Source organism: Ictalurus furcatus, chromosome 12 (assembly GCF_023375685.1).
Source record: "Ictalurus furcatus strain D&B chromosome 12, Billie_1.0, whole genome shotgun sequence".
In the NCBI taxonomy this organism is placed as follows: domain Eukaryota; kingdom Metazoa; phylum Chordata; class Actinopteri; order Siluriformes; family Ictaluridae; genus Ictalurus; species Ictalurus furcatus.
The window spans coordinates 7,378,358-7,439,305 of NC_071266.1; the positions used below are offsets into that span (position 1 = coordinate 7,378,358).

Consider the following 60,948-nt stretch of genomic DNA (forward strand, 5'->3'; position numbering starts at 1 on the left):
ATATTTGGTCCCAAACGCAGCCAGCTGACATTAATTCTTGCATTACTATTAGTTAAACGTGGACAGCACAAGTGGTTTAGGTGTTTTTAAATGACATCTAAATGCAAGCAAGAAAAAAAATAGCAGGCCTATTGGATCATATTGGATCATGAATTATATTAAAACATATATTAATACAAGTAAAAATGTTTTGCCTTAAAAACAGGACAACTGTGTGTTTGAAAATACTAATTTAAATAAATACAATTAAATATATTTTCTTCTCTTTGTTGGACGTTGGAAGCATCTACCGTCTGTCCATATCTGATAGAAAAAGCATCCAAGTGTCCCGAGTTTAAAGTTATTTATGCCATGGAATTTATTTAATCCTAAACAACTACATTACAAAATACAATTTCTTATGTTCACATGCAAAGGCGCCAGCATTGCGAACAAGAAAATCCTAGTAGACAGTGAAAACAGAAGTTTACCACGAAAACCCTAGTAAAAGATTTTAAAGATCAGAGAGGAAGATGTCCAGCGTCGTCTCATCTTCATCTCATGTCAATCACAGCGACATTAGCCAATCGTGGGTGTCTGTGAGCTCACGTATGTGGAAGAGGGTAGATAGCGCTTTCCTGTAATGCAGCATGAGCAGAAGTTGGGAAAGATGCAGCTGGCTGGCTTTCATGTGTTTCAGAAGATAGTGGGTGGGACCAAATTGGGGAGACAATATGAGGAAGAACGTCTGGTGTGACTACTAATTAATCAGCAGCTTATCTATTTGCTTAGCAACCTAGAAGACGAAAGACCCGCTCACTTGATTTCTATTGTGGTCACAAGAACAAGGTTCATGACTCACAGGTCAATGTTCACTAAGATGAAGCTGGCACATAGTGAAGTAACTACTACTGGAAACAAATGTACTTCTATTCACTTCCTGCAACCTGAATGGACTTTTTCTACCGGCTGAATTTTACTTATGTCTCGTCTGAGTGCTGCTTTTGCTGAAAAAGCAGAAATGCATAGCTTTCAGGTGGCACCTGTATATCCGTAGCTCCAGCTTCAGCTCCTGTTGATGTTGGCTCATAACTCAATAGAATTCCTCCCTGTACTAGAACCCATGTGACCGACACAAAGCAGAAGTCAACCCTGAATATCATGATGGCTTAGTGATTAACATGTTTGCCTTACACCTCTAGGACTGGGGGTTCGATTCCTGCCTCCACCCTGTGTGCGTGGAGTTTGCATGTTCTCCCTGTGCTTTGGGGGTTTCCTCCAGGTACTCCAGTTTCCTCCCCCAGACCAAAGGCATGCGTTGTAGGTTAACTGGAATTTCTGAATGGGTGTGTGAGTGTGTGTGCGTGCATGATTATACCCTGTGATAGACTAGCACCCAGTCCAGGGTGTCCCCTGCCTCGTACCCAGAGTCCCCTAGGATAGGCTCCAGGCTCCCTGCCACCCTGTGTAGGATAAGCGGTACAAAAAATGGATGGATCACAACAATTTGCTGATGATGACAGTGATTTATTTATTAAACAATGACACATAATACTTTCTAACCACTTAGAAACAACTACTACTGCCAAACAAACAAATAGTACTTCCTGCTATCACTTATGTTAAAGCAGCTAGAAACTGCCATCCCCTCACCAAACTGAATTCTTTCTCTCTTGAAGTTCATTAAAACAAACAAACAAAAAAACAGTTTGCCATGAAAACAAGAAAGCTCAAAGCCCTCCAGCCTGAAGACTTTCCTGTGTTGAAAAACTGACACTGGAGACTCCAGAGTTCCAAAATGTTAAATAAACATCTCCTCATAGAAAGCTTCAGCAGATCAACAATTACAACAATTTCATTAATATGGAGTACCTCCCATACAAGCCGCTGTGTACTCTGTTAAACATTAAACATATTAGAACAAGCACATTAATACATACTTGTGATTTGCCACTTTCTGACCAATCAGATTCCAGCATTCAAATACAACATGGTACAACTGAAATGAATGCACAGCATGGATTCAGGGAAGAGAGGGATATTCACTTTAATATAGTGAAGTGGTAAATGTAGGTCAATATTACATTTGAATTGCATTGACATTATTCAGTCCCTCAAGATTTTGTGATTATATAATCGCAGAAATGAACACAAAATCAAGCAAATTCTACAATATTTGGAAGCGCTTGCAATTTTTCAAAATGACTTCAGATGAACGCGTCATGTGACGTCATTACAACGCGCATTCAGTCAAAGCCGTCTTCGATTCACGTGCGTCAAACATACAGCTAAAAGGTCTCATTTACCAACAAACATCACTGTGAAAGAACGTGCAACTGCAATTACGCCAATTCAATTAGTTTTCTGCCAAAAAAAAAAGGCACTAAAACACTGCAAGTTGCCTCACAAATTTGGAGAAAAGAAAATCAGCAAAATCAAGCATTTTTGGCCACAAACATAATAAAAAAAACTCATGTATGGACTGAACTTAAGTCACTATTACATTTGAATTGCATTAACATTAATTAGTTGAGCAATTAAATATACAATTTTAAATCAGTGCAAAGTTTAAATATTTTGGTATTCAAACATGGATAATTACTGATCTAAAAGTCTGAGGTTATGAAATTGAGTCCAGTCAAAGCAATGACCTGAGCTTTTGCATGATCTTGGCCTTGTTTGAAAGCCCAGGAATCAGAAATAACTAATTACACAAATAGGAAACTTATCTAGATCTGGAAAACAGGTTTTAAAAAAAAAAAAAGACATGAAATTAAACATCAGTCCTATGACGTTTTAGTGATTTTGTCATGGATCTGTCTTAAATGTTCAGAACTGGCTGGCGGTCCATTAGCTGAGCTCACGAACCCGGGATACACATCATAAAACTCTGGTACTGCACACACAGCACTCGGCGTCACGTTGCCTGGAGATTGAACCAGAGGAACCAGTTTAGCGTGAGCGTAGTCAATCTCAAATCCCTCAAATATGACCCCCACTCCCCATGCTCCCAGCGCGTCTTCCAAGAGCCTTGCCACCTTCCGGGTTGCCAGCAACAGGTCTGTATAATCCCCGTCCTCTAGGCGGAGGATGTCACTGGTGAGCGGTTTGCGTGGAATCACCACCGTGAGCCCTGGAGTGTTGGGGAATGGTGTGAGAAAGGCAACGTGGCCTTCGTCCTCCCAGACCCTCCACTGCTTCTCCTCTCCTCGAACGATACGAGAAAATAACCCTGGGTGTGACGGTTCTCCGAGAAACGTGTAATTAAAAGGGGAATCCGGAGAAGTTAGCTTTGCCCGAATCCTCTCCTGAACGGCTTCCAGGTTAACATCAGTCCAGCGTGGGCCGCTTTTGGAAGTTATGTAGCCGGGATCGTAAGGCTGAAAGTCTTCCTCAGGAGCGAGATGCGGCCTCCACGTGTCCTCCAAGCCATGAAGAGGAAGAAGCAGCAGGTTTGCAGGTGTACCGTCATCACAATCGGGTCTGTGGACAACAGCGCAGCGCTGGACGCCGAGGCGCTTGCAGAGGAGATCTCCGACTGCCCGTGCTCCCAGGAGAAGGCTCAGGAACGAGGACTGCGGTAAGCGGAAAAGACTGCTTGAGGTTTTAGGTGCATTGTGGGTCACAATAGTAGCCCCTGGTGTCCATGGAGAAGGATGCAGATACGCTTCTACTGGTCCAGTTTTCCAAATCACATGATTCTCTGTGCAGGACATGCTGGATAATGTTCTGCTTTCGGAAAATAAATAACAAACTAAATAAACAAACAAACAAATAAATAAATAAATCATAGAATTATTATGTATTTATATAAATGTATTCATTTATTTACTTAATTTAGAAAGGAGCAGGCTTTAAGCAAAAGTAAATTATTGTAATTGTGGAAGTAAGGAGGTATTTATTTATTTGTTTGTTTGTTTGTTTACAATGGTGTCACTCTTGGACCACATTTGTAACATATAAATGCACACTTTTTTTTTTTTTAAACACTTAATTAATGGAAAACTACTACAAAAAATACTGAGCTAATACTAAACATATCTGTTTATAAATATGGATTCTTTGAAGTAGCATGAAATACTGAAATAACAATGAAAATAACAACCTGTCAAATCCATAAATAGTATAACAGAAAGAAAGAAACAGAAATATATCCAGTTATCTCTTATTTGAGTCATTTTTGACGATGTGTTTTTTTTGTTGTTTTTTTTAATAACATAGCCTACCTCCGTAAAACACTGCTAAGTATGATACACCAAATCGCTGAACTTTTAATCGGACTTTTTAAGACGAAAGTCTTCATTGAAAAGTAAATCCGGTTCCAATGATGCAACTTTACTCCGCTGCAGCTTGTGTTCAATCCCATACAACTCCCTCTTCATTATCTAGAGCACTAGGTTAGAGTGCATAATGACATTCCAATCAATAACATATATAGTATGTATGTGTAGCAACTAAGCAGGCGATGGAAACACAGCCTTTTCTCTTCTTTGATTAGTCTTTTTACCCAGATGTTTGCCAAAGAGAAACCAACAGCGCCCCCAGTTGTTTTGGAGGATAAAAAAAATCTGCACGTGGCAGAAAAAGTAGAGAAATTACACTTTAAATATTATTCAGTTAAAGTGGGCGTGGTTTGGCAAAAGTATACTTGAGTGAAGATTAAGTAGTGTCCGTACTAATATGTACTCGAATATTTTAAAAGAAAAGTTAAATTATTTAACCTGTCATGGTCAGGACGTGTTTATTTATTTGTTTGTTTCTGTGTTTCTATGGTTTTGTTTATTTGCGCGTTTGCTTATTTTTTTAATGTGTATTTACTTTATTTATGTATTTATTTATTTATTCATTCATTTTTTGTTTGTTTGTATGTTTCTTTGGTTTTATTTATCTATTTATTTATTTGCTTGCTTATTTGTTTATGTATCTTTGCTTTATTTACTTACATACTCATTTGTTTGCTTTATTGATATGTGTGTTTCCTTGGTTCCATTTATTTGTTTACTTATATGTTTACGTGTCCTTGCTTTAATTACTTATTTGTTCAGTTGCTTGTTTGCGTTTCCATTGTTTTATTTGTTTGTTTGTTTATGTCTTTGTTTTATTTATTCATTTATTATTTAAATTATCTCACACTTGCAGATGGTAACTATCAGCAAGACTTAAAATGTATTACAATTTTAAAAGATGTTAGGATTAATATTTAAGCTTAGCGTTTACGACATCACACCATATCTAACCCTTGTTTAAATTTGTGTCCCTTTTTTATCAGGTTCTTTATTTTATTAATTTTTTAAAAAAAAAGTTATTGTAATTTATGAAGAGCAAGTGCGACTGATATGCAGTCCTTATATGAACATGATTAGGAATGGATTTGTTTATTTGAACCTATGACTGTAGTTAATAACTAACGTTTAGAGAAATGAAATAAAATAAAGTTGGAAATATGCTTTTCCAATGTAAATGTAACTGAGTAAGAATACAAATTTCTTATCATCAGATGAAGTACTAGTCCTCTAAAATGACGCTGTTTATGTGTTATGCGCTAGAGGGCGCCAGACGTCTCTAATAAACGCACCAAATTCGTCTGAATTACTCAGGAAGATAGCTTGTGTTCTATGGTTGCTACGGTGAGATGAATGACATCTGAACTGTCCAATCAGTGAGCAGCTAGTACGCGAGAGAAAATAGGACGGACTGACTGGAACCTGAAACGTCATGGAAGAAGGAAATGAAACCCGGCGAGTTTAACAAGTTTAACGCTGGGGATATAACATGATGTTGTATCTGTTAACGTTAAATCGGAGTTTTCCATTAAGTAAATCGACCTAGCTGTTTACACAGGTCGAAAATATCGATCATTCTCGCAATGTTAGCTCATTTGTGAAGTTCCTGGTAACTTGTGGGTGTGACTAACGTCAGTTGTATTAGTTTGTAGTTTCCTGGTTGATAAAACCGGTGTAATCCGGTTTGAGCCGGTCCGCGCCTGCAGTATCTGTGTCTCACACCCAGTATAATAATCCCTCAGGAGCAACGGATCTGCTGAACATTAAACCTCTCTACAGAGTTAGAAGAGAAATAGATAGTCTTGTTGTGCCTTCTAATTATGTTGGTCTTTTCCCTCCTACAGTTGTGTCCACAAAACTCAGAATAACATTAAGTTATACACATAATTACACAGTCATTGGCGGTTTATTGGGTACACCCATGCACTTTGTAGGTGTAGGCTGCTATTCACTGGGAGCGGCGCTGGTATGTGGTGCTGGTATGTGGTGTGGGGGAAGAAAAACTAAATGTGGTTTTCTTGGTGATGTATGAGACACATCTTCTTGGTGGACAATGGGACACGTCTCTTTTTCGGTGAACAATTTGTACTATCAGTTCTCTCGCTCTTCATCAGACTTCAGATTCTGACTATAGTGTTGATGTTGGTTGGATAATTTTTGATTGGCTTTCTGAGTTTCTCAACCCTGCTTTGCAAGATACACCAAATGGCCAAATGTTTGCGGACACATGACCGTCATACCCATATGTGGTTCTTCCCCAAACTGTTGCCACGAAGTTGGAAGCACACAATTGTATAGGATGTCTCTGCATGCTGTAGCATTGCAATTTCCCTTCACTGGAACCTGTTCCAGCATGACAATACCCCTGTGCACAAAGCAAGCTCCATGAAGACATGGTGTGGTATTGTTGGAGTGGAAGAACTTATTTGGCCTGCACAGAGCTCTGATCTTATCCCCATTGAACACCTTTGGGATGAACTGGACTGTACCCCAGGCCTGACCTCACTAATGCTCTTGTGGCTGAAGGGGCATGCTCCACAGAAGAGTGGAGGTTATTGTAAGAGCAAATAGAAACTAAATCTGGAACAGGATGTTCAAAAAGGACATATGGGTGTTATGATAATGTGTCCCAAAACTTTTGGGCATAAAATGAGACATGAGCAAGCCAGTAGATGCAATTAGAGTAAACAGTAAAACAATAAATAAATAAATGACCAAGTATAATATTTTTGTTTCATTTGTTTAACTGGGTTTTCTTTGTCTATTTTTAGGATTTGTGTGAAAACCTGATGATGTTTAGATCATATTATACAGATATATAGAAAATTCTAAAGGGTTCACAAACTTTCAAGCACCACTGTAGATATAAATACCAGGAAATAAAAGCTGAAATTCATATTCATCTTTTGATCTCAAATCCAAATGTCTTCAGTCTACAGCAAAAACAAATGAATTGACCTTGCTGTTCCAATATTTTCAGAGGCTGTATCAATAAATAATAAAGAAATACTTATATATACAGTATCTCACAAAAGTGAGTACACCTTTCCCATTTTTGAAAATATTTGATTATACCCTTTCATGTGACAACACTGAAGAAATGACACTTTGCTACAGTGTAAAGTAATGAGTGTACAGCTTGTGTAACAGTGTATATTTGCTGTCCCCTCAAAATAACTCAACACACAGCCATTAATGTCTAAACCAAACAAAAGTGAGTACACCCCTAAGTGAAAATGTCCAAATTGGGCCCAATTAGCCATTTTCCCTCCCCAGTGTCATGTGACTTGTTAGTGTTACAAGGTCTCAGGTGTGAATGGGGAGCAGGTGTGTTAAATTTGGTGTCATCGCTCTCATACTGGTCACTGGAAGTTCAACATGGCACCTCATGGCAAAGAACTCTCTGAGGATCTGAAAAAAAGAATTGTTGCTCTACATAAAGATGGCCTAGGCTATAAGAAGATTGCCAAGACCCTGACACTGAGCTGCAGCACGGTGGCCAAGACCATACAGCGGTTTAACAGGACAGGTTCCACTCAGAACAGGCCTCGCCATGGTCAACCAAAGAAGTTGAGTGCACGTGCTCAGCGTCATATCCAGAGGTTGTCTTTGGGAAATAGATGTATGAGTGCTGCCAGCATTGCTGCAGAGGTTGAAGGGGTGGGGGGCCAGCCTGTCAGTGCTCAGACCATACGCCGCACACTGCATCAAATTGGTCTGCATGGCTGTCGTCCCAGAAGGAAGCCTCTTCTATAGATGATGCACAAGAAAGCCCGCAAACAGTTTGCTGAAGACAAGCAGACTAAGGACATGGATTACTGGAACCATGTTCTGTGGTCTGATGAGACCAAGATAAACTTATTTGGTTCAGATGGTGTCAAGCGTGTGTGGCAGCAACCAGGTGACGAGTACAAAGATTGAGGGAACCATGAATGCCAACATGTACTGTGACACACTGAAGCAGAGCATGATCCCCTCCCTTCGGAGACTGGGCCACAGGGCAGTATTCCAGCATGATAACGACCCCAAAAACATCTCCAAGATGACCACTGCCTTGCTAAAGAAGCTGAGGGTGAAGGTGATGGACTAAACCCTATTGAGCATCTGTGGGGCATCCTCAAACGGAAGGTGGAGGAGCAAAAGGTCTCTAACATCCACCAGCTCCGTGATTTCGTCATGGAGGAGTGGAAGAGGACTCCAGTGGCAACCTGTGAAGCTCTGGTGAACTCCATGCCAAAGAGGGTTAAGGCAGTGCTGGAAAATAATGGTGGCCACACAAGATATTGACACTTTGGCCCAATTTGGACATTTTCACTTAGGGGTGTACTCACTTTTGTTGCCAGCGGTTTAAACATTAATGACTGTGTTATTTTGAGGGGACAGCAAATTTACACTGTTACACAAGCTGTACACTCACTACTTTACATTGTAGCAAAGTGTCATTTCTTCAGTGTTGTCACATGAAAAGATATAATCAAATATTTACAAAAATGTGAGGGGTGTACTCACTTTTGTGAGATACTATATATATATATATATATATATATATATATATATATATATATATATATATATATATATATATATATACAAAGGAGTAAGTATTTATTTGCATCCTTTATTTATTAAGGAAAATTATCCAATATCACATATCAGTGAGTGGCAAAAGTACATGAACCATCAATAAATATCTTCAATAAATCAATATCATCAATAAATAAGTGATCAAGTATAATATTTTTGTCTCATTTGTTTAACTGAGATCTCTTTATCTGCTTTTAAGACTTGAAAATCTGATGTTGTTTTAGGTCATATTTATGCAGATATATAGAAAATTCTAAAGGGTTCACAAATTTTTAACCACCACTGGAGGTGTTAAATTACATTTTGTATCAACCTGCCCAATTTGTAGGCAAGCAAAAATATTGGGACATGTGACTGACAGGCGTTTCCTGTTAGAGTTATTGTTTAAACAATAAATAGCTCTGAACATCTACTATTGGTTTTAGCCTTCAGTTTCTGTGCTCTGAAATGTATCTTATAAGCCTTTGGTTTTGTAACAGATTTGCTGATTAAAATGTCCCTGAAGAATGACAGGGACTTTGAGACTCTTATCATTCCCAGCTGTCCCTCTGCTTCCTCTTGATGCTTTTGGGGGTCAAATTTCAAAGAGGCACATCTTTGTTTAGTGCGCAATGTTCCTGGTTCCACAGAGATAATTACGAGTCCGTGCAGTCAAAGCTGTTTTAAGGGCTAAATATAATCCTCCTCCTACAGTCATCAAAGACCTCTTTTCTCTTCACCACTAGCTATAACAAGCATTCTCTTGCCTACTGGTGTGCTGTTTAATTCTTTTTCTAATTCTGTCGTAAACGTAGGTAATGCCATGAAAGAGCCAAATGATCTAACCTATGTAAGCAGGACCTGGTGTGGAAGTGGGGAATATGCAACATAATTATGCTAAGTCTAAACATCTTGAGCACTTGTGAACCAAATGGATGCCATGAACTCCATAAACTGAATTTACCATGTCGGATCCAATCTGGGCTCCACACGTTAAAGAAAGCATTAACCACTCGTGAGTCAAGTTGGACAAGTACTTGTGTCTCAAACAAATCCAGTAAAACTAGTAAGTTCACGATCCACATTCATACTGAAACCACCAATTATTCAGCTTGTTGCAGCAAAAAGGTTTTGTGCCGTCACAGTACAAATAATTTTATATTAAATTAAAACAAGAGACTTTGACTCAAAAATGTGAAAGGAATAGTTAATGGAAAACAGATAATATACAAATTACAACAGCACATTGAGAATATTAAAAATAGACAATACTTTTTTTTGGTGTTGGATTCCCAGTAAGATTTGTTGACTACCGCTAAATGTACACCTTATGGGGTTGTGCATGTTCATCAAAATTTATCCCAGTGCACTGCACTCTCACCCATGCATGCATATAAAAGAAATTGATGAGCATAGAGGACATTCTTGTCCCAATTGTGTAACCAAATATAATACTTGTTCTAAGGTTTATATTTAACCAGCACTATGTGGAATAGGACTATAGTAATTAGTACACACAAAAAAAAGTATTTGCTACATGTACAGACACTCTTCCACAGTTCACCCAGCTAGATTTTCAACTTTAGACACAAACCCTCTCTGCTTTCAAACTAGATTATGGAATCCCCATAATTTCCTCAAAACACACCCTTGTGTGGTTTGAGCAATAGACAGCAACTGGTATTCAAGTTCCTCATTCTGTTCCCCTATATGGCATTTGCAAACATCTTAAGCTGGCAATTCACCAGCTGGAACAAGTCATGCAAACTAGCATCTGGGTTTTATGCCCTAGACTTAAAACTCACACTCAATTTGGGGGGGGGGGGGGGCACATCTGTGGAAAATAAGTACAAACCACAATCAATGTTTGAAGCTTTATTAGAAAACAAGAAATAGCACAATAGCATACTACACCATAGACACACCAAACACCAGTTTTAAATAAAGCCGAGTAGTGATGCTGAAGCTATATACATGCAACGAGCGCGATATTCAGTGTAACAAAAATATCCACTGTGATATGAGGCCCCTTTCTGGACAATGACGTTAAGAGGTAAGAAGGTTAAAGATAGGAAGTGACTGGGCTTTAGGTGCGTAGAGTGCACTAACTACTTTTAACTACTGTCAAGTATTACATGTTTTAACTACTCACTGATATCCTGTGAACATACATGAACTGTGAGTGCGTGGGGAAACTAGCACAGCTACTCCTACTGAATCTTCCTGTGCCTTTCTTATAAAATTGTGACAATCACACAGACCGCTCCTTCTCATGAAGAATTGGCCTTGGATTTTTTTCGGTTCTTTGCTGACCGGACTTCCTCAAGAAGATCCTTTAGGTACTGGATCTCCCGGCTGATCGAGTCTGCCTTCTCTGCGAGTGCATTGTTTCTCTTCTCCAGCTCCATACACTCTGCATTCAAGGTCTCCTGCTCCACCCGTTTCTTCTGCCTGTAGCGGGTAGCTGCCGTCTTATTCTGCTCCATTTTCTTCAGTTTCTTGTCTACCGTCTTGGTCTTTCCCGATACAGTCTTTACTTTACCAGCAACATCTATAACTGCATCAGGGTCAGGTTTAGAGTAAGGTTTGGTTCTGGAGGTACCAGCAGGTTTGGGAGATGAAACAGGACTCTCTATGTGAGGAGGAGAACTAGATACAGATTCAACACCACTGTCTGATTGGTCTGAGGAATAGCTGGAAATGCTGGGCTCTTCTTTGGTAGTGAGAACCACCAATATGTGGGCAGGAGAGAGGGAGAGCACGATACTGGGGGTCTGGTTGTCAGCACTGGCCTTGGGTACTGTTTTCTCCAGCTCTGAAATGGAGATGTCCACTTCACTGCCCAACTCTAATGTGAATGCAGGAGATGGAGGAGCAGGAGATGGAGGAGCAGGAGATGGAGGAGCAGGAGATGGAGGAGCAGGAGATGGAGAGACGGGCTCAGATTTGATCTCAACAGAAACAAGCTCAGGGTGGAGATCTGACTCGATTGGTAGATCTAGAGGGAAAGAAGGCAGGTTAAGCTCTTCCAGAACAGGTGTGGGTGCTGATGGGAACGGGAGCGGAGCCAGGTCCAGATCCATTTGGGACTCCAAGGATGCCAGCAGCTCCTCTGGAGAGCTGGGAGCCTCATCCAAATCGCAGGACCCGATGAGTGAGTCCAGGTCAAAATCACTGAGGTCGATCTTCTCAGTCATCCAGTCCATGCCTGAAAATGCATCCCCTGTAACAGTAAAAGATATGGTCACTACCCTTCCCTTTCAACGGACAGTGTTGAACAGTAAGGCCACTTGGCATTACATCACATCTTAAATTGTCCCTCAACTTAATTTATTTTATATATTTAATAAATAAATAAATGTGTTAACTATTATTGCACTTTAGTTTGAATGTTTTCACCTTCTCTCTGGTCTGCCCCAGTGTGAGCATTGATCTGCTCAGTGGCAGACAGCCAGGGGAGCGGCACATCACACCCGCCTTTACATCCTAGAGGATCGGGGGCTGAGGGGGAAGAAAACGGGGAGGAAGAGTAAGAATCAGAATATGAAGAGAAGGAGAGGGGCGATGAAGACCCCTCGGATAGAGCTCTCTCTTCATCTTCGTCCAGAAGGGGCCCAAAGGTGTCAGCCATCAGAATCGAGGACCCCAACAACAGGGTCCCCATGTCTTCCACGCACATCTTCGAGCTCAGAGTCATGGTGCCTGGTCAGAGACGGACTCAAAAACAGGGGTTTTGATGACGAGTCAAGAAGGGTTGATATGCTGTCAAATGCAGCAGTGCTGAGGTTGGTTGCCTCGAGGGACCTAAGAAGATAAATAAAAAAAAGACATAAAAGGGTAAGTTTTATCCAAATAAAGAACCCAAGACAAATGAAAAAGTACATCCTGTATATAAAAATCAACAAATGTATTTCTTGTGTAGGAAAAATGAGAACTATGTTGAAGTAGGAAGTGGAACTAGGGACTGAAATTTCCCCACATATAAACTACACAAAATGGTGGACTGGCATTAATCAAAGATGTTTAATCAGTTCAATGTCTGGGGCACGTGACTGAAATTGAATGTCACTTCTAAAAGTTTAAAGTGTGACATTTAGGTTCCTGTATTACAAAGCATGTTCAGTTTACTATTCAGTAATATTAATCAAGGCGGTCCTTAACGGTAAATCAGAGGCAAATACTTAGAAAACTGCCTGCCATGGCAGGAAATCCCCGCCCTTGGAGTATGGCAATTTCTTAATATGGTCACGAACAGCCGGTAGCCCCGCCTTCACTTCCGCTTGGCGGTAGGGGTGTCCTTGGCGCTAGCGCCATTTTCATAACAAAAGCACCCGCTGTCATTAGTTGTAAAGCGTGCGCCATTTTGAATGTGCCACGTTGCCTCGTCGACGAAAACAATGGAAAACTTAACATGGCTGTTTATTCAACAGCATGTTTTATAATAGTATTTCGGTGACTATATCAAACTTGATTGATAATTTGCTAAACTGGTTAGTCAACCAAATATACTCGATTAATAATTAATCCGGAAACGGGGTGGCGAACATGGTTAACTTTAGCGTCCTCGCTGACTAGCCCGGGTTCTATTTATTTGTATCTTTTTTTTTTTAGTAGGATATAATAGAAAAAGTGAAAACTTTTTCAACATAAAAAAATCGATACACAGCTAGTTAAATATATTTAACAAAGTCGTGTGATAACATATGGTTAAACTTACGCCATATTGATGCGCTAGTTATCTTATAGAAAAACATTCTCTTTACACAATTTACGAAATTATACTTACGCCATTTTGATAAATAGAGCCAGTGCAAAACGCCGTTGCACTGTAGGTGTTGCCGCTGCGAGTTTTCCGCTGCAAGCCGCTACAATGCCATTTTGAGCAAGTAGTCGTGTGCCCAAAACGGTATAACACTTCTGTGACGCGAGTGAAAGAAACAGCGCGACGGCGTCACATGACATTATATACTGACGTTCAACACCCGGCGATAACCTTATCCTGTCGCGACATATCCGTATCACTCCGCGCGCATTCGCTCTCATTCGATTGGCTTCTGTGAGTCATCAGGGTGTGGTCTGTTGTGCAAAAAAGTAGTTCCACAAACAGTCTCCACAAGGAAAGTGCTACAGCAGGTCACGTGAACGAAATCCGGCATTTTAAGGTCATGATGGAAATAGGACACGAAGACGTAGCGCCTAAACGCTATTTATATGTAGCTAGTTTGTGATAATCAATTATTTGATTAGAGTTTTTCGTGTATCACTGAAATATTTAAGATAAGACACTTAAGTTAATGTGATTTAATGTGAGGACACTGAACACAAAGGGCATATACACACACATACACACACACACACACACACATATATATATATTTGTGTGTGTGTAAAATATTTGTTTTTAACCATTTTAACACTTTAAGACAGCTTTTTCAATCCATTCACCTTCTTGGCCTCAACAACATGGAGCAATATAGAGTTATACAGTAAATAGTACAATTCTGCCCTCTAGATACTTTCAGTAACATAACAGCAACATTATTGTCCATAACCGTCCAAAAATCTCCACAAAATGTATTAGTCTAGCTAAGTATTTATTATTATTATTATTATTATTATTATTGCTGATGCTGATTTTTGTTCTGATTAGAGAATGAACTCGTCCAACAACAGGTCCTAGCCTATATGAATAATATCACTCAGTACAGCTAAAAGCCTAAACCTGATTTTGCACCAATATTGCACCAATTTTTTTTGGCAGAAGTACTTCATTCAGGAACTGCGTTATCCTGATAAGGGTCGCAGTGGATCTGAAGTCTATCCCAGGAACACTGCACATGAGGCCGAAAATCACCCAGGTCACAAACCCATTACAGGGGAGCAAAATGGAGTAGTAATTATTTTAGTTACTATTTCATGGCATTCATAGTATTCCATAGATGTCTCTGCCTGCAGTATCACCACAGGTTTTTAATAGATGTGTGATTTAATAGGGGGTTCTAAATACTTATATAAATTATATATTATACTGTATGTGTTGTGACTTTTTCAGGGATTTACTAATTGTGCTCCACCCTACACATCAAATATGTGTGGAAATACTTGTAAAATAGAAAATACTTGAGTACTTGTACTTTGTACCTATATAATTATTATGTTAGGGTATTTATAGTTTACTTGAGTGTTATTGGAATTGAATACATGTAATCTTACTGTAAGTACCCCAAAATACTTTTCACCCCTTATATTTTATTTAGACCTTCAAATAATAATAATTAGAGATGCACCGATACTAAATTTCTCAGCCGATACTGATAACCGATTATTCAGAGTGATATCGGCCGATACCGATAGTTCTGCCTTTTATGGCTTCTTTTAAATGAATAATAATTAATTCCACAATTCTGAAGGAAATGCAAATGAAAACTTTATTCTCTAAATTTCAACAAGTTGTTTCACAGTAACTGGTCTCATAAACAGAAAACACATTACTCTAATTAACATTAACACATGAACTAAATTCTGAAGATTAAAGTAAGATTTCTTAACTTATTGAATATTATAATTCATATTAACATTGACTGAATTCTAAAAAACCTCCTGTTAGTCTCACATTCACTCATCACAAACAAAAGCATTTCTACTTCTTCACTGACATCAAACTGAGAATATATAATATAAACTTTATTTTATATTTATATATTAACATTAACTGGATATGAAATATACTACTCTACAAATATATTTTTCTGTGCAATATATATATATATATTTTCTTGCCTCATCTTCATTTAAATCTTTCAACGGTGTACTGGTGCTTTAATTCAGCGCGAGCAACATGAGCAGCGCAGCAAAAAAAAACAATTTTGACTCGACGCCGAAACTCCCGCTTCACTTCTGCAGCATCCAGTGTAAAATTTTAGCTGTGCAGAGCTTAAAGAGTTTACAAACTGCAGTTTTGTCGTCATTCCACACAAGAGACATCATCGAAATCGATATGTTTTCCTGCCCTCTTTTGATTGACAGGACATAATTGGCCCTGATTATCAGATGTTTTTAAACTATCGGCCGACAGCATGAAAAATTAACTTTATCGGTCGATACTGATTATCGGCCAATACATCGGTGCATCTCTAACAACAACAACAACAACAACAACAACAACAACAATAATCATAATAATTATTATGATTATTGTTATTATTATTATTATTATTATACCTAGTATAGGTAAATGACTAGGTATAATAATAATTTAAATGACTAGGTATAACAATAATAATAACAACAACAATAATCATAATAATAACAATATTATTATTAATTATTATTATTATTATTATTATTATTATTATTATTATTATTATTATTATTATACCTAGTCATTTAAATAGTGGGAAGTTTGCATTCATAATAATAATTATATATAAGAGACTAAGAATAAGTAGAACACTAACAAACACAATACTTGCCTACACACCTTTGGTGCTTGGCCCCTAAATATACACAGTATATAATCTACAAATGACCGAACAATGATAATCTAGAAACAACCCAAATATCCACCACTGTATATTCATAAATCGTGTTCTACATGTCTTCAGATCCCACCACTGTTTTAAATATCATCAGCTCATCAAGGCTGGTCTGCATCTGTGGATTTGCTTGATAAATTTGGTTTCTGAGCCCTTCTTCAGTTGTTTGGAGCTGTGGTTCTCAAACTTTTTCAGTGTGAGGCCCTCCTTGTGTAGGGTGTATCCCTTTGGTCCCCTAGAGTTGTCAAATTTTCACAATTTCGTTTTTTTTTCCACACTTCTGTATTAACTTTCTCAGCTAAGAGACTCTATCTAAAAAATATCCATTTATTTAGTCTTAGGTTTTATCAGCATGTGGCTAATAGTACACTAGTATATCAACGGATGTCTCTGTTTGGCGTGTGTCTTAGTGTGCTGTGTATAATTTATTAATTCATTAATATTTCAAATTTTTATGTACATCATAGTTCAAAGGTTGACAATCCCGACTTAAATAAAGGTAAAATCAATTTTTAAAAAAGTTCTAGAATTTCTATACTGCCCCCTGGCACCATCTGGTGGCCCCCAGTTTGAAAACCACTGGTTTGGAGTCTTCTTTGCTGAAGTACATGTCCAAGCTCAGTGCGAAGCCTTAGATCAGACCTGAGGATTTGCTGACTGCTCCAATCGCTCCTACGCTGTCTCCAAAATTATGTGTTACTCTAGCCATCTTCCAATAATTTGGAAAGATCATATTTCCTCAAACTCTCTATGTGCTGATAAATTTTACACATCTCTCAATTTCTTCTATCTGTATAGAGTGATCTTTCAGGATTGTCCCCAACTTCTTCCTGTCCATATTGGTGTGGACTTTGTTGGTGATGGCAGCTGATATATATAAAATCTTTTAAATATTTTTTAGTAGTAGTAGAGGAGGAGGAGGAGGAGGAGGTACTACTCGTAGTAGTATTTAGTAGTTTTTTATGATGTCATACAAGATTTGACAATATAAATATAACATTGCTTGTCATGCCAATGAAGCGCATTGATGCTGATTTTGATTCAGATTTTTGTTTCTGATTCTTATATCCTACAATAATAATTAATTCATTAAGCTTCAGTAACCTCTCTATCCTGGTCAGGGTTGTGGTGGATCCAATCCTCTTCTCTGGCTGCTGTCTCACCATATTAATAGATACATGACATATAGGTGGAGGAGGTTATAAATACTGACTATTTGTAATTGTAATATTTAATTATGTTTTATTTTATTTATTGTAAGAATTATATTATATGCATGTGTTGAGGGATTTGTATATTTCACTCCACTCTGTATGTCAAAAAAGAAACAGGTGGAGACTTTAATCTTTGTTATTACCATTTCTTGTTCTCTTTCTGTCAGGAGCTGCATAGTTCTGAAGGAAAAACAATAATGCAAAGCACAAGCCATCAATATATAGTATGAGGCTCTTGGACTTCAGTTACAACTTAAAATCTGCATTTTTTGGAAGAGAAAACAAAGACCTAGTTCTAACCCTAGTTGTAACTCGCTTTGGATAAAAGTGTCTGCTAAATGAATGAATGTAAAATGTAAATGTAACCCAGTATCAAAATAAAGCTTATTTTACATGTCAGGGAAACTATTTGTCTCATCAGAAATAAGAAACCTCAGTGGGGTTTAGTATGAAATAGATTTGAAATAATCTGTTGAACTGAGCCATTATGATAATTCACACAAGACCTGATGATAATGAGCTCTGACTTTAAAGATGAACACAAGGACTCATGTTAATTCAGACATGCTTTTATTTAGCCATCTCACAAAGATGTTTCTTAAAGATTATTCTAGAATCTGCCTTTGAGAGGAGGAGACTGAACTACTCAGATCTCGTCAGAGGCTGGCTGGAGAACCATCATCTACTGGATGCCGTGGTTTTGTTGGAACATCAACTCTTTGCCTCCTGATGGACATGGGAGTAACTGGAGCAAACCAGAGGAAAGGCCCTGAAAGACCTGGTTGAAGATCCTGAGAAATGCAGCTTTTGGCTCGCGGTGAGGATAAAGGAAAAGTGTTGGGGTAATAACATTTAACCCAAGGACTAATTTCAGGAGATGTTCTGGGGTTAAAGGAACAAAACTTTGTTGCGTGGTGGTATCTGGCTGACCCACCTGCAGCTGACCTATGCCAAATGGAATCAGTGGTGCTGAGCATGCATTAATGGGGCTTGTCACAGCTTTAATCACTGAGAATGTATGCATGGCTCTGGTTGTGTTAGGCAAGCATCCCTGAGTGTATTAGGTGCAACAGGAGGAAACCATACAGAAACTATAGCACTGAGCATGCATTAACGGTTCCAGTGGGGCTTGCTACAGCCTTATTCACTGGGGAGGCCTGTATAGTTTGGTTGTGTTAGGCATGATGGCAAGGCTGAAGGAAAAGCGATAATCCTATGGGCACCGGATTTGCTGCAACAGGCAGTAATGCCATAGCAGGTCAACATCTACCTGTGTAATCAATGAGCATTACCTATAGCTTGTAGCTGCATTTACATGGCTATATTTAACAGAAAAAGCAGTCACTTTGATGTTTGAAAGTGACATCTTAAGTTTAATACAGAGATTTCATACTAGAAAATATCAAAAGATCTGCCAACTAAACTAACTCACTCAATGGATACCTGTGGGTTGATGTTGAGCTGTAAGATGTCAATATTTCAGCAGGATGTGGCTCACATATTTTGCAAATCATTTGTCATGCTGTTTCTGTTGAGGCATTTAAATCTGATGATGTCTGATCAATTGGACCAAGGATGCTCATCTGTCTCCACTGTCTCAGACACTGACTAAACTGCTGACTTTTATCTGAAGTGTTGCCGAGTGAATTTGGTGCACTTCAGTATGATCAAAATGATCATAATGATCAAAAATAATTGTATCAAAATGGAATATTTGATATATAAGTCCAAGTACTATGATTGAATTATACAAAAATTTATGGTTACAGTAAACCATGCACTCAAGTACTATAATGAAAGTAGATTGTAGGTTGTGACTTTTCACTCCTGTGACTCATGAATGTCAAACATTTTTGCAACTGTTCAAAGTGTACATCCATTTAAAATGTTAGAGATCTGCCACACCTTTAAAGAGCTATGATTATTCAAGCTCTACAGACTTTCAATAACATAACTGCAATGCAATTCAGACTGGTCTTACACCACTATATGTCCCAGAGAGTTTTTATTTCAATTTCTCAACCCATAGAATCAATTGTTATAAAAATTGTCATTATATTCCACTTGACCATATTTACAGGCATAATAGCTTTGATAATGGTGCCAACATATTTCCACCAGCATAACAAAAATAACTCACAAAACCCCATGTAAACCATGATGCTACAAACTAGATTCAAGTTACATTGCTCTCCAACTTTCAATAGAAGAATAAACACTTTAAGAATAATAAATCCACAAATAACCCAAATCTCCATTATATACATTCATTCTACATGTCTTCAGATTCAACCATGTTTTTGAACTTCATCAGCTCATCAAGGCTTGCCTGCATCTGCTTTGCCACCTTACGGATTTGCTTGGCAAATTTGGTTTCTGAGCCCTTCTTCAGTTGCTTGGAGTCTTCTTTGCTGAAGTACATGTCCAAGCCCAGCGTAAGGCCTTCGATCATACCTGAGGACTTGCTGACTTCTCCAATGGCTCCAACACTGTCTCCAAAATTATGTGCCATTCTAGCCATCTTCAGTGAATTCCAATCCACCCCCTTCAGTGTGGAAAGGTCGTATTTCTTCAGACTCACTATATGTGTGCCGATAAATTTGACACATCTCTCAATTTCTTCTATCTGTATAGAGTGTTCTTTCAGGATTGTCTCCACCTTCTTCCTGTCCATATTGGTGTGAACTTTGTTGGTGATGGCAGCTGAGGCTCCAGTGACCCCTCCGGCTGCTGCAACTCCAACTCCGACTGCAGTCACTGCTAATGAAGCACCCATGGTCACTGGGGCAAGAATGACACCTCCAACAGCAGCTGCAACTCCTAATGCCCCTGCAGCTCCCCCAGTAATGCCTGCTATCTTCACCCCCTTATGGACCTTGTCAATGCCATCGGCCACCTCTTGTAGTTCTATAACGTGACCCTGCAGATTTGCTCCTCGTTCAGCCAGGAGGTAATCAAACACCCAAAGAGCTCTTTTTAGATTTTCAGCTTTTTGTGTGAATGCTCTGGAGAGAGAAATAGAGAAAGACAGACATAATGGTAAAATAGTGATCTGGATAAATGATTGGAATTTTCACAGATTTCAAGGACCCTCATAACAGCCACACAAAAAAACGGCACAATATCACAGTTAAAAAAGTAATAAATAAAGGCAAAATGATTGAAAATAATACCCCATTGTTATGTACCTTTAAATCATCAGTCATAGTTCATTCATGTATTTCCTTTTTGACACTTACTTTGCATCAAATTTCTTTGGGCCAGGTGATTCAAGATCCTTCCAGGCTGAAAACAAGGAAGGTCCATATGCAATGTCAGACACATGATTCAGTGACTTAGTGCTGTTTTCAGAGGCATCGACTTAAGTCTAAAAGGTATGTGAATATTTATGCTGGGAAAGTTATGTGTTCAGAGATGGAGTTATGTAGTTGCTTAAAGCTGCATGCATACTACATGACTTTCACAATCGCTTGCAATCACTTGTTTGGTGTTTTCAGATGAGGAACATACTCTACACGATCTGTCACCTGGAAAGACCCCAGCTGAAACACGCCTGACCCCAAATCCTGAATTCTATTTCCTATGGAATTCTTACCAGCTGTTTCTCATCGCTGTACTTGCAAATAGTAGAGGGTTTCACACTACACAAATGATCACCGACGAAGTCAAATATGCTGGAAAATATCAGTAAATAGCATCACTGGATCATGCACACTACACGACTGGTTGCAAGGGGTGTGCACAGTGAATAGTTGCCAGGCTAGGGGGCCAAAATGAGTCGTCAACTGGATTATCACGGCTGAAATCCTGTAGTGTGTTCTAGGCTGAAGTCAATTTTCTGGGTGCATCATACAGATAATGCAAAGTATCTGCATATAATCCATGCCTTTGAGGTTGCCAGATATTTCTTGAGTAAAGGTGTGTGAGACAGGGTTTTTAATTAGCATCTAGATCACCGCCTTCAAACACAAATGCCTTCCTTTATCCATCCAAAAAAATCTAGGATCAAAAAAAAGTACTGATGGCAACAATAGCAACAATAATGTGCTGAAGCCCAAGGTCACAATAATGCATAACTAAGATATGTTTTTGTTTTAGGGAAACTTCACCCTGTGTGTGCAACTCACTGAATAGCACTTAAGTCTGTAGTTCCGTCTGACGTCTGAATACAGATGCGTGCATTTTCCTTATTAAATACTCATTTTGATTTTGTGTGATTAACTCAAATCTAAATATAACCCATAATGCAGAAAAATATTTTCTTTTTTTTTATTGTATATGGATCTTGTAGACTGGGAATTACATGTCATATAACATATGGCAATCGTAGCTCAGTGGTGAAATTTCTGTACTAGCAACCAGAAAATTTAAATCTTAGGATTGCCAGGAGCCATTGCTGGTAAACGTAAATGTATAATATGGTATATTAATATAATGTTATTAAACTTACTTTTGGCTGATTGCCACCATTCCATGATGTCTACATTGCCCTAAAATAGGGAAGAGAAACGGTCGGTTAACCCAGTAGATGTGCTACAGCTGTAATTCATATACTTGCATTTTGTTTATTTCTTATGTGAAATAAAATCTGTGTATTGTATTGGAGGCATTTTGAGACCTTTTCCAAGAAGGAAATTGTGATGATCTTCACCAAGTCAGTTAGGAAAATGCTATTAGACTTGGTTTTGTCATTATTATACAGATTTACATTTTTTAGAATTGACTTTACAGAGTCATTTGCCAACCTGTGAGTCCTGGTGATCCTGACTGAAGTTCTGTTTCAGAGTTGAAAAACTTCTTTCACTAAATGCTTTAGACCTCCTAAACTGTTGAAGATTTCCAGGCAAAGACTGCTGAGTCACCAGCACCTAGAAACATATGGGTAAAAAACATGGAAACATGCTCTGAAAGTTTCTCTTACAGTGTATTATATGTTGTCTATAATATTGTTTAAAATTCTTTATTGCATTGCCTAAAAACATATTGAATTCTATGTATTGTTTATAAAATGTAGGGCTATATATAAAATCCTAAGGGCTGTATTCACAGTAAAGCATATGCTGTGTGGATTTAATAATGAAATCTTTCAGTAGTACATTCTCTGGCTCCACATACCTGAAAAAGCATAATAAAATGCTTTTGAATGGCATGTAGGGCTGGCCTCAAAAACACATTCTACAGCAAATATGCCAGAATGTGGACTGAACGCATTCATGCACTCATCAGATATGTACAGACGTGGCACAGCACGCCACACCTTAATTTACCACAAAATACAGTTGTGTGAAAAAAATAAGTACACCCCATGGAAATTGTTGGCTTTTTTCACATTTTTGGACAAGCAAATGTTTGATCATCTTTGAAACAGTGCCTCTTACTTGAACAAAACCACAAGGAAAATGAGCTTTTTCAATCATTTATTCAACAGAAATATCAATGGGCATGTTATTCTTCTGTGGAAAAAGTAAGTACACCCTCAGAAGCTAGTATTGCTCCCTTTAGCAGAAATAACTTCTTGTAGGCGTTTTGCATAATTGTCCACTAGGCTTGCTGGAATGTTTGACCATCTTCCATGCAATATTTTTTTCAGTTGCAAGATGTTTGAAAGTTTTCTTGCATGCACTGCTTTTTTTAAATCTCCCCACAACATTTCAATGGGATTCAAATCCAGGCTTTGACTAGTCCATTCCATAACCCTCCATTTCTTCTTTTGGAGCCGTTCCTTGATGGATTTGCTAATGGGCTTAGGATCATTATCTTGTTGAAAGGTCCACTTTTGGTTCAACTTTAACTTTCGGACAGATGGCCTCACATTATGTTCAAGCACTCTTTGATATGATGCAAAATTCATAGATGAATCAATGAATGCAAGCTGTCCAGTCCCTGAGGCAGCGAAGCAACCCTAAACCATAACATTTCCACCACAGTGCTTCACAGTTGGTCTGAGGTGCTTCTCCTGAAAAGTTGTCTTTGGTCTGCACCAAAAATGTCTACTGTTATTGTGGTTCCACTTGTGGATGATTTTCTGACAATGGAATTATGCATTTCAAATAATTTGGAGATCTTTTTAAATCCCTTTCCAGACTCATAGGCACCCACAACCTTTTTCTGAAAGCCTTACAGAACTCTTTAGATCTTGGCATGATGACACCACACACCTCAATAGCAAAAGGAACACCAGACACTAGATGTGAGAGGGGTATAAATGAGACAGGTTTTACCTGCACTCCCTAAGCAGGTTCTAATCACTGGCTCCCAATCTTAAACACCTGATTCTAATTTTATGGATCTGAAAATGTGATAAATTACTACCAAATGTCAATTTTAGGTGTCATTTGATAGAGTGTATCAACTTTATTAATAGGCACTGTTTCAAAGAGAATCAAATGTTTGCTTGTCCAAAAATGTCAAAAAAGCCAACAATTCCCATTTGGTGTACTTATGTTTTCACATTACTGTATATAATTACAATGATGTACCGATTAATTTAAATACAATTGAATTGAAATAAAAATCCATGTACTACAAATGATACCTTTATACACATAATGCAATTAACTAGCCATTAAACAGGCACTTCCTCTTTACAGCAAAGAAAATGATTAAAGTGCAATGCAAGAGTACACTATCAGAAAAATGGTTCTTAATCGTCTCTAATTCAAAAACCCTCTTTCATGGGGTTTATCCAGATGGACACACCAAAGAAGTGTACCGTTCAGGTAGCTTTGGATTTAACTTTTACACCAATGAGCCAATACATTATGACCACTCACATGAAGCGAATAATGATGATTATCTGATAACAATTGCGCATGTCAACATCTGGAATATATTAGACAGTAAGCGAACAGTCTGTTCTCACAGTCAGTGTGATGGTTATGAAATAAATTGGTAGGCTTGTAGATCGGAGCGACAATGGCCAAAACGTTACAGCTAGACATCTGGGCGGTACATTTCTGAAAGGCTTGTGACTGCTCCTGGTCAGCAGTGGTGAGTACCTACCAATGGTGGTCCGAAGAGGAAGAAACCATAAACCACCAACAGGGTGTTGGTCACCCAACACTCATCAATGTGTAAAGGCAACAAAGATTTTCCCATCTGGTCCAAACCAACAGAAGGGCTACTGTGGCACAAGTCACAGAAAATGTTAAGGATGGTTATGCGAGGAATATGTCACAACACACAGTGCATCACACCCTGCTGCATATAGGTCTGTGTAGGCTCAGACTGGTCAGAGTGTCTATGCTAACCCCTGTCAACCATCACAAGCACCTACAGTGGGCATGCAAGCTTTGGAACAAGACCTTGGAGCAATTGCCTGGTCCAATGAGCCCCATTTCCTTTTACATAGGTGGATGGCACCACAATGCACTATGGGAAGAAGACAAGCCAGTGGTTGGAGTGTGATGCTCTGGGCAATTTTAGGTCCCCACCTACATAAACATCGTTGCACACCCCTTCATGGCAATTCTATTCACTGATGCAGGATAATGTGCCCTAACATACTGCACACATTTTTCAGAAATAGTTTAAGGAACAAGATGAAAAGTTTAAGGTGTTGCCCTGGTCTCCAAATTCCCCAGATATCAATCCAATCAAACATCTATGGAATGTGCTGTAAAAAAACCCAAATCCAATCCATGGTCTATCAGCTTCACAAATTACAGGATTTAAAGGATCTGCCGCTAACGTCTTGGTGACAGATACCACAAGGCACCTTCATAGGTTTTGTAGAGTCCATGCCTCGGCGCTTCTGAGCTGTTTTGGTGGCACAAAGAGGACCATCAGCATATTAGGCAATTGGTCATAATGTTTTGACTCATTGGTGTATTTTTAAGACTGTACTACGGGACTGTAGTACTTGGGAACCACTGTATTCGAGCATGTAGAATTGAAGAAGCCCCAGAAACATCCATTAGATAAGTCATTCTACTCACTTGACTTGTAGTATGTGGTTTCTCCTGAGCACCAAAATTGGATTCCACCAAATTTTGATTTGTACACTGCACCGTCAAGGACTGGATGTCATCCTCTATGCCTTTATTCCTCTTGGGTATCACATATAAAACACAGGTCATGATATTGGTTTATCTGCTTAGTTTATTTCTTTGTGCACATTAATTGTAATTATACCACAGTGCTGTTAAATGCTCAAATCTGATTAGTTAGAAGGTGTAGATTAATATTTAACATCAGCTCGAACAGTAGTACTAGGCTGCAAGGTTTATATCAGTCCACTAGTTCTACTGTATATTTCCATGGTTAACAACTAACAGAGGGATCTGTATGGCAGACTCTTCACAAAAAAAAAGTGTAATTATTGAAATGGTGAATTTTTTTTTGAATGAGTCTCCACTGTCAGTGCTTTTTAACAGTCTGAGGTAAACCTGTAACTTTTTCCAACATGGCAAAGTCTTCAACAATGACTGATTTGTGGTTTCTTGGCAACATGATAAGCTGCATTTCTTTGTTGTTTAAAATGATTAGTGTTGGCAGCTTGTGACATGCAGTTATTTGAAAATTGTCAACTTCACACCACCTTGTCATTAATTATTTTCCAATAACAGCATGCCCCCATTATGTTTTAGCCTATTCCTTACTTATGTGGTAGGATAAGTGATTTAACTTTTCTATTGGCCCTGTTCGGGGTATGTCCTCGGCAGGTGGGAGCTACCAAATTATTTAAGGATCCTTACTCTGGCAAGCGCATATCTGTCTTGGTGAGTTCCGGTTCCATTCAGGTACGTTGAGGCTTTGCTCACGGTGTAATGAGGTGAACATCTCAAGGGTAATATGTTTATATATAGTTTTAGAGCAGAGCTGGTGGCGCATGAGTTGCGTTCAGTGATTACGACATTAGCCGGTGGTTGAATGAAGGTGGTTGAATGAAGGTGGTATACTGAGCCGCGGTACCTGTGAGTAATCATACAACTTCGCATCTGGTGTTTGTTTAACCTAATGGTAAGTACGTCTCTCTCTTTTTCACAATGGGACTTGGGAGATTTAGTTTGACACTCTGGTCTTTGTGTTAAGGTAAGTTTGGGGAGTTGAGCATCCAAATCTTCTGTATGACCAATCCCTAGCTGACGACGCTACATGTGACGCCACTGCTGTTTTTCTTGGCTACTTTGCTTAGGGATATTTTTCTGGGCGGTTGTGCTTATGGGCATTCTTGTGGGCTGGTTCGCATACGGGCTTTTCTTTTGTTGTGTTGCATGACTGCATGCTTGGGCTGTTTGTTTACGTGCCTCGTCTCCGCTACGTTGCATATCAGCGTTACTTTGTTGCTTGTGTAAGTTCTTGTTTTTCTTGTTTGCGCTTTGCTCTGTCTTCTCTTCTTTTATTCTGTTTTTCATTGCTACACTGTCAATTTGTTTGTTGCTATTTTTGTTTTTGGCTGTATTTTTGGTTTATATCATTTGGGCCTTGAACCTGTTCTCAGGTTCATTTTCCTACATTATCACCTTACTATTGATTGGGTGTATGTTGTTGCTATGTCCTATTGTCTCCATACTATAGTAGTTCTACTTTTTTTATACTTTATACTTTGTTTATTTATTGTTAACTGTAATTCAGGTTCTGCTTAGGCGCTGTTTAACTGCCTCTATTGCATGTAGTGGTGTCAGTGGGAGTGAGTGTTATAGCCACCACACCACGTTGTCTGTAATCCTTCTTGGGTTTTTTTTTTCTTTCTTTCTTTGCTTATTGTTTAGTGTTTTTGTGTAATTCTGGGTTAACATGCGTTTTCTTCCCCTCCAGGAGCCAGTGAGTCTTGGTGTGGGACAGGGGAGGCTAGCTGACTTCATTGGGTGGTGAGCTTTACAGCGTGCTCAGTGTGCCGACACTACAACTTGCTTATGGTGTAGGTAGTGTTTAATAATTTGGTGTGAATTAAGGTGGGTTTGGGTGACCTCCCGAGCTGCAGCTGGCCTGTCTTGTTCCTGCCAACCCTGGGCCTGGAGAAGTGATAGTTTTAGCGTTCTTATTTGGCTTCATGGGAGAGTGACCTTATATTTATATGCTAAGTTTTAATGATGCTTAAGTGTTATAATAAAATGTAACTTGTAACTTGTATTGATACTCATGTCCCACTCTCATGTTCTTTGCCTTCGATTAGTCAAACTTCTTCTGTGTGCCTTTTTATTTGGGAGTATTTCCCTGCTTCTCCCACAGGGTGGTGTAGTTGGATTTACTAAATTTTGATTAACGTTCCCTTCCGTTTGGAAATGCCATAATTGTAATGTTGTATCATTGGTGCTTGTACTACTTGCACCAATGTTTGTGGCACTTTCTGTCTTTCTGTATGAATGTGTAAATGTAAAAGTACAGTATATCTATGCAAGGAAATCATGTAATCCCATTACCTGCACAGTGACTGCTTCTTTTCCATTCTGTCCGAAAGACTCTGGCAGAGAGTAGGAATGCACCATGCCAGGTAGGGGTTGCCCAACTACTTTGATTATCTTGTAGGTTTTGGGTAGGACTGATGGTGGCTTCTTATCCTGATTAATAGAAATGCCAATGATGCACAGTTTTAGACTCTTAATCACAAGGGCAATAAAGATGAATAATTGCTTTTGAAATACCTTTAAATTGATCAGAAATATATAAATCATTATATAATTTTGGTAGTTTGCATTTTGCATCCAGAGAAATATTAATATTCAAAAATATTACATGATCTAATTCCAGTCTACCATAAATGTGCACTTTGTAAGTATACAATTTTAGCAAAACAAGTTCATTCCCAGGGGATAAAATATTATAAATAACTTATAGCAATGGCTAGGATCCGAAATCAGTTAAAGCAACTTGCATGATAAAATGGAAAATAGCCTTATTCAGTTAAAATAATCAATTTATTTACACAATAGGCAACAGCTTTCCGAGTGAAAGTAACTTAAAGATTTGGATTCGAAAGTTATTGGCCTTAAAAATGTGAAATCACTTGTCAGCTGTCTTTTTTGAATTTATTTTATGTGTATATTAATAATATAGACATGGCACTGATACAGGAATACATCCCCAGTTTCAATAATAGAGGCATCGGTGTATATAACCATATACCATTAAGCAAGGGTGTAGGTTTGATCTCAATATTGGTAGGAACACCCACCCACCCCTGTTTAATGTTAACAACCAAATGTTTTATTAAAATATAACATCTATATTTACACTAAGATCTGTATTTACATTTAAATACAAATTATACAAAGCAACAGATCAAAGACTAAAAGAAAGTAAACTATGAAATTGCTTGTTAACTTTGGATCCCATTTATTTTTGAGGGAAATGTTAATATTGAGTGAATAGGATCTTATGATGTTCTTATGTGAGATTTTTTTTTTTCAACACAAACTCATGACCAATATGTTGACTTTCAAAGGTTATACTGTATATTTTCTGAACATCCTAAAGACTAACTTTAATGCTGATGCCTCCCTACAATTCCAAAATATAATTCATAATTAGGACCTCACCTGAAGCCGTGAAGGCTCAGCTGTTCCATCCTGCTCTACTTCAGCCTGCTGCTGCGTTTCCTGCATACAAACTCCTGCATTAAATGATGACATTTTCATGGGATTTCTAGACTAAAATTCAACTCAACATAATTTCATATATGCACCTGTTTTATGTTCCAGCTAGAAACCTGACTGCTAGCCTGCAGATGACAGAAGCCAGGGTTAGCTGCTAGTTAACGTTAGGTAACTGTGTTAACAAGCATCAGTTGACATTACTTTCTGCAGTGCAAGGCTGGTGACGTTTGGTCGCTAACAGGTTTTCATTTTAAATGTGGCTACTGGACAGTTAGTTTACTACCTATTACTTGTGCTTTGGGTGGGGAAAAAGCTCCTGATGTCTCGGCGTTTTTTTGGTGGCATGATATCTACAAAGTACAAAACCTGTTGGCATGGGAAAAAATACTTATGTATGCTGTGCCATGCAGGCAATAGAGGAAAGGGAGTAAAGTCATCTGAAAGACTACATTTTTCGCCCATGCTTGAGGTATGGACTGACAGCCTTGATCAGCCCTCGCTTCCGTGTCTAATTTATTGTGAAATTTATTGTGTTTGTGTGCGCGGTCTTGGTATGATGGTACTATGTGCAGTAGCATAATTACTGATTTTATTAAACACTGTAGTGTCACTGCTGCATTGAGAAACCAAAAATATCCAGCCAACAGTAATGCTCATAAATATGCACAAAAGAATGGCTCAAAACTTATCCACAAAAGGATGAGCTATAAGGCCTAACTGTAAGTAAGGCAGGTGTGTTTAAAAAAATTAATAAATAAACAAATTGAGCAGATTGTGTAATATATGCCAACATACCATGTTCTCGAACCATACTGCCTTCTGTTTTGTGAGGCCAGCCCTGGGTGCGGGAGCAGGACGCTATGGAGAGGTTCAGAAATAAAACAAAATCAATCAATCCAGTGACAGTGAGTCACACGATGATAAAATGGCTGTATTTGATTCTGGTTTATAAAACTTTAAACTGGGTGTGTTTTAGAGGAGAGAAAAGTACATGGTAATTTCAGATTTTCCACAATTAATATTGTCTGTTTTAATTATAATGCATATTTGTTCTATGAAAACTTTCACCCTAAACTTCACAAATCACAAACATTAGTGACCTGTTGTTCCTGAAGTGTATGTACACTTTTTCTTTCACTTTCTTTCTTGTTAAGTGCAATTTAAAAAAAAAAAAAAAATTTTTTAATTTTTTTTTTTTAAAGTAGTGCTTAAACCAGACACCACCGATCAAAAAGGTTTTAAATAAAATCCGCAGAATTAAAACAAGTATGTAATTTAGTATTAACATTGTTTGCTTACAAGATGCGTAACAGGTCATTAGTACTTCAGAGAGATGCTTGAATTTTTAACTGAATTTGAAATTTTTAAATAAAATATTAATTTTACATTCAAATGTAAAAATCGAGTTATGTAAAAATTTCATGCTTACCGTTGCCATTTTAATAATGTTGTCAGATCCACTGACTACACTAGATGCCGTCTAGTCCGAATACCAGCAATAAACTGAGGCGCTTATGCTAAGGTAAACACAAATGTCTGTTTCAAAATGAAACGTACCTGATGGAATGTGGAACCACTTGTCAGCTCACTTTTTCAAATTTTTTATTTTTTTTTTTTGGGTCTGCATTAAACATGGCACTGCACTGCTACAGGCATTAAAGCATTAAAAACATCACTAGTCACCCTCGGTGGGGTGCCAACTCAGACAATTTACTTTTTACAGACAAATTTGAAATGCTAATCAGCCTACAATGTATGTCTTTGAGGGAGGAAACTGTGGTACCTGGAGGAAACCCCTGAAGTATGGGAGAACATGCGAACTCTGCACGAACAGGCAGAGATACGAGGCAACCGTGTTAACCACGAAGTCACCGTGCCCCACTAATATGAACCAATCTGGTTATTTTTACTGTAATGATTTATCTACCTTCAAAAGTAACTGAGAAATACCAACGGTTACCTTTAATATATACAGACTTTTTGTTTAAATTGATGTGCTTTTCATGAACAAATACCTACTTATAATTTGTCCAAAAAGAGATTTATTAGTTATATAATATATTACAGTTGAAAGCTGTTAACTGACCCTTCATTTTTTGCTGCCCACAATAAAATGTATTGCTGTGTAAACAACAAAATTAATATTATTTCATCATGTCTTTTGCATTATTTGATTATTTTTTAAAAGTAAGTGCAAAGGTGTGTATGTGTGTCCACAGTCCAATGTGTGCAGATTTTCATTCCAAGCCAGCAGGAGTAACACCTCATGACAAGTGTTTAATCAGCTGACTTGTTTTGTTTTTTTTTTGTAATTTTGTTTTGGATGGTTTTTTTCCCTACATTTTTTCCCCTTCAAAATAACAGCTACATAAGCTGATAAGTATTTTTCGGATCTTGATGAACTTTTGCTAGTTTTTAATTACATTTAATAAATGTACTGCAAAATATTTGCTTTATGCAAAAATAGTTGCTTTATTGTAGTTATAAGGAATAAACTTTGTATACAACCTAATACTAATGAGGAAGAACTCTTATTACCATATAAACAGTAAATCTCTGGATTTTTTTGGTAAGTGCACCGTTTACATGCACATATACACACACACAGTGGTGCTTGAAAGTTTGTGAACCCTTTAGAATTTCCTATATATCTGCGTAAATATGACCTAAAACATCATCAGATTTTCACACCTAAGTCCTAAAAGTAGGTAAAGAGAACCCAATTAAACAAATGAGACACACATATTATACGTGGTCATTTATTTATATCTGTGAGTAGCAAAAGTAAGTACAATTTAATTATACTCAAGTATACCCAAAAGTATAGTTGTATAACCTGTATAACCTGTAATGACTGTGTGTTACTTTCCACCTCCTGCATATCAACCATTTTTGCAATTATGCAATACCTACATGAAATTTAAGTGTCAGAAATCACACTTATAAACAGTTGTGTTTTTTTGGAATAGACCGATCACCTCAATCAGTGACAGTAAAAAGAATGGTCACTGCAACACTACTTCTCATACAAGTATTGCCCAGCAGTGCTACTTTTCCAAGCTGGCAACATCACATTTAGTTGGAAGGGGAAATATGTGCATTCATTCTACCAGTAGATTCTACCAAGATTTTATTTTTATCACATGGATTGTGTCATCCAGGGCGAGTATGGCGAGGGAGCGTCCGTGGCAGTACAAATCCTGTGGAGTGCATGTGCCTTCAGAGCTAGGAAGCTAGGTTAACTGTGTCATGGAAACGTAATTTTCTTACAACTAGTTGTATAATTTCATCAAATGTTATCTGAACTTGAGCCTGATGATGACACCCACAGACATATAAATAGACGCCACGTTAGCCACTCTATCCTACGTTACCTTCGCTGCCATATTGATCTGGACAACAATTATAAGTCTCAGCTGATATTATAGTGTATAGTATAAACTAAATTGTCCATAATCGAGATTTTCATCTATACTGCTGGTTTCTCCACACCAAATTTTATGACAAGCTCTTTATTTTGGCTGAACAACTGACATATTGTGAATCTTACTGTAGTTAGTTGGCTAGCTAACTTTTCTCACACTCCCAAAGAGAAACTTTTGAGGCAGAGGGAAGTAGCTGTAAGAAGGGAAGGTGCTTCCACAAGTGAGTCCTCCATGCTGTGCAGTGAGCACTTCAAGCCGGAGGACTGTGACGGGACAGATCAGACTGTCAGGATTAGAGAAGGAGCTAAACCATCTGTCTTCTGTTTCCTGACTCATCTCCAAACAGTGAGTGTATCAATAGACTATAATGATTTAATAGCTTGTCATCAAATCATGGCTTGTTGTTGTTGTTGTTGTTGTTATTGTCAACATATACATGTTTTTACCACTGTAACTGTAACTGTTTTACCGGAGCCATAAAGGATTATCTTATAATTATCTTTGTGTCATGAGTTCCCCTTTAAGCAGCGCGCTATGGAGCATGTGAGCGCACGCGCACTTTTCCCTTGTTGACAATCGTGACATTTCGACACGTGCATCTGTTATGTTTTATGTCTCCTCCCTGGTCCGTCATGGTCTATGGTGTCACGTGTGTCTGAATTGCCCTCAGCCGTCAGCCATTACGAGGCTGATTATGTATGTGTATATATACCGCGCACCTCCCAGCACACGGCGTGGAATATTAGATAAGATGTATTAGAGTAGATTAGTTTAGAGGCGTTTCCATAGTCATAGTCCATGTTTCGATTCGTTTGTTTAGTTCACGCTGGTTTCTCCGCTCCCAGTTCATAGTCATAGCTTATGTTTCATGTTTTGTATATCGACCCTGTTTTCCGTTACCACGACATAGTTTCCAGCCTTGCCCCGTTTATGCCTTTTTGCCGATCGCCTGACCTTTTGCATGTTTGTGGATTACGTTTTGGATCACATTGGATTAACCTGCCTGTGTCTCTCAATAAAACTGTTCTACTGCATTTGCATCCGTCCTATCTTCCTTACGTCACGAGACGTGAAACTTTGTAATTGTCTGTTTTGGAGTATATCCGTATCCTTTTATTGCTAATAAAATATAGAAAGCAGACTTACTGCCACTGTCTCACTATTCAATTTGTATTTGCCAGTGGTGTTCCATTTTGGTACAATGATGGTCAATTATTAATAGTTAAACATGCACTATTTAGATTTTTTTCAGTATTTAAAGGTGAACAAGCTTTGTTAACAGAATTCCAAGTCTAACTATCGAGATTGTAAGTAACTTGAGACAGAACTTTTTTTGTACTCCACATGGATCATAAACCATTGAAATCATTTGAGAAATGTAAACATTACTGTGTATTTTTATCCAGAAAAAACACAGCTCCCACGTTTACTTGTATTTGTTTATAGGGCAGTCTTGCCCAGATCAAAATGGCGGACAAATGGGCCAAAGTGGCCAATGCGGCGTCTATATATGTTTGTGGTGACACCCAATTCTCCTGTCTCCCCAACAAACTTCCTACAACCCCCTTGCCTGTTCTCTTTTGTTAATGTAAGATTGGAGGAGGTAGGCACAAGCATGCCAACCACATCTTTTCAAACTGCTGTGTCACAGGATAGTGTAACACACTTGCAGGAAAGTGCTCTCTGCCCTGTTTTGCATTAATGAACTCGCAGATGCTAACGATTCGCTAGTGTCATTGTGATTTGCAACCAAGTTTACCTTTTTTGGCTCCCGGCCCTGGATGACTGTGACATCACTGGGTTACGAGGTCATCTCTCATGTCCCAAAGACAGACTTTTCTGTTGTGCCACTCAGGAGCATCAATCTAACTTTTACAGGAGTGAAATGCATAATTGAAACCTCCTACAAATATGTGTCTTGGACCTCACAACCATTACTGATAATTTAAGTTGCAGTGACGTGGCTAATTACAGCAATGCCTATCATGATGCTAACAGATATGACTTTGTAGAATAACTAACTACGAAAGGCACTTTCATAACAGACTAGCTACTGTACTCTGGTAGAAATGATGCTCTTATAATAACACATAGACTACACCACACTGACATTTAAGTAGCATTTTTTAATTTGATTGGTTATTCTGTTAGTATCCTTTCTCTATCATGTCATAAAGAAACACAAAGCATTGAAAATTTACTTCATGATCTGTATTACAGGGTTTCTGTGACCACTTGCCAGTATATGCGTCTGTAAATGAATATATCATTGGATAACATAAAATGTATATTATAGGGTTTATAGCATTAATGAGTTAAACTTCTCTAAAATATACACTACATAATAGCAAAATCTTCAATATACACACAAATCATGCTCTACATGTCCACAGATCCCACCACTGTTTTGAACTTCATTAGTTCTTCAAGGCTGGCCTGCATCTGTTTCGCCAGCACATGAATTTGTTTGGCAAATTTGGTTTCTGTGCCGTTCTTCAGCTGCTCAGAGTCGCCTTTGCAGGAGTAGATGTCCAAGCCCAGCACGAAGCCTTGGATCAGACCGGAGGATTTACTGAGTGGGCCGATTGCTCCTACATTTTCTCCAGCCATCTGTACCACTCTAGTCATCCTCTCCCCCTTTAATGTGGACAAGTCGTATTTCTTCAGGCACTCTACATTTTTACCTATAAACTTCACACATCTCTCAAATTCCTCTAGATAAGTAGAGTGTTCTTTGAGGATTGTTTCCACCTTCTTCCTGTCCACATTGGTGTGGATTTTGTTGATAATGGTAGTTGAGACTCCAACTGCTACAACTCCAACTCCAACCCCAACTGCAGCCACTGCTAAAGAAGCCCTGCTGGTCAGTGAGGCAAATAGGACACTTCCGACAGAAGCTGCCAGTCCTAGTGCCCCTACATTTGCCCAGGTAACACCTGCTGTCTTCACCTCCTTGTCAATATTATCAGCCACTCCCTGTAGTTCTACAATGTGATCCTGCAGATTTGCTCCTCGCTCACACATTAGGCGATCAAACACATAAAGAGCTCTTTTTAGATTTTCAGCTTTCTGTGTGAAGGTTCTGGAGAGACCGAGAGAAAAACATTACCAAGATTACCAACATTATCAAGATGTATGGTCAGATTTACTGCAGTGATACATATCTATTTCAAATCATTGCATTCTCTGCACCATAAGGATGTACCTACAGCTGGTGAGGAGCCCACAAATCCCAGGAAGATTTATGAATTAATTGAGTGTATGCTATAGACAACATGTGCTGGAATAGATTGGCTAACAGGACTAAGCCCTCCCTGTCTTTAATAGAAAAATATATATATATTAAAAATTAGGTTAAATTTTTGGTGTCCACATTGCCTTATTTGCTTCTTACAAATTAATTAAAGTGGATAATTTTACTATTGTGGAACTAAGAACAACAGCACCAGTGGCTGTAAGTTAAAATACACAGAATAGCAGCTATCTGGAACTCCTTTGAGTTTTGGCTGGGTAGCAAAAATTTTAGTTCTCCCATTCAATATTATGACCAGCCTTTCTGGCTCTAGATAAGATATTAAAACTTCATAACTACAGATTATGAAATAATTATTTAAATTACCCCTTCTCCCTTTCACCCCCCTCTCCCCTCCTCAAAATGATTTGGTTATGTATTCAGAGTTGCATTTTTTTTTAAATGCCAAATTGTGCTAGTTTTGGATAAAAGCAAGTCTGAGCATGGTGGTTTTTAGGCTAATTTTAATGGTCTGCAGCCACGAAGATCTTGTTTTAAAGCAGATAATCAGAATGAAATCTAGTAATTGGCAGAAACATACAGTAGGCTATGACAAAATGCCCTATTCCAGTCTGTCCTGCATGTTCAATGCAGGTTTCATATGAAAGAACATGAAATAGTGGCTGTTAATATTCTCTTAATGTCACTGGTGTGAGCACGTTCTAAAGCCGGGTTCACACTGTACGATTTTGGCCACGATTTGGTCATCTGAGACAAATTTTCAGAATCCTAGAAGATTCCTATAACCCTAGGCCAAAATCTGTAGTCCTTGATCGCAAGCAACAGTCCCAAAGGATCATACATTGTGCTTAAGACGGATGAAAAGTCAAATTGAAGTAGTAAGCAGACAAAGTGCCTACATAGCAAAATCCCCAGTGTTGAATTAATGCCTACAGTGTTTATACATGTGCAGCATGTCCAATTAGATAAATGAACTCTGAAAGAGTTCAATCCACACTCTAGGTGTTAATTCAACACTGAAGATTTTGCCATTTGTTGAAAATCAGTATGCTATTTCTTTGGACATCTTTGTTTTGATAGCTACACAAACTTTAATTCCACGGCAATTAGGAATATGGATTTTTTTTTTTGTGGTTAATAGCATTCAACCAAAATCTAAATTCTCTATAGCCTTAGTTATACCCAGGTTGAGCTTGCATGAAAATAGAGCCCTAAATGTCTTCACTCAGATACACAAAATTCACTTTTTGACACTTACTTTGCATCATTTTTCTCTGCATTAGGATGTTCAAGTTCCTTCCAGGCTGAAATTGAAGAGGGTTCATATCCAGTGTCAAACAGATGTTTCAGTGACATAATATAGTGTTACAAATACATAACGGCAGCTTTGGAGTATTTTATGTAGATGTGGGAATAACATGATTCAAAATGCCCGATCTAACATCATGGAAATGTTGCCCAGTGATGAATGTTCTGTGCTTGTAAATTTAAATCTTTGGATATGTTATTGTGCCTATTGTTGTGCCTTTGAGTAAGGCCTCAACTGTGATATGCAGTTATTATATGCAGCTTAAATTGGACTAATTACTGCTTCACTTTTAAGAAGCTTTGAATAAATAAAATGAGTAAATAATAAAGATGTAATATGGTATATTATATATGGTATATTGTTATAATGTTCTTAAACTTACGTTTCTCTGAGATCCACCATTCAATGACATCTGCATAATTATCCTAATAGATGGAAGAAAAACAATCCTTAAACACTGTAGATGTGTTATAGTTGACATTTATGTACATGAATTGTGCATTTCCTATGGGAAATTTGTGCATTATCATGGAGGCATACAGTATTGACAATTAAAAAAAAAGAAAAAAAGAGAGACTTCATTGATCTTAGTGAAGTAAGTTGAGTAATATGACCGTATACTACATATCATAATTATTAGAGACAGCTTAAAAGTTTAGAGATTTGACTTTACAGAGTCAGTACATCTTATTGTGACTCTTATTATGATATTTCCAAATTCCTGTGTCCTATACCTGTGATACTAATTGTGATATATTAATTAACTTGTAATATTATCAATTTAAGGTCCATGAAAAGTTTTTTTCCTGCACAGAGGACATGGGAGGATCTTAAACATGTTAATTGGAGATACTGCTTATGAATTTTGTGTATTATTGTAGCTGCTTATGTTATTTTTAATAACTAAACCAGAGCACTGTTGAACTCTCACTTCTGTTTGGTTCTAAAACAGCAGCTCAGGTCAAGCTGCAAGGTAAATTATATAAATAGATTTGTATAAATACAATTGTTTTAATATGTTATTTGTTTCTGTAGTTAGATCTAACACAGGGACTCGGAAGTTCCTGATACGTGTGTGATTACTGATATAGTGAAGTTTTTTGTGAGGAGACAGAAAAGTGAAGAAATGTTACTTTTTTTTGTGCATTTTTGGAAGGAGTCTCCAGTGTCAGACATAGGAAAGACTTAATTACATAGGATTTTTTGGCTTCTTGCAGTAACATGACAAGCTGCAGTTGTCCAAGAGTCTTCAAGAGAGAAATGACTTCACCTATAAATTACTTTGGTGAGAATGTGTGTCAAATTAATAAATGTAAATGTATATATCTGTATATATATCTTACCTGCACAGTGAGCTCTTCTCCTCCACTCTGTTGGTCAGAATCAGGAACAGAGTTGAATGGCACCATGCCAGGTAGGAGTCGGCCACCTGATTTGATAATCCTGTTGATTATGGATTTGTCTGCTGGTGGCTTCTTATCCAGATCCATGGGCTATCACAGTGATGAGCATAGAAAGGGCATGGCACACAGTTGTAGGGAACACAGAGTAAATACTGTTGTCATTTAACTACCTTTAACTTGTAGTTCAGATTCTTTTTTTGTTATTATATTTAGCACTTGTTTCTGTACTTATTCCTTGGTAGAAACTTACTGAAACTGTGTCAGATTAATACATTTACGTGTATACATATGCAAGAAAATCATGCAAGCCAATGTAACCAGTACCTACACAGTGAACTCCACTTATCTGGGTGAAGCTATGACTTGAGTGAACACTGGCATAGTAGTGTGTGTAGCCTTGGTACAACTATATCAGGTGCAGAAGTTTTACTGAGCTTTTTAAAACATGGCAGGGTTCAGAAATAGTCCACGAACCAAAAATTTCCAGCCAAGAGCAGGGCTGTGGTCAAGAAAGTTTTACACCAGTGACGGGTACAGGATGACTAACACAAATTGGTTAAAGAGATTATTTACATAATGAACAGTGTGTTTGGAACAATGTAGATTAGCCCAAATTATAGGCTCTAATGTTACTTCAGGCAATTTGAGACCCAGTTTTGTTTCCCAGCACTCCCAATTGTAAAGAATGAGGTAACAAGATGTTAATTATTTTCATTTGACTCATTTGACTATTAATGTGTATTCTTCTGTCATGAAATCCTTGGAGTTGGATGCAAGTGCAGAAGTGATTTTAATAATTAAAAACAACAACAACAAAAAAAAAAACAAAGACTGGGAAAGAAGCTAGAACTACAAAACAACTAAAACAACGGTCTACACTGAGGCAAGTCAAGGCAAAGAAAAGAAAACCCAAACCGAAAACAAAAACGATTACAAACGAGTACAAACACAACATAACATAACAGCAACAATCCAAACTATACACAATGCTTCACAACCAAGGAGGGAACACACAGAAGTTAAAAAGAGACACGTTGTTTCATTTCATTATTTCCACTGATAATATCTGCTTGTATGAACTCATCATTCTCAAAGTGTTAGTACATACTGCATATATGTACATGTTTATTTGTAGTAAAATTTCACCATAAATTGCTCAACCGATTTGACTTCCTTGCTGGTTTACCTTTCTATGCAGTTTTAGTTTTATATGCGACTAAACAATTTTATTGTCAAACTCTACCCTGCATATCAAATCACATCCAATACTGACCTGACACTACAAAAATGGTCAGTAAAATTAGAGGATAAACTAGACTATAAATAAAAACAAAATGAAAAAAAAAGTTAAAACAGGTATGCCATTCAGTATAAACATTGCTTATGTTGTTAGTACTTCAGACAAAAACTTGAATGTGTGTATTATTAAGCACGATTTTAGTTCTTACCTTTGACGTTTTAATAATGTTGTTGCTGGATCAAATGACCAACGCTAGACGTCATCAAATCTGAATGCCAAGAACAAACTGAGAGTGTTGTGATAAAATTTAAAGAGTGATATATTGCTAGCCTCAAAATGGAAACAGTTCTTTACACCTGATGGAATGTGGAATTGCTTGTCAGCTCTCTTTTTAATGGTTAGTCATTAGTCAAATGATAAGTATGCATTCATCAAACAAGTTAACCTTTTTAGGTGGATCCGATTAGTAAGGACTAAAACACGACAAGATTTTTATTTTATGGAAAATAATTAATGGCATGGTGATGTGTGTTTCTATTCCTCTTAAACCACAGAAATTTGCCAATACTGACTTTTTTTTTTTTTTTTTTAATTTTTCTAAAAGAACATCATATTGTACATTTTTACCATTTATATGTAGGTGCAAGTGGGATTCATGACGTTTCTCCTCCCCACCAGCAGAGGTCGCACTACCCTGAATTCTAGTACCACCCTGTTGCCTATCACTTCTGGGTCGATTCCTTGATTAGCCTACTAGAGACAATGTTTGGACGGTAGAGGACACCCTTTCCTAGTCCTCGATGATCACTGAAATTTTTAATTTGCCAAGTCAGGCAAGAAGCTTAACTCTTGCGAAGCGAGATGACCTTATTCTTCAGCTGCCACAAGTTTACCCTCACCTATAGACCAGGAACCAAGAAAGTCAAAGCCAATGCAGTCTCTAGACTCTATTAGGGTGAAGTGGAACCCCCTTCCATTCAAGCCATTGAGTTCTCATGAGCCAAACAAGAAGAGCTTTCACGATCAGAGTTCCCAGCATATGTTTTCCACAAACTATGAGAGATCAGCTTATGCAGTGGGTACACATTTCCCTCAAATCTGGTCATCCTGAGAATCATTAGTCTTGTCAAGAAAAGATTTTCATGGCCTTCACTTAATAATGATGTTACATACTTTATTCAAGTTTGTCAATTCTGCATCCAGTTTATAAGCCCATGTTAACTGCTCAGTGGTCTCCTGGAACCACTGCCACACTGTCCTTAGTCTTAAATCACCCTCAACTTCATTACAAGTCTGCCTGCTTCAAAAGGGAATACCACAGTTATGATGATCATGGACAGGTTTTCTAAAACATGCTGTTTTATATCCCTAGTGAAACGCCCCATTGCAAAGTAGTAGAGAGGCTACTGCAGAGGCTGGGAGATTCCTCAGATCCTATTGTTCAAGAAATCATCATGATTGGAGCCAGTACTTGCCCTGGGCTGACTATGCACAAAATTCACTAGCACACTTATCAACCAGACTCAAACCCTTCCAGTGTGTATTAGATTACCACCCTCCCCTATTTCCATGGTATGGAGAACCCTCTGAAGTGCTTTAAGTAGGTGAATGGATTAGGAAACGTGAACAAACCTGGGAAGTGCTGCATGTCTTCAATGAGCCATTCACAGATATAAGTTTTGCATAGATCTGTAGCATAGACTGAATCCACAACTCCAATGGAGACAAATAATCAGACTGTCCACCCATGACATCAAAGTCCATTATATAAACTATAAACAGTTAATAAAATAAATAAATAAATAACATTTTTATTAGAATTATTTTAGATAATAATATAGCTTTACAGACATGATTGTTACAAAGTACTGACATGGGAGGCTCTTTAATACTGTGTAAAGTATTTGCGCACATCCTGATTTCTTTTGCTTTTGTGTATATCTCATACTAAATAGTTTCAGATCTTCAGACAAAATACAATATCAAACAAAGGCAACCTGAGTAAACACACGATACAGTATTTATTTATTTATTTATTTTTAATGAAGCAAAAAAAGTTATCCAACACCTATCACCCATGTGAAAAACTAATTGCCCCCTTAAACTTAAAATCTGGTTGTGCCACCTTTAGCAGCAATAACTGCAACCAAACACTTCCGATAACTGGAGATCAGTCTTTCACTTACTTGTAGGACTAGGATCACTTACTTCTAGGACTCCTATGCTTTGGATCATTGCCTTGCTGCATAAGCAAGTTGTGCTTGAGTTTCAACTTGCAAGTTGCCCAGGCCCCTTAAACAGCAAAGCATCCCCACACCATCACACCTCCACCACCATGCTTGACCATAGATATGATGTTCTTTTTGTGGAATTCTGTGCTTGGTTTATGCCAGATGTAACAGGACCCCTGTTTTCCAAGAAGTTCCACTTTTGACTCATCAGTTCTTCTGCATTAGCAGTGGTTTTTGCCTCGCCACTTTTTTTGCTTCAATAAATAACTACAATTTAAAAACTGTATTTTGTGTTTACTCTGGTTGCCTTTGTTTTAACTTAGATTTTGTTTTAATTTCTGAAAATTTAGTATGAGATGTACACAAAAACAGAAGAAATCAGGCAAATACTTTTGCACAGCACTGTATCTATTTTTTGAGGGAGCACTGCACTATGCCATACACAAAAACAGAAGAAAACAAATACTTTTTCACAGCACTGTACATTTACGTGGCACGTCTGCCACATAAGATAACACATCCCTGTTTAACATCTTCCAACCAATCTGAATCAGGCATTCAATAGTCTTATTCTGGGTATGTGAGGAAAGTTCACATGAAAGGGTCTATTATTTAATAGATTATTTAAAAAAAAAACTAGATATTTTGCAGCAACTTACAAAACTGATCTCTTTACTCATACATTATCATCTATTGAGAGAAACAGGTTTTTAATCCGTATCAGTTGATCCACGCACTCTTTCAATTTGTCAGCCACCTCCTGGACTTTCTGTATAAGCTGGCTATTAGAGTCCTTCTTAGTTCTTGGATTGTCCTCCTCACTGAAATAGGAATCCAAATCCTGCAGGATGTGAAAATGCTCATTAATGGCATCTATGGAGTTTATGTTTTCCATTTCCTGAGCAAGTCTGGCTATTTTCTCCAAATGAGCACCCATTTCCTTCAACTTTGAGTCATCCTGCTTTCTGAGGTGCTTCATCCCTATATCAATAAACCTCAGGCATGCTAGAATATCTTCGATCTGGGATTTGTAGTTGTTTATGATTTTTTCCACTTTGTCCTTTAACTGAGACCCTTTCACTTTTTTGCCAAAGGTCGCTGATGCTCCTGCCACCCCTCCAGCAGCAACAATTCCGATGCCGACACCGGTTGCCACCAACGAGGCTCCTAAGGTCAGTGGGGCGAGAGCAATGCCTGCTGCAATAGTAACACCACCAACCGCACCCGTCGTGCCTCCTGTGAGCTTGGCAAGACGAGCCTTTTTATTCGATTTGACAAGATTGTCTGCGGTGCAGTGGAGCTCAGTGATATGGTTCAGCAGGGCTGTGCAACGCTGAACTAAAAGCAGCTCATACAGACGCATTGCCGTTTTTACCCTTTGTGCCACTGAGATCAGTGGTCTGTAGGGGAGAGAAGATGAACAGCATCAGGTTACTATTCTATACTCTTCTATAATGGACTAAATTTTTTAAATTAAACAAATCATACATACTTTGTTATTGTTTCCTCTTTGTCATAGTCCATTGATAGGTTCTCCAACCCTAAAAGAGAACAAACTGACTGACTTTTGCACCATTTACACCTGCGCTATTCAAAGTCAAAGGCAAGCAGCCATTAAAGGGTCCAACCACTATGCAAGGGATGTGGAATGCATGACTTGACCCTTTTTGTTGATAGAATTTAATTTTTGTTTATCCTTTAATTATAGCACAACCTCGTGGTGGAATGAGTTAGTACTATGACCACCCTTGCTGAGTCTTGCTTCCTTCTATCCATTTATATTAGGATAATTTGACCACATTTGTTGGAGGAATTTGGAATGGTGTTTATTGTGATGGATGGGTTTGTTTGTGAGTCTGGACTGCACAACCAGAACAGCATGCAACTGGTTCTATGGGCTGCTATAGAGTCCCATGGCATTTCTAATAATCATCATCATCAATCACTTTTGGTGCTTGGACCCCTAATAACCAGCAAATATCCAGTGCTTTTGAGGTGTTAATATTTATATTATATATTGATACTGTATAATATTATTGAGGTAAGAATATTCATTCACAATGTTACAATGATTAGGCTCTTACTTTGGCAGGCTGGCTATGGTTGAGGCCAAACTTTTACATAATCTAAGCTAAAGAAATTCAAACTCAATTTTTCATAACTCATTTCATGTTAACATACACTCACTGAACACTAAAGGTGAACACCAAAGGTGTTCTATTGGATTCATATCCGGTGACTTGAAAGACCACTGAAAACACTGAACTCATTGCCATGTTCATGAAACTAGTTTGAGATGACTTTTGCTTTGTGACATAGTGCATTATCATCCTGGAAGTAGCCATTAAAAGATGTGCAAATTGTGGCCATGTAGGGATGCACATAGTCAGTAACAATACTCAAATAAGCTGAGGTGATTGTTTGGTATTAACAGGGCCAAAGTGTGTCAAGAGAACATTCCCCACTCCATTACACCACCTCCACCAGCCTGGACTGTTGACACAAAGGTCCATGGATACATGCTGTTGGCACCAAATTCTGACCCTACCATCTGTGTGCCTCAGCACAAATTGAGATTCATCAGACCAGGCTATGTTTTTCCAGTTTTTCCAGTTTTCACCAAAGCTGTCCAGTTTTGGTGAGCCTGTGCCCACAGCAGCCTCAGATTTCTGTTCTTGGCTGACAGAAGTGGAACTCAACGTGGTCTTCTGCTCAAGGTTCAACATGTTGTGCATTCTGAAATGCTTTTCTGCTCACCACAATTGTACAGAGTTGTTATCTGAGTTGCTGTAGCCTTTCTGCCAGCTCAAATCAGTCTGTCCATTCTCCACTGACCTCCAACAAGGCGCTTCTGTCCACAAATCTAACACTCACTGGATGTTTTTTTATTATTGCACTATTCTGAAAAAACTCTTGTTGTAGTCTTCTACAAGTTCTGGTGGAATTTTTGCCCATTACTCTTGATAGACTTGGTGTAAATCAGTTAGGTTTGTGGGCCTCCTTGCTTGGACACTTTCTGAAGTGCATTAGTCCCTTTTCCAACAAACCATCATCACAACAGGATGCTACCACCCCCCTGTTTAACAGTTGGGATGGTGTTCTTCAGATTAGAGAAACAGTCTAACCTTTTATACTTCATACATGATCCTGAGCGAAATCTGGAGGCAACCACTTTTTAAATCTTATGAGCGGATTTGCATATAATGCACTATTCAGCTGCTTAACCAGAGTATAAATAAAAAATAAAGCAATATTAAATGCAGTTATTATTGCTAAGAATGAGCTGTTAGTGTCAAATGACTCACTCACCTCCTATGCTTCTCCACCACTCTAACAAGATGTCCAGCTCCTGAAGAAAAGAAAGATGATGCTTTATTCCATTTATAAAATCAAGACTTGATCAGATTTCAACTAGTTTAATTCTTCCTGCAGCAAACACGATACAAAACAAAACTGAAAAGGTCAAATATGAGGATACAAGCAATAAATTTTCATAGATGTTTACATTTTTAAAGGATATTCAAGCTCAAAACAAATCCTATCTTTTATATCCCATGGTGCTGGTCCAAAGTTGTAAATGAAGCACCAGTGTGAAACAAAACATAGCCACTCTGAATTCATGTCTTATGTATAGCCACAAATTATTCACTTAAAACTGTTGTTGCCATTCAGCCATGTTAGCTGCTCATCTGTACCTTTCTTAGGAATATCATGTAGCGATTACAGTGCTCTCCACTGATATTGGCACCCTTGGTAAATATGAGCAAAGAAGGCTGTGAAAAATTGTCTTTATTGTTTAAGCTTTTGAACTTTTGTTTAAAAATTTCACAAAAATACTCTGCTCTCATGGATACCATACAATTGCAAACACAACACAGGTTTATAAAAAAAAATATCTTTGTTATCTTTAGTGTCTGTGCCAATATTAGTGGAATGCACTGCATGTAGCTCGTTCTTGAAATACCAAATGCATCTTTAGAACATCTTTTTGTATTGTCTGAGATCAAGTCTAGATAATGATCTGTTTTACCCTTGCGTTGCTGTCTCCATACACACTAGACCGTTCACTCCATGTGCGGTAAGTAGTAAAACACCCTTTTCTTGCTAGGCCTGCGGGTAAACCTCTCCTGCCGTCTTCATCCTGTGGGTTTAATGCAAATCTCATTCCATACAGAATTCTGAACTTTTGATTTGAAAGTTTCAGAGACATACAAATCAAGTAGCTCTGCATTCCTTTTTTTTTTGTTTGTTCTGTGATTCATGTGAATTACCTGTGACAGAACTTCATCAATGCTTTCGTACACATGTTGAAAAGGCTCAGAGGAGCGGGACTGGCAGAGCAAGGGTTTTCTTGATCGTATCAGTGAAAGGCGAGGTGGAACAACAGGACGAGGAGGAGCAGCATTTACAGGTGTGGCATGATTCTAGGAATGGGTAAGAGCAGACAAAATATAATGGTTAGCAATATGTTTACACTACACCTAAACTCTAATACAAATAGTAAATATCGTAAATGACTAATACAGACTGTATTGAAGAAAACACACAAGGGCATGCTGTTATAGTTTGATGCTATTCTTAAGTGTTTTATTTCTTTTATGCCACAGTGATTGGCCAACAGTGGAAATGTATTATTTATTATTATTACAGTATATTGTTATATACATGTAATGTTGTGGAATGTCCTCAAATCAAATTAGTTCTGATTATCGCATATTACAGAAGCGAAACTATATGGTCAAAAATACTGTATGTGGACACAGCCATACTTGGTCTTCCTCATAAAGCCACCACGTTGGAAGCACATTGTATAGAATATCTTTGTATGCTGTGGAATTAAGATTTCCCTTCACAGGAACTAACTAATTCCAGCATGACAATGCCCCTGTGCACAGGGAAATGGAAGACAAGTTTTGCCAAGGTTGGAATGGAAGATCCTGAGTGGTCCTGACCTGACCTCAACCCCACTGAACACCTTTGGGATAAACTGGGACGCTTATTACGACTTTACTGATGCTCTTGAGGCTGAATCAGCACAAATCCTCACAACTACGCTCCAAAATCTAGAGGAAAGCCTTCCCAGAAGAGTGGAGGTTATTATTCTAACAGTAAAGGGGGAACTAAATCTGGAATAGGTTTGATTGGTCATTGGTCTAGTGCTAACACTAGAAACTCCTCCCAAAAATGTTAAATAATCATCTCCGCACAGAAAACTTCACCGTATCAACAACTAAACACGTTTTTTTTTTTAAATATAAAAATCCTTTTATGTGGAGTTCCTCTGTACAAGTCTCTGTGTAAGTAGACATAACAGACATAATAAAGTAGTAGAATGAGCACATCAATATAAACCTGTGATTTGCCTTGCAGCTGGAACTACTCTTAGAGAAAATAAATCAACACCTCCTGAACAATCAACAATTACAGAAAATAAATCAACACCTCCTGAACAATCAGTATTGAGAATTCAAAAACGTGGCAGTATTAAAAATTAAAACAGTAAACCATTTATTTATTTTAAAACAGTAAATCATTTATTGCTACTTCCTTACCATCTTGTGGAACTATTTTTTCATTAATTCATATTCATATAGTAACGGCTTTATCTTGGTCAGGGTCACGGTAGATCCAAATCTCAGAAACACTAAGCACAAGGTGGGAACGCAGCCTGGATGGGACACCATTCCATCACAGGGAACCGTGCACATACTCTTTCACACCTAGCGGCAAATGAGTCAACAATCCATCTATCTACCTTGAGAAATTCCATGCAGACAGTAATCTGAGCTATGCTACCCATAGCACCACCCATCAACTATTTACATTACACCAAAACACAAGGTAGATAACGAGACACCATTCCTCATGGGAATCAAACAGTTAGACAGTACACAGCACAGTTAGCCCTCATCAAATCATCAACCATCATCTCCAGCTTACCGTGAGACGTCTCTCATTGGGAAGAACATCGATGTATGTTTCACCATCCACTGTTGCCTCATCGTTCCCGTTATGCCAAGAGGTATCTGTATTTCTGATGTCTAACGTCTCAGCATGACCATTTAAATCCTACAAAAGGTTAAAAGATTAGTAAATGTAAAATATGGCAGAAAGGACGCACATGGGAACACTGTTAGGGAGACACCCACCTGTGTCTCTGTGGTCTGAGAGAGGAACGATCTTTTCGGTACTGGAGGTGGTTGCCTGGCAGGAGCTACATCCTCCTGACAAAAGTGCATTCAAGTTAACAACTTTGTACAAAATTGAAAATTGTACCACACTGTGAAACTCAGTACCTTAACAGGGGACTTGTCAGATATCACGTCTATGTATGTAGGGATGTTTTGAGTCTCCAGTGATTGATTACATGTTTCAGCTGGTACTGCTTCTGCGTGGGCGAGCCTGGCAAGCCGTAATCTTTGTAGCCTTAAGAGGTCAGGAGCTGGTGGCCGAGTTGGACATTTAGGCTTGGGATTTGCTTCCTAAAAATACACATTTAAGCAGATTATTATTATATAATATTCTATATAGCTGTGGTACAACAAATAGTTCCTGAAATGCAAATTATACAATGTAAACATTGAGCTGTGAGTCATCTACTCAATACACAGACACAATGATGAAAACAAACGAAAATACATTCCTTCCTTCCGAATGTCACTTTACCACCCCCCAGTTTTGGATTCCACACCTCTCTTTATCTAAGTCTATTGCTCACTGAAGTCTATTGCAGTGAACCTTGCTGACCCCCTTGTAAGCCTAAAGGAGCAAGTCAACATGACATATTCTGCTTCAGAAGCAGAACTTACCCAGAGATTATTACTATCTGATGCGGTTACCCTTTTAAAATAATGAAAAATGGCAGACGATTGAAGTCGTGGCTGGAAATCAACAAGGTCACAATACAAACAATGCTACTCATTGCGCCACCCATCAACTATTTTCATTACACCATAAAATAAACCACTGACAGGTGAAGTGAATAACATTGATTATCTCGTTACAGTGGCACCTGTCAAGGGGTGGGATAAATTAGGCAGCAAATGAACAGTCAGTTCTCAAAGTTGATGTGTTAGAAGCAGGAAAAATGGACAAGCGTAAGGATCTGAGCGACTTTGACAAGGGTGAAATTGTGATACTTAGACGACTGGATCAGAACATCTCCAAAACAGCAGGTCTTGTGGGATGTTCCTGGTATGCAGTGGTTAGTACCTAGCAAAGTGGTCCAAGGAAGGACAACCAGCGACAGGGTCATAGGTGCCCAAGGCTCACTGATGCGCATGGGGAGAGAAGGCTAGCCCGTCTGGTCTGATCCCACAGAAGAGCTACTGTAGCACAGATTACTGAAAAAGTTCACGCTGGCTATGATAGAAAGGTGTCACAAAACACAGTGCATCACAGCTTGCTGCATATGGAGCTGTGCAGCTGCAGACCGGTCTGAGTGCTCATGCTGACTCCTGTCCACTGCTGAAAGCGTCTACAACGGGCACGTAAGAATCAGAACTGGACCATGGAGCAATGGAAGAAGGTGGCCTGGTCTGATGAATCATGTTTTCTTTTACATCATGTGGACGTCCGGGTGCGTGTCACTTACCTGGGGAAGAGATGGCACCACGATGCTCTATGGGAAGAAGGCAAGCTGACAGAGGTAGTGTGATGCTCTGGGCAATGTTCTGCTGGGAAACCTTGCGTCCTGGCATTCATGTGGCTGTTACTTTGACACGTACCACCTACCTAAACATTGCTGCAGACCAAGTACACCGCTTCATGGCAACTGTATTCCCTAATGGCAGTGTTCTCTTTCAGCAGGATAAAAAAATTGTTCAGGAATGGTTTGAGAAACATGACAAAGAGTTCAAGGTGTTGACTCGGCCTCCAAATTCCCCAGATCTCAATCCGATCGAGCATCTGTGGGATGTGCTGGACGAACAAGTCCATTCCATGGAGGCCCCACCTCACAACTTACAGGACTTAAAGGATCTGCTGCTAACGTCTTGGTGCCAGATACCACAGCACACATTCAGAGGTCTTGCAGAGTCCATGCCTCGACGGCTCAGAGCTGTTTTGGCGGCACAAGGAGGACCTGCATAGTATTAGGCAGGTGCTTTTAATGTTATGACTGATCGGTGTAAATAGATATATACACACTAAGTATGGCAAGTCGGATTACAATTCATGTACCTAGATACGATTCCTCAAGGAAGCTGTTGGACAAGACACAGCACAGTTAGCCCTCATCTAATCATCAACCATCATCTCAAACTTACTGTGAGACGTCTCTCATTGGGAAGAACATCGATGGATGTTTGACCGTCCGCTGTTTCCTCATCGTTCCCGTTATGCCAAGAGGTATCTGTATTTCTGATGTCTAACGTCTCAGCATGACCATTTAAGTCCTACAAAAGGATAAAAGATTAGTAAATGTAAAATATGGCAGAAAGGACGCGCATGGGAACACTGTTAGGGAGACACCCACCTGTGTCTCTGTGGTCTGAGAGAGGAACGATCTTTTCGGTACTGGAGGTGGTTGCCTGGCAGGAGCTACATCCTCCTGACAAAAGTGCATTCAAGTTAACAACTTTGTACAAAATTGAAAATTGTACCACACTGTGAAACTCAGTACCTTAACAGGGGACTTGTCAGATATCACGTCTATGTATGTAGGGATGTTTTGAGTCTCCAGTGATTGATTACATGTTTTAGCTGGTACTGCTTCTGCGTGGGCGAGCCTGGCAAGCCGTAATCTTCGTAGCCTTGAGGGGTCAGGAGCTGGTGGCCGAGTTGGACATTTAGGCTTGGGATTTGCTTCCTAAAAATACACATTTAAGCAGATTATTATTATATAATATTATATATAGCTGTGGTACAACAAATAGTTCCTGAAATGCAAATTATACAATGTAAACATTGAGCTGTGAGTCATCTACTCAATACACAGACACAATAATGAAAACAAAAATACTCACTTGCGACATTCCTTCCCTCCGAATGTCACTTCACCCCCCACTAATACCTTTCTTAATGTTACGTTATCATATATCAGAGAGAAAAGTGCAGTTTTGGATTTCACACCTCTCTTTATCTAAGTCTACTGCTCACTGCCAGGCTTCCCCATAAACACATACATAGCTTTACACGTGATGTTGTATAACCTGTTGGTCAGCCTGCATAACACACATTGTGAATGATAATCATGCTTAGGCTGACAAAACATGTAACCATGGAAACCAGATGTGTTCACATACTGCTTTATACACACCCTTTTGACTTTCCTTTCAAATTATTAATAACTTCCTGTTGTTATTTCTCCTTGGGGGATTTATCACTATTGTCATCATAAAGGTTCTTTCGGTACTTTAATAGCTCAAGTGAACATTGATGACCCCTTGTAAGCTTAAAGGAGCAAGTCAACATGACAGACTCTGCTTCAGAAGCAGAACTTAACCAGAGATTATTACTCTCTGATGCAGTTACCCTTTTAAATAATGAAAAGTGACAGGAAATCAACAAGGGCACAATAAAACCAGCTTTACGTAGGATTCTTCACTGAGCCCTTCATATTGAGAACACTAACTGGAACTAGGTTCCATGAAAAAGGGATGAGGCCAATCAAGCATTTCACAAAGTGAGGTCTATGAACTCGAGTGTCCTGCACAGAGCCCTGACCACAACCCCACTGAACACCTTTGGGATGAACTGGAACACCAACTGCACCTCAGGCTGTTCTTGTGGCTGAATGGGCAAATCCACAAAACCACATTCCAAAATTTTGTGGAAAGCCTTCCCAGAAGAGTGGATTATTCTAATCAATTAATCATAATTAATAGTTGTTAATTACTTTCCTGTAATCACACATACCCATAGTATTTTATAAGCTCAAAGCAAGTTTGTACCTTTTATCTATTTACAGTAACAATGTTTTTCTTATACAAGATTTTCTTTTAATGCAGCTTGTTAGAGAAACCGCATCCTCTCTTCTGAATCCTTTCTTTTGGAGACTCCTTCCATTGGTTTTAAATAAACATCTCCTAACAGAAAACATCACCCTATCAACAATTACACTTTTCTTTGTTATATAACATTTATAATCTGTATATTTATGTCTTAGATTATGCTGCACATCCACCATACAAGTACCTCTAAAATCAGCAGTTACTATAGAAACCATGATGTATTAGAGCTAGATCATTATTATAAACCTGTGATTTTACCGGCAGCTGTGAGTACTGTCAGAGCTGCTGATATAGAAAGATGCCCTGACATTGATGCCCTGACATAGATGATACAACATGAAACACAGCTTTTGGCAAACCATCAAACAAATATTTATTTGAAAAACACAAATCGAAAACTATTAATTTTTGTCAAAAATGGAAATTGGATTTCTGTATGTCTGTTCATGTGACTTCTCCAAACATGTTCCTGGAATGCAGGATTCCTCTTCCACATAATCATACAAGTGTCCACAGTAGTCAATATTGAGATCAACGATTAGAAAAGTATTCCTCCTGGAACTTTTGGAATTCCGCCTCGGTGAATATGGATTGTTTTTCTTGTTTCTTGACGGGTTTCTCTGGCTGGTGCCGGGATTGACGGCCTACGTTCTGATGCACGATCTAAAACACACAGAGGGCAAACCATGAGCTTCAATAACAACAAATGCATTCATTCTGTTTGACGATTTGTATAGTGTAAAAACATCAAGTCTGGCTTTAAAGCATAATGCTTGCACTTTGTCCTAAATTCTAAATTAACACGTAGTTTCACGAAGCCTAAAAATGAAAACAAAATAGCAATCCGTGAAACTGTGTGGCTACATACAGTACATACCATGCAAAATGTCTTAAGAACTTGGTAATTATGTACAACAGAAATGCCTGCAAATATAATGAATTGGAAAGTTTCGAGGTATCAAAATAATGCTCATATTAAGCAGAAGAAAACAGAAAACGTGATTTGACTTTGTGTTTAAAGCTGCATAAATTCCCTTTGGTACACTGTTGTGCAGTTTTATAAGGAAACCAGCAAGCAGGGAATTCCAGGCATCTTGAGGAACCTGCTTTTCTGTCTCTGCACCTGAAATGTTCATTTTCATAAACTCAAACACTCTTAATATTGTCAAATTTGACAATAAAACATGATACTTTTCTAGAACATTAAATATTTCAAACAAATAAAAACTTTTATTTATTAATTAATTTTTATCATCATTATTAATTTACGTTTCTACTTATATAATAATGCAGCAGGCAAAAAAACAAACAAAAAACAAAACAAAACAAAACAAAAAAAAACCACAATGAAATCCCCAAAAAACAAGCAAACAATGGTTTCCCAAGACTTCGGCATAGTGCAGTGCTCCCTCAAAAAAGATACAGTGCTGTGAAAAAGTATTTGCCTGATTTCTTCTGGGTTTTTTTGTACATCTCATAGTAAATTGTTTCAAAAATGAAAACAAAATCCAAGACAAAACAAAGGCAGCTAGAGTAAACACAAAATAGAGTTTTTAAATTGTAGCTATTTATTGAAGCAAAAAAAACTATCCAATACCAACTGGGCCTGTGTGAAAATGTATTTGCCCCCATAGTTACTAATTCCCTAAATCTATGAAACTGCATTCATAATGTGGTTCAGCTGGACTAGACGCAACCAGGTCTGATTACTGCAAACCCTGTTCAATCAAATCAACACACAAATAGAACTTTTTCAGCAGCATGAAGTTGACTAAAAGGTCTTACCCAGTAACACATGATGCCAAAATTGAAAGAAATTCCAGAAATGATGAAGAAGGTGATTGAAATACATCAGTCTGGGAAGGGTTACAAAGCTAATTCAAAGGCTCTGGGACTCCAAATAACCACAGTGAGAACAATTATCTCCAAATGGAAAAAAACTCAGCACGGTAGTGACCCTTCCCTGAAGTGGCCGCCCTTCCAGAATTCCTCCAAGAGCACAGCAACTACTCATCCAGGAAGTCACAAAAGACCCAAGGACAACATCAAAGGACCTACAGACCTCCCCTGCATCAATAAAGGTCACTCTTCATGACTCCACATCCATGGAAGCGTGGCGAGGTGAAAACTGCTGCTAACCCAGAAGAACATTAAGGCTCGTATGAATTTAGCCAAAACACAGCTTGATGATCCTCAAATATTTTGGAAGAATGTTCTGTGATTTGTTGGGAAGACAGGGGTCCTGTTAAATCTGGCGTAAACCAAACACTGAATTCCACAAAAACATCATCATACCGATGATCAATTATAGTGGTGGAAGTGTAATGGTGTGGGGTTGCTTTGTTGCTTCAGGGTCTGGGCAACTTAGTAATAATTGAGGGAAACATGAATTCTGCTCTCTACCAGAAAATCCTAAAGGAGAATGTCTGGTCTTCATTCTGTACGTTGAAACTCAAGCGCAAATGGATTATGCAGCAAGACAATGATCCAAATCATAGGAGTGAGTCCTAGTAGTAAGTGAAAGACTGATCTACAGTTATCGGAAGTATTTGGTTGCAGTTATGGATTTATAAAGGAGGCAAAACCAGATTTTACGTTTAAGGGGGCAATTAGTTTTTCACATGGGTGATAGGTGTTGGATAACTTTTTTTGCTTCAATTAAAAAAAAAAGAAGTAAATAAAAACTGTAACATGTTTATTCAGGTTGCCTTTGTTTTATATTGTATTTTGTTTGAAGATCTAAAACTATTCAGTATGAGATACACAAAAACAAAAGAAATCAGGCAAATACTTTTTCACAGCGCTGGATATTTCAATATATTTGTTAAACAGTAAAAAATGGCTGCTTTAAACGTGTTCATGGCAGATAGACAGTATATCAAGTTTATATATACTACAATACCTCCAATTAGATATAAAATGTATAAAATCCAACACACTCTATATTATGTTTAAGTACCTTCTGTGTGCAGCTTGTCTGCATTTTATAGCTGTTTCCCAGGAAATACTGCAGGTTGGAATTGAGCTGACTTTTCTTCTGCTTCTTTCTGTATTCCTCTACAATGAAACAACAGACATACAGCAGTTTCAGCCCAAAGCATGTGCCTCTCTATGGCTATATACATGTATTTCTGTCCATAGTTAACGGATAAATGAATTAAATTTCTCACCTAAGGCATTTCTGATCTGCTTGTCTTTGACTGTGGCTTTGTTTTTTCGGGTTGTGTTGTGGGGCTGCAGTCGGCGGAGCTGCTTCCTAACACCCTGCTTATTGGTGCTAATCTGATCCATCACTGATGCTTTCTTGGTGCACTTTTTCTTCGGACCCTTGGCCACACCTTCAAAGTGCGAGAAAGAGCATGAGGTTAATAGTTACATTTTGAAAATGTTCACAATGACTGCACGCAGCTTTGTGTTTACTTCAACTGCTTTCACCACTGCCGTGTATAGAGGCTCGTCTTAAAATGACTTACCTGCGAAAACCATTAATGTGATAACCCATAATGATCTATAATTGACTGGTACATTCTCAAATAAACCTCAATTTATTATTATTATATTACGACACCCTCAAAAAACCAAGTAGAACATGACCAAAGTTCAGAATTCAAGGATGAATCCAAGGATGCATGGGCAGTCAGTGAAACCACTGCCCATGTCTGGTTTTGCGGATGTGCACTATTTACATCACATCACTACACTTCGACACAGTTGAGGACCGAAGCGTACATACGCCTTGCAGAATCTGAAAAATGTTAGTGTACCCCCACAAGCGACACTGAGAAGAGACAAATGATCAGAGAGCGACTTGTTGCTTTCTACTGTGAACGCTGGGTTAAACAGAGAGAGAAAAAAAACAGAGAGTAAGGAGAGACAGGACATGGAGAGAGGGAAAGAGAAGAAGGTAAAGAGAGACAGGGGCGTGCAAGTCTGTTTCAGTGTGTAATGTGATGTCAGGGTGTCAGCTTAAAATGCAACTAAGCAGATGAGTGTCGGCTAATCCTACAGCCGGCTTCTACACATAGCCGAGAGGGAGGGAGGGAGGGAGAGAGAGAGAGAGAGAGAGAGAGAGAGAGAGAGAGAGAGTGTGAGTGAGCGAGTGTGTTTGTGTGCATGAGAGAGAGCATACTGTATGTGTGTGAGAGCACATGAGAACAATCTGACAAGCAACATGAGAACAATCTGACACCAAAGCCAACTTTGAAAATAATAATAATTAAAAAATTAATCTGGTCACACCTTCAGCAAGAGTTGCTTCCTCATCTGTGTTTTCTTTTTAAAATAAGTAAATGGAGCTAGACTGATTCAGCTGAGGAGGAAACATGCTAAATTTGCAATCCCACTGGATTAATAGCCTAATTACACTTTCATTAATGCAAAACTCGTCAGTAAATTTCCTGGAGGCTTGGCAGAATGCTTATATGCAGGCTTTATTGGCAATGCACAATAAATGGAAATAATATATTAAATAAATAAAAAGCAAAACACTTCCACAGATATAAATATATGTATATATAAATAAATCTGATTGTCAGTGGGTCAAATGTTCACAAATGTACACTATCATTTAGGTGCACTGCCTTTTAACTGCTTGAACTTGACTCATACACTTGGGGTAAAGTATTCTCATAATACTTTGCAGGAATTTCTGCCTGTTCCTCCTGACAACAGGAGCCTGTTGAGACTGTGAGCCTCAATGTTCAGACTCACTCCTTCAGTTCATAAAATTTTCTATGCGATTCAGGTTGCGGCTTTATGATTGCCACTGCAAAATACTTCCACTTTGTTGTTTTTAAGCCATTTTGGAGGTATGCTTAGAATGACTGTCCTGGCTGATGTCTTAATGTTTTGCTCCAGTATTTCTAGATAATTCAACTTCCTCATGTATCTATTTTCTGAGGTGCACATGTACCTTTTCCAGCAAAACATTTCTACAGCATGATACTGCCACCCCCATGCTTCACAGTTTATATGTTTTTTCCCCCCTACTATACATAGCACTGATCATTGTGGACAAAGTTAAATTTTTGTTTCATCTGACCTGAGAGCACTCCACCAAAAGGCTGGTTATCACCTGCAACCTTCAGTCTGGCTTTAATGCTGGTCTTAGAGTTCTTAGACTTCTTCCTTAACTGAGGAGAACGTTGTTGCCTAGTTACGCACACTGTCTGTCTGTCATATATATATATATATATATATATATATATATATATATATATATATATATATGTAAAAATTTACAACTCCCTTGTTTTATTTTTCCACATTTCATTTCCACCTCTCTAAATGCGTTACACTCGTCCGCCATGTTTGCAGGTTGAATTCGGCAAAGCAAACCGTCACAAATCGCCTCCTCCCTCACGCAAGGAGTTGTGTGCAATATTAGCTGAAAAAGTGTCCACAGATCCACACTTTGAAAATCAACCGGAAATAGCAGACCATCCGGGTACCATTAGGATACTCATTTCAACATACTACGATTTGGAACACACCAATTCTAACCTCGGATACTAGGTGAACTGGGAAGCAGCACGTGTCTAAAGGCAGGCCCATTTACAGCCAGAGGTGCACTCCCAATTAACTCCTAATTACGGCAAGTGGCCAATCAGAAGCTTCTAAAAGCAATTTCATCAATTTCTGGAATTTTCCATACTGTTTAAAGAGACAGTCGACTTGGTGTATGTAAATGGTTGACACACGTTGAGAAATTCTGATATAGTGAATTAAAGCTGAATTAAATATGTCTAATCGATTGTTTTAAAATGCCTTCTGATGAGAAAGTAGAACTCACAATTGGCTTGCTAAAAGAAATACATGGTAACATGAAAAAAAATTGAGATCTTTAATCTAGATGTGAGGTGATATATGTTCAAACCATTTGTGCATGAGGAATGAAACGTTCAGAAACAATTCAATAAATTACTAAATAAACAATAGAAGCATGGTTACATCAAACACATGTTAGTGGTACCTACAACCTTGTTTTTCTTCAGTCTATCTACACCACTGTGGACCAAACCCAGAGCTTTTATTTCTGCTGTTAGCAAACCATAAAATTAAAAGGGGAACATTTTCACTATCTTATTCTGCAATTACTGACGGCATATTACATAAACGCCGCTGTGACTGTGTTCGGACCTTCTATAGGCTATAATCAGTTAGCTAGCGACTAAAGTTCCTGACTAAAAATATGCACTGTTTACCTTTCAGATCTTCATTAAGCAGTTCGAGTCCCCTTCTTAACAGTGAAATCGACATGGTGCAATCTTTAAACGGCTATTAAACGCTATGAGATGTAAATTCAGCCAAAAACCTTGTAGTTAACACTATACTTCCGCAGCATGTGGCTACGTCGGCTTCGTCGTCTTCTTCTTTTTGTTTTTAATGGCGGTTGGCAAACCACTAAAGGTGTATTACCGCCACCTACTGGACTGGAGTGCGGGCAGTAGATTGGCAGGAAAAAAAAAATTGTAAAATTAATAAATAAAATAATAACAGTAATAATAATAATACTAAAATTAAATAGAAAAAAACCCACTAATAATAATAATACCAAAACAATACTGCATACATAAAAGAAAATAAAGAGATAAATAGCTATATACTAGTTATTCGTACTATAGATTACTAAATTCTCTCACTTATACCAGTACTTTTTAAATAGTTTATTAGGGGGCGGTGCATTAACCCAGATGTTTTCCCCAGCAAGTTCTCTAGTGTCTAGTAGTTGTTTTCCAATCTGCATCTCTAGCTCAGCTCTTTCCTCCTCATACCTTTTGCAGTCTAACAGAATGTGTTTCACTTTCTCTTGTGTACTGCAGTGTGTGCAGAGTCCAGTGGAGTGTTTTCTTATTCTGTTTAATGCTAGATTTAATCCAGCATGACCTATTCTAAGACGCATAATTATCATCTCTTCCTTTGGGTTTCTGCCCTGCCTCACACTCATGGCTACTTGTTTTTGTATGGCATATAGGTGTCGTCCGGTGTCATTTGTGTCCCAGTATTCCTGCCATATTTTATGCGTGTGTCCCTTTATAATGGTTTTGATCTCTGCTCTACTTAATGGTACTTGTATATCAACTGTTTCATGTTTTATAGATCTTTTTGCCAGTACATCCACAATTTCATTCCCTTCTATCCCTACATGTGCAGGAACCCAGAAGAAGGAAATACTCAGCCCCTTAGCATGAAGTATGAGAAGCAGATAAAGTATCTGGTAGACAATGTCTTGTCTGCATGATGTTTTCCCAGACTGTATGCTTGATAGTGCTGATAGACTGTCAGAAGCTATAGCGACATCTTGGTTCTGATGATTTTTTTCCAACCACTGCAGTGCCAATAGGACTCCTAATAATTCTACATTGTACAATGATAAATAATCGGTCGCCCTTTTTTTGAATGCTACTTCATACCGAGGAATGAAAAAAGCTGCACCAGTGCGGCCAGTCTCAGGCTGTTTTGACCCATCTGTATATATGAGTAATTTATCCTGATATTGGTCCAAATAGTTTTGAATTATTATCCCTTGTGGTGCTATTTTCGAATTTTCTTTTAATATTTCTTGTAATCTTGTAGCTACAGATGGTTTTATGAATCTCCAGGGTGGTACAGTTGGTATCGCCACAATGGGGCTTACTTGTAGCTGACTGAGACCTGCATTTTGTGCCTTTACGTTTCCTAACCATCCAAAGCTATTAAAGTTAGTCCTATAAAACTCTGAGCATGCAGCATGTGGCTCATTTGTGTTGCACTTTAAGAAGTCGTTTAGAAACCACAACCGTGGCAGAAGATTCCACATAGAAACTACTGCAGTGCAACACACTGGCTTTGTTATAACTCATAGTAGCTTACTTAGAATTTAATTTAAAACAAAACAACAAATGGTTAACACAACGAATAAATATTAAATATTTTATGGAGCCACTGAGACTCATTAAACCTTTACAACTCATTAACATTATGAGAGGTTAAATAACTCTCTGTAAACATATTTCTTAGAGCTCTGAACCATTAAACTCTCACTGACTGGCTTTAAGAGATACTAGCTACAGAAATGGGTGCAACCTCGTACACATACACAATGAAATTGTTCACATACCTTTAAATATTGCATGTTTCTTTTTGTTTTATTAAACCATTAAATTTACATTTAAAATATATCCTATCTCTTTCAAAGAAAATGCCTTAATTTGTTCATGTAAAATTTCAAACACCGAGTATAATTCTGGTTTTATTAAGCAAAAGTATAATGTTGCTAGTTATACCCCTGGCAAATACAAGCTAAATCCCACAAATCCACAATGCGATTCACACTAAAACAGGAGGTTTGCAACAACACACCAGCAATATTAAAAACTGGTAATACTTAATAGTAGTTCATTTTAATAGTGTCAAAGGTCTTATCAGTGAACCAAGGACCCTAATGAGTGTTGCTCAATATGAACCTTATATACTGAAAAAATAGGACTGCAGTATACCTTAAATATTTATTACATTGCAATTACTGTAAATTAAAAAAAATAAAAAATAAAAATTAAATCCCCAATTACATAATTAAGAATTGGTTTGCAATGTTGGTTCAAGATGCGCACAGCTCACAATACCATACTTAATGATTTAGTGATTAAATAGATCATTTACATGTTGTAATCTTCTGCATCGTATTACACAATTCAATCATAGTGTGTTAATGATTGACAAACAATAGATTGTACAATCCTAATGGATATGACTGGCCTCTCCACCAAAGATGCAGTAACCAACTGCTCCACTAAGGGGTAGCAGTTTAACATTGTTTCATATACAGTCCCCTCTGAAAATATTGGAACGATAAGGCCAATTTATTTTATTTTTTTTCTGTAGACTGAAGATGTTAGGGTTTGAGATCAAAAGATGAATATGAGAAGACAATTTAGAATTTCAGCTTTTAAATTCTGGTATTTATATGTAGATGTTTTAAATGACATAGAACAAAGCACATTATGTATCAGACAACTCAATTTGTCAGTGAGCAAAAATACTGG

At 38.2% G+C, this 60,948-nt stretch overlaps 6 protein-coding genes across 9 annotated transcripts; all 6 read right to left on the reverse strand.

The window, feature by feature from the left end:
• Positions 1 to 345: 345 nt before the first annotated feature.
• On the reverse strand, positions 346 to 5,544 carry LOC128616217 (uncharacterized). 3 transcript variants are annotated; one of them, XM_053638780.1, is made up of 2 exons: positions 4,206 to 5,544; positions 346 to 3,708 (listed from the first exon to the last, which is right to left on the reverse strand). In XM_053638780.1, the coding sequence occupies exons 1-2, from the start codon at positions 4,343 to 4,345 to the stop codon at positions 2,766 to 2,768; spliced, it is 1,083 nt and encodes a 360-aa protein (XP_053494755.1). In that variant the 5' UTR covers positions 4,346 to 5,544; the 3' UTR covers positions 346 to 2,765. The 3 variants fall into 3 exon arrangements, with proteins under 3 accessions (XP_053494755.1, XP_053494756.1, XP_053494757.1); XM_053638781.1 differs by having other exon boundaries at positions 346 to 3,733; XM_053638782.1 differs by lacking the exon at positions 4,206 to 5,544 and adding an exon at positions 4,085 to 4,163.
• Positions 5,545 to 10,685: 5,141 nt separating this feature from the next.
• On the reverse strand, positions 10,686 to 13,770 carry atf4a (activating transcription factor 4a). The gene is made up of 3 exons (XM_053638656.1): positions 13,612 to 13,770; positions 12,225 to 12,629; positions 10,686 to 12,048 (listed from the first exon to the last, which is right to left on the reverse strand). Exons 2-3 carry the CDS (start codon positions 12,520 to 12,522, stop codon positions 11,096 to 11,098), a joined length of 1,251 nt encoding a protein of 416 aa, XP_053494631.1. The 5' UTR covers positions 12,523 to 12,629; positions 13,612 to 13,770; the 3' UTR covers positions 10,686 to 11,095.
• Positions 13,771 to 19,564: 5,794 nt separating this feature from the next.
• On the reverse strand, positions 19,565 to 30,629 carry LOC128616087 (apolipoprotein L6-like). Of its 2 annotated transcripts, XM_053638588.1 has the most exons (10): positions 30,541 to 30,629; positions 29,907 to 29,969; positions 29,201 to 29,236; positions 29,055 to 29,114; positions 27,939 to 28,076; positions 25,512 to 25,622; positions 22,320 to 22,442; positions 22,025 to 22,064; positions 20,814 to 20,859; positions 19,565 to 20,579 (listed from the first exon to the last, which is right to left on the reverse strand). In XM_053638588.1, the coding sequence occupies exons 1-10, from the start codon at positions 30,547 to 30,549 to the stop codon at positions 19,847 to 19,849; spliced, it is 1,359 nt and encodes a 452-aa protein (XP_053494563.1). In that variant the 5' UTR covers positions 30,550 to 30,629; the 3' UTR covers positions 19,565 to 19,846. The 2 variants fall into 2 exon arrangements, with proteins under 2 accessions (XP_053494563.1, XP_053494564.1); XM_053638589.1 differs by lacking the exon at positions 29,201 to 29,236.
• Positions 30,630 to 34,273: 3,644 nt separating this feature from the next.
• Positions 34,274 to 40,021, reverse strand: LOC128616094 (apolipoprotein L4-like). The gene is made up of 5 exons (XM_053638596.1): positions 39,950 to 40,021; positions 38,442 to 38,591; positions 37,481 to 37,523; positions 37,048 to 37,093; positions 34,274 to 35,618 (listed from the first exon to the last, which is right to left on the reverse strand). The coding sequence occupies exons 2-5, from the start codon at positions 38,586 to 38,588 to the stop codon at positions 34,916 to 34,918; spliced, it is 939 nt and encodes a 312-aa protein (XP_053494571.1). The 5' UTR covers positions 38,589 to 38,591; positions 39,950 to 40,021; the 3' UTR covers positions 34,274 to 34,915.
• A 2,627-nt stretch (positions 40,022 to 42,648) lies between these two features.
• On the reverse strand, positions 42,649 to 51,213 carry LOC128615753 (uncharacterized). The gene is made up of 12 exons (XM_053638073.1): positions 50,939 to 51,213; positions 50,596 to 50,781; positions 50,449 to 50,523; positions 50,240 to 50,368; positions 48,269 to 48,454; positions 48,122 to 48,196; positions 47,913 to 48,041; positions 46,244 to 46,396; positions 46,003 to 46,113; positions 45,282 to 45,321; positions 43,465 to 43,513; positions 42,649 to 43,372 (listed from the first exon to the last, which is right to left on the reverse strand). Exons 1-12 carry the CDS (start codon positions 50,945 to 50,947, stop codon positions 42,649 to 42,651), a joined length of 1,866 nt encoding a protein of 621 aa, XP_053494048.1. The 5' UTR covers positions 50,948 to 51,213.
• Positions 51,214 to 52,183: 970 nt separating this feature from the next.
• Positions 52,184 to 59,081, reverse strand: rps19bp1 (ribosomal protein S19 binding protein 1). Its single transcript, XM_053638802.1, has 4 exons — positions 58,129 to 59,081; positions 55,096 to 55,263; positions 54,885 to 54,982; positions 52,184 to 52,588 (listed from the first exon to the last, which is right to left on the reverse strand). Exons 1-4 carry the CDS (start codon positions 58,181 to 58,183, stop codon positions 52,457 to 52,459), a joined length of 453 nt encoding a protein of 150 aa, XP_053494777.1. The 5' UTR covers positions 58,184 to 59,081; the 3' UTR covers positions 52,184 to 52,456.
• Positions 59,082 to 60,948: the final 1,867 nt, after the last annotated feature.

Coding starts and splice junctions, on each gene's coding strand:
- LOC128616217 (XM_053638780.1), bottom strand. CDS start 4,345: ATGGGATTGAACACAAGCTGCAGCGGAGTAAAGTTGCATCATTGGAAC. Junction 3,709..4,205: donor CTTAGCAGTGTTTTACGGAG/GTAGGCTATGTT, acceptor TTCCGAAAGCAG/AACATTATCCAGCATGTCCT.
- rps19bp1 (XM_053638802.1), bottom strand. CDS start 58,183: ATGTCGATTTCACTGTTAAGAAGGGGACTCGAACTGCTTAATGAAGAT. Junction 54,983..55,095: donor GCAGATCAGAAATGCCTTAG/GTGAGAAATTTA, acceptor GTTTCATTGTAG/AGGAATACAGAAAGAAGCAG. Junction 52,589..54,884: donor AGACAAGCTGCACACAGAAG/GTACTTAAACAT, acceptor TGTGTGTTTTAG/ATCGTGCATCAGAACGTAGG.
- LOC128616094 (XM_053638596.1), bottom strand. CDS start 38,588: ATGGATCTGGATAAGAAGCCACCAGCAGACAAATCCATAATCAACAGG. Junction 37,524..38,441: donor GAGAAGAGCTCACTGTGCAG/GTAAGATATATA, acceptor TCCATCTATTAG/GATAATTATGCAGATGTCAT. Junction 35,619..37,047: donor GCAGAGAAAAATGATGCAAA/GTAAGTGTCAAA, acceptor CGGTCTCTCCAG/AACCTTCACACAGAAAGCTG.
- atf4a (XM_053638656.1), bottom strand. CDS start 12,522: ATGACTCTGAGCTCGAAGATGTGCGTGGAAGACATGGGGACCCTGTTG. Junction 12,049..12,224: donor TGGGGCAGACCAGAGAGAAG/GTGAAAACATTC, acceptor TTACTGTTACAG/GGGATGCATTTTCAGGCATG.
- LOC128615753 (XM_053638073.1), bottom strand. Junction 48,455..50,239: donor CCAATGAGAGACGTCTCACA/GTAAGTTTGAGA, acceptor GTGTATTTTTAG/GAAGCAAATCCCAAGCCTAA. Junction 43,514..45,281: donor GTGGTGGAGAAGCATAGGAG/GTGAGTGAGTCA, acceptor GTTCTCTTTTAG/GGTTGGAGAACCTATCAATG.
- LOC128616087 (XM_053638588.1), bottom strand. Junction 29,115..29,200: donor CTAGCTGGAACATAAAACAG/GTGCATATATGA, acceptor GTTTGTATGCAG/GAAACGCAGCAGCAGGCTGA. Junction 22,065..22,319: donor AGGATCACCAGGACTCACAG/GTTGGCAAATGA, acceptor TCCCTATTTTAG/GGCAATGTAGACATCATGGA.